Raw genomic sequence first — 71854 nt, forward strand, 5'->3', positions numbered from 1 at the left:
TTTGTTCGCATTACCACCAGCGCCCACCATTGGTGTCGAACCACTTAAGATTAGAGTGCTTTACTCTAACAAGTACCCTCCCCGAGTGAAAGATGTGAATTCCAGTTGTCATCACTGGCTGACCACCCGTCTTATACGATGCGCAGGCTGTGCTCTCTTCTCAATTGTCTGCGTTTTTCGTTGATTGATCTCGGCTTAGGCCATTGCAGATTACGTTAGACGATACGTCGCCCTCTCAGGCAGATGCTCCTTGCCCAGATTCACTTTCATCCAACAGATGTGATTTACCCGGAGTGATTTACTGAACATTTATTTACTTTTCGTCAGCAGCAGGCGTCTGGTCCACGTCGGGTCTTTTCATTGCTGTCTTACGTAACCAGCACGCTGCTGGCTCTCGCAATGGCAGTACTCGTGAGCTGCTTGTCCACTTAACCGGGACTCGCCATGGGCTGATGTAACGCTACTTTTCCCCACCTCTCGGCCACTTCGACTTTAGTGGTGGCTACCTGGATTTCGAACCCAACACCCGAAAATAAGCAATGAATGATGCGCTAAAGGTAGCGTGGCCAACTCATCACCCGCTTTGCGATCAGCTGATTCTTACTCTGTGATTAGCTGGTTCCCGCTGTGTGGTCAGCTGATTCCAGCTGACTTGTCAGATGAGAACTTACTCGAATTGTTTTGTGTACCGATTTTTTAGGACATTGTTGATTACTGTACTAAGTCTGCCTGGTCGGCTGATTTTCTCGGCAAAGTCAGCTGATGCGGCGGCGCCTTGCTGCCGGCGATGGCTGGGCTGCAGGGTGAGCGTCCTCTGCACGAGACAGAGGTTATAAATAAACAACCGCTGCGACGACGGACCTGCCAACGCTGACGACACAGCTGTGGCCCGCGGCGACGTAACCAAACTGTGGAGAGTGACTGAGGCTGGGAACAGAGGCTGGCCCTGGGAGGAAGAGAGGAAGTATGATCTCACGTAACTGGAAGTGGGTTAAATGTAGATGGAGCTGCAAAATTGGTAACGCTTAGCCGTCTGTTGCTATCGCACAAGATCTGCAATATAAGTTTCACTAATCCTGGCTGTTGTGTCAAGTACTGTGATGCTTGGCGGGCTTAGGGCTTAAGTACTCTAAGCTGAGCACTTGTCGGAAACAAAGAAAGACTTAACACATGCCTCGCAGTGTTTGCAGTGGAGTGGTCGGCTGCAGTGACCCTAACTCGAGTTCACGGCCGTCCACGGTGGCTTTGTGGCCGGCCGTGACTCTACCGGTTTCACGGCTGGTTGGCCTGGCGGTTCTTCTGTGACTCGAACTCAGCTAATCTAACATGCAGCTGCGATCGTGATGTTTGTCGGCGTATCGTCTCCCCACTGCGAGGGCTGATCCCTGGGGATGGTTGCCCATGAGAGGTTCCCGTTTCCGGCAGCTGCCTTCCCACTCCCTGCTGCTTTTCATCCGCTCCCGGCCTGCTTCCGCGTCCCTCTACCGCTTTCCGTCTGAGCAGTAGAGACTGCCCTACAATACAGCCCCTTCATCAGTGATAACCCCACAATACAGCCCCTCCACCCCCCCCCCCCCAAGGTGGTGACGGGAGTTATGATAGTTCTACCTCATAGCTATGTTGAGCCATAGAGCTCTGTGTACCAGCATGCAAAGGTCAATGGGTCTGGGTGAGCTGATGACTTATGTGGTTAAAAAGTGTCGAACAACCAGGAAAGTAGCGGTCGATTGGTCATTTGGTACGGAATACTCATCCAGTGCGGTACCTATAACCATGCAGCAGTGCAGCACGACAGCAGGCATGCTACAATCGATGTGCTGCTAATTGACAGGGGGTCGATTAGTCAAGCCGTATGTTCCAAGCAAATATGCCAATGAGGCAGGAGACGGGACCTCTCATTGTCTATGCCGTAACAAAATAATGATCTTTGCTACACAATGTAGAGCAGGGGCTGATTCGTTAATCGTCTCTTTAGAGCAGCCATAAGTAAGTGAACAAAGCAAAAAAGCATATTATATAACTCATTAATTACTGGTTCTCAAAACAATATAATACTGGTTCTCAAAACAATGGATAAGCACCTCTGATGCCAGCCCCCGTGACCGGTTCGCCTCGCCATTTGTTGGACGCCGTCATCCCAACCCCGCGTCCTATTTGGCTGATTGCCGTGTTTCGTTGACCCCAACCGTGGCGTCAACATGGCCTTGGTGCAGCCTCGCGCCGCTCCCGTCCGCAGTTGGCAGCTGTGCTCTATTGATTGGAGCGGACCGAGCTGGCGCCGACCTCGCCGATCAGCTGACTGAAACCACGTGACGCACTGCACTCCTCTCCACGGGGGGGGGGGGGGGGGAATTCAGCGTGCCGGTCTTGTGGGTTTTGTCAGGCGTCGTAACAGCGTCGGTTTGGCGTCCGTCCTCAATCTCTCACCCCACGTCATCCTTTTCTATCCCATCGCACGGGCTACGACCCACTTCGTCTCCTTTCATCCCAAGCGTCTCCCGTTCCGTCCCATCCCACTGCCCCATCCCACGCCATCCCGACCGGCGCCGGTCGCATCCTTCCCTATCGGCGCTGCCCGGCCCCGGTGCCAGCCGGTTCCCATCCCGTCTGTCTCCCCTCCGTCCGTCCGTTCACGGTGTCCTGTACAGGTGTGTCACCGGGCGCCGGTCCGCTGGCCGTGACCGCTGGCACGGCACCGGCCGGCGCCGACCGCCGTGAGAGTGGCCCGCTCGGCCGGTCGGCAGTCGGTGCCGGTCGGCCTCCGCGTGAGGTGGGAGGGTGTGGGACAGCCGACCGGCCGATCGGGCGGACCCGCGGCGGCTTGGGGCGTGATCGGGAGAGATCGAGACGGATGGATAGACAGACGAAAGATGAAAGTGTTTAGGTCTCGTGCGGATTGCAACAAGAACTGTTTATGCCAGGGTCTGGTATGAGCGTGGTGCGTCACAAGTCAATGTTTTGTGGCCGGCATTTGGATATGTTGCAACGCCGTGTTTTTCCCGAGTGATGACGGTATGCTCTGGTGTTTTGCAGGCAGCAAGGCTACCCTGAGGTCTACTCGGCCTTGAGCTGGACGGGAGTGGTCGCAAGTCCGTCATAAACTGGTCGTGAATGTGTCGTGAATTTACCGTGATTCGACCCTGAGTGGTCCGTGAGTGAGCCGTGAGTGGACCGTGAGTGGGCCGTGAGCCAGTCGTGATTCGTCCGGCCATGGCGGAGGCTGACTACCTAGCCACACCCGTGCACGAGTGGGCCCAGCTGTTCGAGCGGCAGGCGCTCACTACCGAGCTGATTCGGTGAGTACTCGTCTCGAATTGTGCCCTTTGTAGTCGCCCTTAACCCTATTCCTGGCGGGGGGGGGGGGGCCTCAGGAGCCCCCCCCTGAGGTTTTTTGGTTATATCTCCCAAACGCGTTGAGCTAGGAAGCTCAAATTTTCTGACTTTTTCTAAAAGGCTTCTACGCAACATGTCTGAAAATTTTGAGTTGATCTGACCTCAGGTCAGGTCACCAGAGGCGGTTTGGTGACGCTACCTCAGAAAAGTTTGCAATCACGCCAGAGCTAGAGTTTTTGACCGATCAATTTCTTCTCTTCAGGGTTTAGTTAGGGTACCAGTATGTGCAATTTGTTTATCTCGGAATTTTGATATCGGTGACCTAAGGTCAGGTCAATTTCGCGACCTCCCCATTATAAGTCAATGGGGGAAAAATCAACTCCCTGTTTTTACCACTAAAACGGGTCGGAATGGCCCCATATACCATACATGACTTCATATACGATCAACCTTCACTACCTTGAGGTCTGTTTTGCTGTTGGGCAGCTGTGAGGTCATGTGACGTCATCAAAGGTCACCAAAGGTTTTTGGCCAATAACTCCGTACAGGAACAAGATACAGACGCGTGGATGGTCTCATTGTGTTCAGCTCGTCAAGACGCATCGAATGATATACATGATGACCTCGAGGTCACGTGACCTGAGGTCAACCTTTGACCTTGACCTTTCGAGGTCAACATATATATCATTCGATGCGGATTGACGAGAGGATCACGATGATGCCCTTAGTTTGTTCCTATCTTGACTAATTCGAAAGTTATTCGAGAAAAACTCTCTCCATATCTAGTGCCGCCATTTTGACTTTTTCGACCCCTGTGACGTCATCTTTGACCTGACCTGAAAATGACCTTTGTAAAAATTGTAGATCTTGGCCGTGCGTATCCGATGCCGTTTACCGCTTGTCGCTATCTTGCTTCGTTCTCGAGATCTCAGGGGGGGGCCGAATCGGCCCCCCCCCGCCAGTTTCTTGTCCCGGCGGAGCCCGCCAGGAATAGGGTTAAGTACCGTAACTTTCTGTGATTCTGTGGGTGCTATTTGAGAAGTGAACATCGAGACCGGTTCCTGTTAGCTCCTTGTGGTGGGCCATTGATGATGTAGGGTTGTAAGGAAATACCCTCGTTGATAGCATGTTGATAGCATCTCTTACATCACCAGTTTAAGTGGGCAAAGTTCAGTGGTGGAGCAATGGAGCATGTTCCGATTAGGTGGCTGAGGGTCACGTTTAATTACTTTGGAAGCGATTCACCGAAGCGCCCAATCCGTGGCTCGACTTTGGTCGTAGATGACCGCCAGCTGTAGCGTCCGTCGTCTACCCTTACGTGTCCGTAATCTGACCCAATGTAACCGTCATCTACACTTCCATGTCCTTCATATGCCTTTCAGCGTCCGTTATCTAAAATGCCGCGCGTGGCTGCACTCAGCTGTAGTCTATGCAGTGTTCTGTAACTCCTGTAATCACCGCACATGGCTGCAGTGTCCACTGAAATATCTCGGTCTTCCCATTCTAATTGTGACATGAACAGCTTGCACCGCCTTTGGTGAGGTAGCAAGACTAGTGAAAGCAAGGGACAGGATTTGAAGGTAGCTTTGGTTTTGATCGATTGTCAGCCTGCATAGCATTGCCGACATATTTTATCATGCACTTTCGTTGTCGTCATCGCTCTTTCACTCAGTCTAACTAAGGCAGGTCAAGCGTTGAGCAGAGAAGAAAAGACACTGATCTGTTACCTAGTTGTTACCTGGCCAACCATATCTGATAATATTCGTCAGAATCGATAGCTAGTTAGGCCAAAAATAGCTTTGCCCTTCGAATAAAATCGGGGAATGAGAACATATGCGAGAGTGACTAACAAGCGTACCGTGCACCTGAATCCTATAAAACCACCCGGTTGTGACAGCCTTGGATTATAATTTATCCGTAAATGGGCAGGAGTTCCAGGAGGCGCCAGTTTCCTTTTACCCATTTGACGTCACGAGTACACTGGTGTGCGTGTTTTGGCTGGGAGCATCACATGGTGTTCTGTCGCTACTCACTAGTGGTGATTAGTGTAGTTCTACCCTGGTTCTACCTGTGACTGATAACGTGCGATAATCAGCAAACAAGCCGCATTTTGTTGATACATGAGATTCCATTTTTCTATCTCGATTTGTTCTCATTGTTTTCTTGTGTCATGATTTTACCTGGAATGCAAAACTTTGAATACTTTCGGCTTTGCCTTGCGATACCCCTCCCGATGCTGTTATAGACTTTTCTTAGCATGAGGGACAACTCTGAACTCACACGTTTTTTCCGGCAGTGGAAAGTAACGTAGCCCACGGTCCAAGAAACGGTTTTAAGTCAGTCATGATGTTCGTACACCCTGAAAGCGATCATGTATTATTCAAGTTATCTCTGTTACTATTCAATCTGCAAAGGTCATGCTCCGGTCGAGTTTGGAAGGCATTTCTCTCCGGTGTGGAAAGGCAACTCTTTCCAAACTTATGGAAATCAACGTCTAGTCATTGCAAGTGACGAAGTTGAATTACAAACTCAATTTGTATGGCTTTGCCTCCCATCCGTATCTAAAATAGGGCTATATTTCCTATACCCGCTCAATTCTGCCGGCGATTTAATTTATAAAGGGGTAGTGAACAGGCAGGCTGTTGCTAGTTTATATGTTGCTACATAGCACGAGATTGGCACAATGTTTTGTTACAACCTTAATCGGTGTTGCTAATTCATTCTTTGTTTACATGAACAATGTCATCTGAAGTTTCATCGCTGATTCCAGCCTTCCAATACCACGACCACCACGACCTTTGTAAATTCGCACTAAATGAGCGACAAAGTCGCGCTTCATCGTAGATAAACTCGCGCTGCATCGTCGAAGCACCGGCAGTGCTCGATCTGTTTCCGCTCTTCAGACAGCAGCGTCCCCAGATAACAACACCTGGCTCTGAGCGCCCACAAAACCGCCGACGATGGCAGCGAACTGCGCGTTTGGCACGGCCGGCTCCTGAGCTGCGGAACGGAGCCCTGTGCCAGCGGCAGCCCCAGTAGGCACGCTCGCCGCGTCGCTCGCTGGCGCTGCAGAGGGACCGTCGCCGGCGTTGCAGAGAGCGGTGGGGTGGAAGGGGCGACGGAAGATGGGTTACTGTTCTGGGAACGTCGCTGGCGCGTATGTTATGGACAGGCCCGCATGCTAGGGGCGGCTAGGAATGGATCGCATTACAATGGGGGTGGAGCTCGCTGATAGTTTATACCATGACCTGAATTTTTGTCTGAATAGCTGAATCAGCTTGCTTTACGGAAAGCGTCTGGTTTTTGTTACCCCGTGTTCGCCGTAGTTTGATGGGAAAGGACTGAGTAGCGGATATTTTCGTGTCCAGGGTCATAATGAATTTTTTTGTCATTTCTGTGATCAAGGCTTTACGTAACGCTGAATGATGATGCTGGCGTTGCACGTCCTTGAGCGTGGTTTACCTCGCTCCGCGGGCAATGCCGTAGGGGCAAACAGGGATGCAGCTGGACATTTGCCGCCTCTGATGTTCCGTTAAATCTGTTTGTTTTCTCGACTGGTTCGTGGAGTCGTAGTGCTTACGTCAGACGATATCAGGTTCCGTCCGATATACTTCCGTATGATATCGCTGACATTGATCCGGGTTCAATGGATCGATACACTTTAACCCCTACTTCCCTGATCAGCCGCTCCAACTAACACCAACCCCAACCTGACCTTGTCTGGCCCTTACTGACCCCAAATCTAATTCCCACTCACCGACAGACCCCCTAGTGGCCCCGTCGGACCGGGGACCCAATACCGAACCCGCCTGAGGTCTGAGCTCACCGACACTTTCTACCTCCCCCCCCCCCTAACGACCCTTATGACCTGCAACTGACCTCGTGTGACCCCAACCAAACCCGTCTAATAGGTCCCAACTCACAACCCAACGACCTATGTGACCCCGTCTGACCCCTCTGTTGACCTCTCTGTACCCTCAGGGAGTTTTGGAAGGAGTCGGTGCCTCGTCTCACTGTCCCCCCGCCGGCGGCTCCCGTTGAGGAGCAGACAGCGTTCGAGGACCAGCGCCACCGCCTGCTGCTGCGGCCTCTGTCCAGATTCCTCCTGGGAGATGACGCCGTCGACGGAGAGGTGAGGGAGAGAGAGAGAGAGAGAGAGAGAGAGAGAGAGAGAGAGAGAGAGAGAGAGAGGGAGAGAGAGAGAGAGAGAGAGAGAGAGAGAGAGAGAGAGAGAGAGAGGTGAGAGAGACAGACAGACAGACAGACAGACAGACAGACAGACAGACAGACAGACAGACAGACAGACAGACAGACAGACAGACAGACAGACAGACAGACAGACAGACAGACAGACAGACAGACAGACAGACAGACAGACAGACAGACAGACAGACAGACAGACAGACAGACAGACAGACAGACAGACAGACAGACAGACAGACAGACAGACAGACAGACAGACAGACAGACAGACAGACAGACAGACAGACAGACAGACAGACAGACAGACAGACAGACAGACAGACAGACAGACAGACAGACAGACAGACAGACAGACAGACAGACAGACAGACAGACAGACAGACAGACAGACAGACAGACAGACAGACAGACAGACAGACAGACAGACAGACAGACAGACAGACAGACAGACAGACAGACAGACAGACAGACAGACAGACAGACAGACAGACAGACAGACAGACAGACAGACAGACAGACAGACAGACAGACAGACAGACAGACAGACAGACAGACAGACAGACAGACAGACAGACAGACAGACAGACAGACAGACAGACAGACAGACAGACAGACAGACAGACAGACAGACAGACAGACAGACAGACAGACAGACAGACAGACAGACAGACAGACAGACAGACAGACAGACAGACAGACAGACAGACAGACAGACAGACAGACAGACAGACAGACAGACAGACAGACAGACAGACAGACAGACAGACAGACAGACAGACAGACAGACAGACAGACAGACAGACAGACAGACAGACAGACAGACAGACAGACAGACAGACAGACAGACAGACAGACAGACAGACAGACAGACAGACAGACAGACAGACAGACAGACAGACAGACAGACAGACAGACAGACAGACAGACAGACAGACAGACAGACAGACAGACAGACAGACAGACAGACAGACAGACAGACAGACAGACAGACAGACAGACAGACAGACAGACAGACAGACAGACAGACAGACAGACAGACAGACAGACAGACAGACAGACAGACAGACAGACAGACAGACAGACAGACAGACAGACAGACAGACAGACAGACAGACAGACAGACAGACAGACAGACAGACAGACAGACAGACAGACAGACAGACAGACAGACAGACAGACAGACAGACAGACAGACAGACAGACAGACAGACAGACAGACAGACAGACAGACAGACAGACAGACAGACAGACAGACAGACAGACAGACAGACAGACAGACAGACAGACAGACAGACAGACAGACAGACAGACAGACAGACAGACAGACAGACAGACAGACAGACAGACAGACAGACAGACAGACAGACAGACAGACAGACAGACAGACAGACAGACAGACAGACAGACAGACAGACAGACAGACAGACAGACAGACAGACAGACAGACAGACAGACAGACAGACAGACAGACAGACAGACAGACAGACAGACAGACAGACAGACAGACAGACAGACAGACAGACAGACAGACAGACAGACAGACAGACAGACAGACAGACAGACAGACAGACAGACAGACAGACAGACAGACAGACAGACAGACAGACAGACAGACAGACAGACAGACAGACAGACAGACAGACAGACAGACAGACAGACAGACAGACAGACAGACAGACAGACAGACAGACAGACAGACAGACAGACAGACAGACAGACAGACAGACAGACAGACAGACAGACAGACAGACAGACAGACAGACAGACAGACAGACAGACAGACAGACAGACAGACAGACAGACAGACAGACAGACAGACAGACAGACAGACAGACAGACAGACAGACAGACAGACAGACAGACAGACAGACAGACAGACAGACAGACAGACAGACAGACAGACAGACAGACAGACAGACAGACAGACAGACAGACAGACAGACAGACAGACAGACAGACAGACAGACAGACAGACAGACAGACAGACAGACAGACAGACAGACAGACAGACAGACAGACAGACAGACAGACAGACAGACAGACAGACAGACAGACAGACAGACAGACAGACAGACAGACAGACAGACAGACAGACAGACAGACAGACAGACAGACAGACAGACAGACAGACAGACAGACAGACAGACAGACAGACAGACAGACAGACAGACAGACAGACAGACAGACAGACAGACAGACAGACAGACAGACAGACAGACAGACAGACAGACAGACAGACAGACAGACAGACAGACAGACAGACAGACAGACAGACAGACAGACAGACAGACAGACAGACAGACAGACAGACAGACAGACAGACAGACAGACAGACAGACAGACAGACAGACAGACAGACAGACAGACAGAGTGATAGAGATAGAGGAGGGAGTGGGAGAGGATAGAATTTTATAGGGAAGCATAAATAAGGATAAGGCCACGATGCGGTGTTTGAAATGTATGGTTGGCAGCATCAACCTGAGGATTGAGGAACTCAGGGTGATGCAGGAAAAAAAAAACAAGAATATGACGGAAGAAAATTGGAATGTCAAATTATTTGGAGTTCTCGAATGATATATGTGATTCAAATCTTCCATAAAATTATTGGTTTCTTTGCTGATCTCAGTATATCTGGGATTGTCCTGTCCCGCAGCTCAGTTGGTAGAACTTTGGGCTCCCGGTAGTGAGAGCCCTGGTTCGAGTCCCTACGGCGTTCAGTATTTGAGACTCCTGACGGGGGTAGTCAGGAGTCTCAAATAGACGTTGTAGGCATTCGTAACGGTGGCGCGTTTGTACGTTCGTCTGTGCTTACATAGCCCTGCTCGTATCAGTATGGTTGTTGTCGTCATAGGTTACCTAGATTTCACAGATAACACATTCGTACAATGACCCAGTGCTGATTCGATCAAAGTGCAAAGTCAGAATACCGCCATGGGTGCTTTGTCAGTGTCTCGCTCAGAAACAGAGCAGTCCTGGGCAGAAACGTCGCGCGGATGTGGAGACGTAGGTGTTTGTTTCGCTTGTATTTGTTGGATCGAGTCTGTCATTAGGTCAAGGGGAGGCTCGACTGATGAACTTATAATTTTCTGCTAGCCTTCAGTGTTTCAAACAACCCCGTTTCATGACGTTTACGGTGGCGCAGTGCGGTCCCAAAGGTCAGGTATCGACCGACAGGTGCGACACTATCACCTCTGTACACAGTCACGATAGTACCCGTTGAAACCTGATCGGTTCCCAGTACACGGCCTTTGTTGGGCTTAGAGACAGTGTTCGGACTCGGTGGAGAGTCGATCCTTACAATGACGATTTCCGACAGGTTCTTATGTTGATAGCTCCATCATGTCTTGAGTGGGGTATTTCTGCATCAACACCTTTAATTAAACCCGTTGTACACAATGCATAGGTCATGTCAGTGTATTATATCTTTAAGCATCAATAAATCAAAAATTATCCAGTGTTTGAGATATAACTGCACTACTGGACATTTGGAAATAAGTTTAGCTAGGTTAGGAGTCGTTTGAATATGCACAAACGCATAGCAAGTCGCGGCTTAAGCCTATATATATTCTGACTCCAATTATTCAACCCCACCTGTGCTCTAAACTCTTGCTGTTAGCTCACTATGAACCTAGCTATAAGTTCGTGACCTGACCTGTGCCCTGCCCTGCGTCTCGTGCAGGAGTCGGCCCCGCCGCCGTCGCAGGTCTGTGGCAAGGTGTTCAACAACGGCGACCCCACGTACAGCTGCCGCGACTGCGCGCAGGACCCCACCTGTGTGCTGTGCACCGAGTGCTTCCGACAGTCGGTCCACAGATACCATAGGTAGGTCTGTCACAGATGCCATGCGTACACATATACCATAGCTAGGTCCGTCTCCCTCACCCCCCCCCCCCACCCCCGTCACTCTTACCTGTGCTATCTTTGGGTCAGGGATACTACGGATACGCCCAGGACCCCGCCTGACATCAATCTATTAGATTGAATGAACTATGTGTTCAACGACGCTTCGTTTTAACCCAGGCTCGTATACGATTTGGCATTGATCCTCGGCGTTCGGACGTTACTTGCTTATTCGCTCCGCGGTACATGCTATTTATTATTTTATTGCACAGTTGCAGATCGATCGAAAGCCGTCCTGCAGCGAGTAAAGTACTGTGTTTTTGCCATGCCTTATCGTGAGCTCACATATCCAACAATTACTCGCAGAAAAGGCTATAATTCGCCAGTGCAGGCATATCGAATGACCATTATCAAGCTCAGACGCCGATGATCGTTGCATTCGACACGCCTTGAAATCCAAATCGAGCCCATTTTGCAGCCCAGCGCGTCTCAGTAGCCTCATACCGACTCTGACCCCACTGCGCCTCCCTCAGGTATCAGATGTGCGTCTCTCAGGGTAACGGCGGTTTCTGCGACTGCGGCGACTTCGAGGCGTGGAAGGGTGACCCAACGTGTTCCTCGCATAAACCGCCGCCTCCTGAGCAGCGGCCCACAGAGGCTTCCCCGGAGCAGGCCGGCAAGGCGTCCGTGCTCTTCAGTGCTGGTGGGTGACACACCGGAGGGAGGTGCTGGTCCGAGAGGAGAGTCGTCAAACGACTTTGGTAGGGCTGAAACCGCACAGTGGCGGGGAACCCCGTTGTGATACTTGTTATCCTCAGTCGTAAGTCTTGCCAGTTTATGGGAATATGAATACGGTAGCACCGATGATTCTTAGTTGGAATCATTTTATTGAGATATACGAAGGTATTTTTCGAGGGCATTTTACAGCGGACGACTGAAGATCATGATCGAATATATCACAGCAAGTTGATTTATTTTATTACGCTATATACCGCTTTAGCCAGGTGTCTTGACGTCAAAGTAACTGAGCTATTCCGTCATAATGATCTTTCTAGCCCCCCGTCATTTAGCACCCCTCCCACCCCACCATTCCCCCTCCGTCCTCCAGCTATGCAGTACATGCTGAGCGTGTTCGACCGGGACGCCAGCACGCTCAAGATCGTTCCGCTCGAGCTGGACCTGGGTCGAGAACACTACCCTGCACGCAACCAGCGCTACGCCACCATGGCTTACAACTTCGGCGTCACAGCCACGGACAAGGTGGCCGACACGGTGGCTCAGGTGACGCCCTGCTCGCAGGAGGAGGCCAGGGCAGCGGCCACCGCGCTGAAAAAGGAGGGCGCCGCCATACTGCTCTATAATGATATCACGGTTAGTTGGTATGAGGAATGTGGGGGAGGTGCGGGTCACATGAAGGACTGAAGCTTTTTTTGTTATGGGAACAGATCGGTTATATAATCTGTTGTTCCGCCTGATAGCTTGCGTGGTCGTATTTTGACGTGGCTTCTACCAACCCTGCCTCTGTGTTAGATTATATCTGACGACATCTGCCTTTATTCACTCGGTGTTTGACGTCGCTCAGGGACCAAGGCATTGTGTTTGCTGCCACGTGTCACGGAAGAAACATCAAAAGTGTTTTCTACCAACAATAGGTATCGTGTTCGTGCTTCTCGCTAGCATACCATCGTTTATCCTCACATCAATCTATCAATTACCTTTACACCTCAGAATCATGACGCAGTCGCTCCCGCCACCCGTTCCTCCGCCCAGGGTTGTGACGAGCTGCTGAAGCGTCTGAAGCCGGAACAGTCGCGTAAGCTGCGCCGTGCCGAGCTGCACGTGGTTCACGCGCACGTGGCGGCGCACCAGCTGTTCACGCTGCGACTGGTCCGCCACCTGCGGGAGATGCTGGAGCGCCGGCCCACACTGCGGCCTCTGTTCAACACGGTCATGCAGCAGGTCGGTGGGAGGGGTGATGCGGTAGAATGATACTGGGAGGCTAGATGACTTTTGGAGAAGACAGATACTTGACTGAGTTACATTTGCATAGAACTACTGTTACTGAGGAATGAAGGCGGTGAGGACAGTTTGGTTATCTCTGCCCCAACGTCTTATGTTCGCTTTTGAGTTCGAGATGTGCTGAGATTTGTGAATAATTTAGCTACATGTGCATTTTCGTTGCACGATAATTTCATATATAAACGCATTTGGATTTTATTCATGTGATTACGTAACTTCACAATGCGCTGAGCAGAACGACCAACGCATGAGTCACATTTCGGAAGGTGTTTGTCTATTCTGTTGTCGGACCACTCCCCGTTGCAAACTTCCATCTGTGTTTTGTCAGACTGTATCAGCTGATGTCCGGCCTGTCCCTCACCAACATGCGTCTGTTTTTCCCGTAACTCCATGGCCTGTTGGCTGTCTTTGTGTTCCTTCAGACTGTCGGCGGCTCGGAGCTGATGCCTTCCTGTCCTTCTCTCCCCATTGTCTGCCCATCTTGTAACTCCCCGGTCTCTGTTTTCCCTCAGACTGTCGGCGGCTCGGAGCTGATGCCTTCCATGCTGGAGCGTGTGATGGCCTGTGATGGCAGACAGTGGAAACAGGCCAGGCACGAGACGCATCTGCTCCTCATACAGGGCATGCTCATGGACATGGAGTCGAAAAAGTACTTTGCACAGGTGAGCAAAGTATTTTTTATTAAGTGTCGGGAGGTCTGTCTGCTGTCCGACGTAATTCTTACGCGTGATTTATTGGGATATCAAATTGAACGCTGGTTCCGCTAGTGCCTAGCCTGAGCTTAACCCATTCATTTCTGTGAAATTGCACGCGAATTTTCGTGTGCATATGAATAACCTCCCCTCTAGGCTTTCGTTATGAGGGAAGTCATAAAGACGCACTAATGAAAATGGTTTGAGTCAAAGACATCATCGTCGATCAACTATTCTTTTGTGGCACGATCACTAACGCAGACGTGACTTAATTTCGCATCGTTCATCAAAACAGTTCAAAGCTTCACATATCAAAGGCACGGATAATTCACCTGCCACAATTCCATCCCTTTAATTTTTCATCAAGAAGCGAGTGTTTCCATTTTACCGGAAGTGAATTACATCTGCTTTACTTCCTATAACTCCAGCTGTTTGGTTGACATTTACAATTGCACCTGCCCTGCAACTGTTGAAAAACGCCCGATGTCACTGACCAAATGTTCGTAGGGGATTTTCCATTCAGCTGTAATCTGTGAGAAGTTTAGAATTACTGATTTGACGTCGGTGTCGTATTACGGCCTGCTTCGCCAAATCAATAGAGCTGGCTGCAACTGCTATGACGTTTGCGTACCCCTGGTAATTTAATGTTCAGTAACTCGAGAGAAATCCCTGCCTTTATGTTGTTAAACAACACAGCTCGAGGCTGGCTATATGTGATGAAACGAATCTCCGTTCGGTGTTATGAAGCGTAGGTGACTGACGCGAGTCAGTGAAATTCCCTCTTGTTCAAATTGTAGGTGTTCATTTTTCATTTAGACTATCAGCTAGACCAATTTTTATTAACTGCACGCCACTTATATGAACTACGTATATAAGTACGTTAAATCGTAAGTTTGCTCATACTTGTCACGAGCACGCGTAGTGCCTACCCTTAGTGCGTTAGGTCAAAATTCGTAAAAGGGGAGACTCGGAGCCACACGTGTTATGCCCTATGCCGTCGTTTTATTCTCTACTAACCCCCATTATGTTCTACTGCCCATGTCGACAGATGTTCACGGCCCGGTACCGGGAGCAGACGTTGGCGTCCCTGCCGAGCAGCATGCAGGACTGTACGGGATCACTAACCATTCTGTTCTGCTGTCCATGTCGACAGATGTTCACGGCTCGGTACCGGGAGCAGACACTAGCGTCCCTACCGAGCAGTATGCAGGACCAGATCACCGTGCAGGACCTGTCTGTGCAGATCTACACGGTGCCCTCGATCGCACACCACCTCATGGCAGAGCAAGACGCCCTGGCTGTCGTCATCGGGACACTGGTCGATGAGCTACGCACGCATACACACGGTACGGGCTTGCGATACGTGGACATACCGTAAGAGATCCACACACGAACGTAACGAGAATAGAACGTACACGCATGACCTTACGGCCGGTGGGACTGTTTGAGGAATGGGGAGGGGAGGCGCGGCTGGTAGTTTGGTCAGACTGATGTAAGGAAGTCCGCTGAGCCTTTGTTATTCGTGCTCTTGGCCTAGGTGATGGCTTTTAATTCTAGTGGGTCATGATTGATTATTATAAAGTCAATAAAATGCGCACAAAGTATACTAGGTGCCTCATTCGAATGCTTACGACTTGAGCCAACGCGAAACTCTGCCACTCCCTGTGGCACTAGTCTCCCACTTCCCCACCTGACCCGCAACTCGTCCCACCACTGCGACAGGCGGTCAGCTGGTGCTCCGACCGGTGACCTCCGACTCGGCCGCTCGGCGCCGGTTCGAGTGTGTCATCAGCTGTCTCACCGACGCCAAGTACCTGCTGAGCGTGGTCCCGCCGACTCAGTCGGATAAACTGCGTGCCGGAGTGCGCCGCGGGCTGGACATGCTGCTCGAGCTGCTCTACTTCTGTGAGGTTAGTCTCGGGGACGTCATTTGCGCATGTGACTGGATGATGTATTGGTGTGCTAGAAAATGACAGCGTATAATTTTCAAATAATTGGAAGAAAACTCCGGATCCATCATTTACAGGCAATTGGCATCGAATGTTCCAAATGTCTTTGGCCACAACCTCAGATATTAAGTGACCAATAAGCCTTTTGGAGCTCCTCACGCTGAGTATGTAGTGTGTGATATTTGAACTGCGACTTTACCACCCACTACAACTGACCGCTGACTCCTTCCCTCGCCCTGTCCGCAGGGCATGGAGCCGGTGGTGCGCGCCCAGACGGCCCACGTGCTGTACGACCCGCAGTACGAGCTGCAGATGACGCTGTCGTTCAGTCTGGCGCCGCTGGTCAATCAGGTGCTCGAGTGGTGCGCCTCCGATCGACAACTGCTCGTCTATGCGTACAGGTGAGCAGTTGTGACGAGAGGAGGGCGTTGTAGGGGAAGGGGTGTGCTCATGTTACGCGGGACTTGGGAGTGTGCTGTGTAGTTTCTTGAATTCTTCCCTCGGAAGGATGATGATGTCTGAACTTTGTGCGGCTAGGTTGTTGATCAGATTAATGCTCATTGTGCAGATGTAGACAGATGTTGGATGTGTTTAGATTTGTTGTTTGGAACTTGGACGGTAATGAACAGTTTTAAAGCTGAAACATAACTTGAATATGGCCATATTGACGTATACGTGCTTCATTACCATAAATTGCAAAAGTCACTGCTCACTCACCCATCTTCGAGCCGTCCGCTGCACTTGCTCTCTAAATGACGTGTTGGTTTGTTTATCGATCATATGTAGTGGTGACATGTCATCTCTCGCCTCTCACTCACTCGGGACCCTGTTTATTTGTGTTCCGTCATCTTGGCGTCAGTGTTTGGATAAATCGTCACCCTATCATTCGGCCTCATCACTTCCGCATGACGTGTACTTCCGTTCCACTGCCTAACACACTACACCCTAAGAGTCTAGCCTTAGTCGACCAGTCGATCCTAACAAATACTCTCTCTGTTCGACAGTGCCGTGCTCTCCAAGCTGCACTCGCGCCTGCCGCCGGACAAGTACTTCCAGCGGTGTGAGGTGCTGCGGTTCGGGCGCCGTCTCAGTGTCAGCCCTCTGTCTGTGATGACAATGCCCGTCAGTCTGGAGTTGCCGCTGTCCAGACTGCTCGCGGGGCTCCATCTACATTTGGGTGAGTGGAACACGCAGGCAGGGGATTGCAGAAAGGGTTTATTAGTTGATGAGTTGAGTTTGAGTGCGCTTTAATTACAAATTGAAGTCAGCCCCCGTGGGCTGCAGTTGGAAGAATGGAAGTTGAACGGGCTACCTACGAAATATGATGGCTATCAGGAACGGATGATCTGGTGGATATGAATATATTCGTATTTTACGGTTTTGGCGCAGCCCGACAAAGCTGGATTATGCCGCAATAACCAGGAGTACATCACGTAAATCTTGTTAATAGGCATTTGGCTCCTATTAGCTACCTATGACATGTAGAATGTAGATCGCTCCTGGTGTTATGCTGATGTTTATTATACCACCGCTGCCTGGCAGCTGTTTCCATTATCCCATGAGTGCGTACTCACTACCCACTCGTCTGTCTCCTCTCGTCGCCAGCGGCGCACGGCCTGAGTTACAACAGCAGCGAGTTTGCCTCACTGGAGGACCGCGTCACTCCAGCCCAGATGCTGGAGCGGCCACTCCGGGCGCTGGTGGTCGATGCCCAGGTACGGAACCGTGTACTCTGATCCTTCCCTTCGGTTTCTCCCTTGGCCCCCTTGGCGCCGGACGTCCAGTTGGGTCGTAACTATGCACCCTTCCACGGGCACTCTATGGTGGCCTGACGAGCAAGGGGATTTGGCACTGGTCGTCAATGCCCAAGTCCGTAACTGTGTACTCTGTCCCTCCACTGCGACCTAGAGCGAATGGGTTTCTCATCTGTTGTGTCAGCTGCAGTACCGTTTTCAGCCGGTGCGGAAGCGCCTGACATCAGTACCTATCTTGTTTGTCTGACATCAGCTCAATATGCGACTGTGTCTGTCTTATAGCAGTGATGTGGGTGTCTCTCACGTCAGCACAATGATGTGTCTGACTCTGACATCTCGCGTAACCCCCAGGTGCAGTCTGGCCTGTGGCGGCGCAATGGCCGCTGGTTGGAGATCATGTGCAGCTGGTACTCGCTGCCCGTCCAGGTGGCCGATATGCGCGACAGAGACCTCCAGGTGAGACCACACACCGTCCCACGGCGGAGGGATGGAAGGTGCTGGTGGTGGATAGGACGGGCTAGGGTGCGGTGTTTTAGGTGAATCTGTTTGCCCAGGGCTTCACTGGGGCTCTTCACAGCTTGGAAACTCTTGAGAAGTACTGTCTGTATTTACATCATCGGACAAATATGCATACCGTTACAATTACAGGTATATGCATACAGTAATTCTAAGTTACAGTTTACAATTATAAGTTAACAGCTCACGGTTATAACTTAAAGTTAACAGTTACACATTTAAACAGTTACAGCTTATTACACAGAGGGATAGTTCCAACACCATGAACGGCCTGCAGTGCGCTGCAAGAGTGCTACACATAATTAGCATTCTGCGCACTCACGCGTGTCGACCAGGCCGTCTGATCTGCTGCACGATCAGCATAGAGAATAGGATGGTGCAATGAAGAAAGTGTTATCTGCAAAGCTCTTTATAATTACGGATAGGAGGACGAAATCAGGATAAGAAACATAATCCCTTATTCCCCCTGAGCCGACAATAAGATGTGTCACTGAACACTTGCAACAAGATATGAGAGTATGATGCACAGGTATGCGTTATTGGAGGTCGACACCAGCAGCAGCAGCGGCAGGTGTAGATCCCATCGGTTCGCCAAGAACATAATGAGCAGCAGCCGTCGTCTCGGACGCCGTAGATGTAGGTACCACAGGTGCGCCTCTGGAGTAGCCAGCGAGTGGTGCTGGACCACAGTAGCGGCCGGCTGGTACCTGATGTCGCCGGAGATCGTGCTGATGAGGTCACCAGAGAGGTGACGGCGGCGTCAGGTGCTGTTGTAGCCGGATCCCAGCAGGAGTGCGCCGCCACGGGTGTTGTGGTGTGGCGCAGAGAGTTCTGTCCACCGGTACACCGTGCCATGATGATGGGGCGGGTGTGTAGACGGCGTCGGTGTCAGAAGGCTGCTGCTCGGTCTGGCTGGAGAACCAACAGGGGCATCTCCTTGACTGCAGGACTTGCTGATGTCGACCAGTGCAGATCTCGCGGCTGGACTGGGCCCTTGTCCAGAGATGGAGACCCGAAGATGGAACCTTGTGACCATGACTGACACATTGCTGTGCGAAGTGGGTGACAAGTGAACCTTAAATTGTGGCTCAAGGGGAGGCTACGATAATTGTTAACTGAGAGGAGTTTTGGGTGAAGCGGTAAGGCCTGCGTCCTACTTATACTAATATGATTAGCAATGGTGACAGATAGTTCAATTATACACATCCGACTTAAACATTATCAATGGCGACGAGCAATACATTATCCGACTATATCATTATCAATGGTGACGAGCAATTCAATTACATACAACAACACATACAACAATTGCATAGTAGATTAACTATTTAGGGTACACATTTCACTCATCTTCGTAATTCTGTCTGTCCATCGCCATATATAATAGGCATCATGTGATAAAACAATGAACATCATGTGACAAAATAGAGATGTGCAATGTCACTGCAACTGCGAGGCTTGGGACCAAAGAAAATGTTTGGCCTCACCATGTGGCGCTTCCGCTTACATTGTTGTTTGTAGGTTGTGTTCGGGTTGCTGCAGATGGTGAGCGCTGGCCAGGCGTGGCACAGGAGCACTGAAGCGTACATACAATGTGTAATCACTATCAGGCTTGATGAGCCTGGCGGAAGCGAAACATGAAACCGGGGAATATCGAAAAGTTCAATGTTTAAAAAGTCATTAAAAGTGTCTTAATCAATGAAAGGGTGAAATTTCCAGCCAATAAATGGCTTTAAGCCAAATTAGGTATTATTTTATTGGATTGCCAAGGGGTTATGTGGTCATAGACAAAGAGTCGAAAAGACCACGGGAATGCATAAGAGCTGTGTGTTGAGGATGCCGTCAGTGATAACGAAAAGATGATGATTGTGGACGGCACGGCAAAGGATATTGGGGCGGTGATTTTCCAGAACTTGTCGAAATGAAGAAGCCATATACTAGATATTGGAAACTAGAAGGAAGACACGACAAGTTTGACAACATTTCGGCACAGGAGGTGCAAGAAATACGAGAGCAATGTGTTGAGCTAGGAATGTCAACTGAACCAGATGAAATATGATCATCGGTTGCCATTAAAGTAAAAGATAGTGATCCTTCATTATAACGGAAAATAGTAGGTAAAACAAACTGTAAGTGTGATGAAGCGAGTAGTGCAATAGCACGAGGAGTTATCATCACACGACGCGACTCTTTTGCAAAAGAATTCATCTCCTTCCCATGGTTACGTCTCTGGACAATGGCATGTGTCCTGACTCCGTCCTCTAGTGCCATTTTGTTGGCGGATACAATCATAGGCAGCGTCCTCTCCTGGCTGATTTTCTATAGGTTTGGCGAAGAACTGAGAAGGGTGGTACAGAATGCCTTGGTGTTGTGCAAGGGTTATCCAATTTACTACCGAGCGATCCGAGCAAAGATCACAGGAGTCACTGTCACAAGAATCGATGGCACAGATTTGTGGTGGAAGAAAACGGTGAAGAGAAAAGGGTCGCTACCTCAGCCACCGCTTTTTGTCTTCTCTTCTTCGGTCTTCAACTCGTTGACGAGGTGGTGTTCATCACTCGATGATGTTGAGGACAGCGCAGGCTGACGAGCCGTGCGCTGTCGGCGGGCTCCTAGAAGTCCAGTGCAGCTGATAGCGTTGGTTGTCGCAGGGCAGATGATATTGCCGGGCAGAGCTGCTCATCGGAGACGGTGCTGCTGGACGATGAATCTAGGATGGTCAGCTTCCGAGTCGATGACGTGACGTAGGATCGACGCACCGGGCGCACCGTCACAGAGTACGGACCGAGCAGCCTGCGATGTTACTGCAGATGCAGATGCCGGGGTCCGCAGCGAGGGCACAGGTCCCCTCGACCGCCGCTGCCACCAGTGTCGCAGAGGCGCAGAAGGAGAGAACCGGGCGGGCCGAGACCTACGCTGGGACTGTCTGGTTCGCTAGCGTCGGTGCTTGTGAAAGGCTCGGCTGGTTGCGCAACACAGGAATTGTTTGTGCGTATGCAGGCTCGGGGGAGGGTTGCGCAACACACGACCGGCCTTCCGAACGACTGGGTTATCAAATCGGTGGGAGGTGCCGACACGCATGTGAAAGCTGCGGCTTTTTCACGGCAACAAAGCTGGGACGTGTACTATTATTATCATGATATGATACAGATAATTTATAGGTTCCACAATTATGTTCTTATTAGATTTGTACAAGGAAGGTAATCACGATGGACATTGCGAATTTTCATCCACTCTAGAGCGCACACCTTACTACACCTTTTTGCATTTTAATTCAACAACTCGCCATAACTGTTTGAGTAGCCATCTCGACAGTCGGCATTGAGCACAACTATTTCGGCGTTGTGTGTTTCATTAGCGGTCTACGAAACAGTTTGACACTTCGCCAGATTGAGCGAGCCAGCTTGGCATATGACGAACAGTTTCGACCATTGACGACTTGTTTTGCACAATGTTGAACCATTCGCTCAATGTCGAGTTGTAGAGGAGAGGAAGACCGCCGAATAGTTTTGCACAATGGTGATTCTTTGTGACCAACCGCCCATTTGTAGCGCCACCTATATGACGAATGTGTACAAATGTTTTGTCCAAAACGGTTAAAGGTAGTGTGCCACCTTTGAATGATTTCCCATTTTATTTTTCCTAGGATAAGAAGCTTCTGTTTTTACCTAATATCGAAAAAAAATCAAAAATGGGCCTAAAATAGTGCTTTTTTCACCAAAAAGTTTATCGGTTTTTCGATATGTATAACAACTGTAGTGGCCTCACCTGCAAACAGGCGTCGGCAACAATCACGAATGCGGCGCACATGTGACAATAAGCAAAGGTCATTATAGAGTTACGACGCACGGGAATGAGTTATCAGCTGTCTAATCGTAGACAACACAATGTCGAATTTAAACTGTAAGCCTGTATTGGTATTGTTTCTTTAATTTGGGTGTCGAACATTAATTTATGGTTGGAAATATTATTTTATGTAAAATAATTGATATGAAACAGCCGTCTCTAAAGTTATGACCCCATCTCACCACATGAAAGTGGCAAAAATGACAATGATCAGCTGACGCATTTTTCTTGGCCGAAGTCAGAGCGCGCGGCCCGACGCACCACCACCGCGCCCAAAGCCAGGGCCCCGGTAACGTGAGGTAGCCGAGTCGGGGCAGCGTGCGCTGACCCAAGCCGGGGCCGCGGCTTTGGGCGCGGTCTACCGCATCCCCGCGGGCAGCCCCGGGCTATCACATGACACCGGGAGGACGCGCGGCCCCGGCTTTGGTCAGCGCACGCTGCCCCGACTCGGCTACCTCACGTTACCGGGGCCCTGGCTTTGGGCGCGGTCTACCGCACCACCTAACAGGCGTGTTCGAAACCGCAGGAGATGCTGATGAACGGGTTTATCGAAACTTGATTGGATGAGCCTATCGGTAATAGCGATTTCAGTGTGTGCATTTATTGTTCATAGTGGTGTGAAATGTGGTTGGGGTACGACCGACAACCCGTCGGGGCGAATTTCGCACTGGGGTACTCAAAATTTGAAGAATTTAAGACGTTTCCATTAGTTTTGAAGGTATGGATAAGTTCTAAAAATCCGGTTCTCCTTATCTGGGCCATTAACTCCATACGGTCCAGGAAAGCTGGCACACTACCTTTAAAAGCTAGCGCAAAAAGGTGTATTAGTGATTCATCCCTGTCGAATATTTACACAACCGAGCGATGTTACATTAACACGTCGCTTCTCGCCAAGAGCTGAATAAGAGTTTGTGTAAGTACTAAATAGTGAAATAGCTGTAAGCAATACACCAAAATAACGGCGTTTTGTATGACCTGTCTCTTACGATGATTACCACCCACCCCTCGCTGACATCTCCCCGTTTCTTCGGTCCCCAGGTGGCGCAGATCTGTGCGTCTCTGATGGACCCGGACGAGTTCGTAGCCACGCTGCTGTTCCGACATGGAGCGGCTGACGCAGACGGAACGCTGGCTGGCGAGCACGGCGAGGCACTGGTGAGTGGTGAGGCACTGAGACATGGTGAGACACTGAGACATGGCAGAGGACGGAACACTGGCGGGCGAGCACGGCGAGGAACTGGTGAGACACTGAGACATGGCGGGGGAGCATGGCGAGACACTGAGACACGACAAGGGAGCATGGCGAGACACTAGTGAGACACCGAGACATGGCGTGGGCTGGGACGGCACACTGGTGAGACAATGAGACACAGCAGGGGAGCATGGCGAGACACTGGCTGGTGAAGGCGTGAGGAGACATGACGGAAGAGAGATCGAGTTTGTGATGGCTTAAGGTGGGCCTGATGGTTGGAAAAAGTGTGGGTTATCATAGTTAAAGGGAAATAATATGGAGTGGAGAATGCACTGCAGGAAGGGATAATAAGGACTCATAGAGAAGGTAAGGGATTGAGGGAATACGGTGATAATTAAAATCGCCTCTGGCGGGAGAATCTCTGTTATTTAACTTTTTTGTATAGATTCGTAGAAGATATTGTGTGATTAGCAATGGGGTTGGGAACTCGATTTTTTAAGAATGCATGAAAATGATCAAACTATTTTCACAGAATTTATGGTGCATACCATTGCCTCATAAAATCAATAAGCTGAGAGAAATGGGGGAAGAAAGATAGGAAACTTGTTTTGAAAAGTTCTTGAAAAAAGATGCTCTTGATGCTGTTACGTCACATGTCACCTTCTGCGGTTGACAAATAATGGCGCATCTGGCGCACCACAGATTACATGTTATATCAATGGGTGAAAGATGTTGTTTGCTTCACCCTGCCATTCACGCTGTTTTTAACTTTAAATTATGCTAAAACATTCACGGATGAAATGTTCAGTGTCAAAAATTGATGTGTCTGCCGTGTACTATATTCCCACTTAACATGAGCGCGTGATAAACATTTTATGTACCTCGAATTTTCAAATGATAAAGATGATGAATCGGAGGATGCTGAAAAGCAAAAGCTCATTCCAATATTTGGACTACTTTACGATTAAAATGTTTACATTCCTGTCATCTTATTGATCATTTATTTGTTCTTTTTTACGAAAATAACTTAAGGCGTTGAGAACCGAGGTAATTTCTATCTACCGTGCCTTAACTTACCAGCAACAGCAATCTATCTACGCCCTACGGTGGCAAGGGAGACTGTGAAAGAAGCGTAAGATGGATTCTAAACAATTCTTTTGTGATATACTGAAGGGCAAAGTGCAGAGAAGAGCGTACAAGTCCTGTTTTGTGCCAGGCTGTTGCAGTAGCACTTATGAAACTCCGAAAACGATCTTCGTTCATGTCCCGAACAACATTACCCTGAGGAGATGATCGTCTGCAATAGCAGGAAGAGCTGATGCAAGTACTTTGAAATCCACTATCAAGTCGGTGCTATTGTTGTAATGATCACTGTGAGGTGAGATATTTTGTGCAAGGGCTGAGTGTAATGCCCAGGAAATGACCTCCATTCGCCCCCTGACCGGTCAGGGTTATAAAATTTGAGTGGATGGCGGTCCGTTTGGGGTTCAGATGTCAATTGTATTTTGTTACTGTCAAACAATACATGTTATGCTGGCAGCGAATGTGTGTAACGTCGTTTTTCGAAGCAGAAGTTAGAACTGTAACGGCAGAGTGCTTGCTGGTCTCATCGTAAGTATTGTAAGTGTTGTAAGCAAAAGCATTGTCAATATTGTAAGTATTGTGAGCATTGATGTATGGTAGATATCACCTCACATGATCTCGGCTCAGATAACCCTCTCCGGTGTCCCTGTCAGTAAATGGCACCTGGATCATTACAGATAAGATAATTTGTCATAATTCTTAAAGAATTGGGTGGTTTTGACTCGTTTACTCGAGGTGCAGGTCGCATTTCAATACTTTTCCATAGGCTTGCAATGTAAAGGTCACGACTCTGACCTAACCTCAGGTCACAGATCAAAAATTCTGAGATATACAAACGACACATACTGCAGGTACTGTTTTGAAGACTTGATGAGAGGAAATAACTTCGTGAAAAACTCAAGCTCTGACGTGTTTGCAAACTTTTCTGAGGTGGGGTCAACAAACCCGCTCTGGTTACCTGACCTGACCTGACCCGGCATTTTTTTTTTTTTTTGCTGAGATGTGCGCAATGAGCATTTAGGAAAAGTCACCAAATATGAGCTGAATGTCTCGCGGCGTTTGGCAATTGTACAAGAAAATCCTGAAAGGTCTCCCCGTCCGAAATAGGGTTAATGTGTATATGAAGAGTTGCAGATGCCAAACATACCCAGATCTAAGACTGCAGTTCCCAGCGCCGCTGCAACGTTTTTAAAACAAACATACATAGGACATACAAACATGTACATAGAATACATAGGATGCATAGGATGACAGGCGAATAACCGCTCACGCAAGGAGCGGAGCTCCGCCCCGTCCAAAGTGGCCAACAAAGCAGAGACAGAGGCAGCATCACATCTTCCATCAAAGAACTGGTTTCTGGCTTGGAAGGTGAGCTCCATCTTTGCATCCGAGTCGGTGCTGTCAGGAATCAGCTGGTCTAATGGAGTGAGAGTAGTGAGACGACTAGCTATTGTATCAGAGCTGCCTGGTCTTCGTAGCATTTGCACCGATTCTTCTCGATCGGACTCTGAATTCTGTTCCTCCTGCGTATTACTTGAGGCATTGCTATATAGCTAAGTCTTTGGCAGAGTTTCATTATCCATGCTTTGCAAACAGTGCCATAACAACACAGTTAATTAATCACCAAGCTTCTTTGCAAGTTCCAATACAGTTGAATCGCACGCGATTTGAGTGCAAAAATCAAGAAAAGTGCCAACTTGTTCTCGTAAAATATTTTGAATATTGACCTTAAAAAATGAGTAATTTCCAGATAAAATAACAGCTAAATCAGTTTTCGCTTGCCAATAAAACTCACAGATATTGAAGCTCCATTATTAAAGGAACATTTTAGTATATGCCATTCTTGATAAAACGTCTTAGCCACGCAATACCAGCGCAAAATAAAGAGACACTGAAAACACGACCAATCACTCCGATTTACCATAGGAAAATACATAGAAAATGTATGTCTCAACTGCGCCAAATATACAGACAGTTATATACCTACATGTGACGTCATGATTAGCCCGACCAATCAGAAGCAAGTTGTTTTCAGCCACAAATAATTGATTTCTGAACTAACTAGGCATTTTTTTTAACAAAGTGATTTTAAATTAAATCATTAAAAATTCTGAGCTTTTTTATTTTACCAAAACATACAGAGCATGCAGATAGGTCCCAACCCTATTAGTATCATTGTCACAAATATGGGTGACTTGAATATATTTGCGGCCAAGTAACCAGCTTCCTCCTCTCACCCTCTCTGATCTGCAGCCGGAGGACGACCCGGAGGGCGAGCGGCGTGAGCACATGGACAGCAACATGGCCGACCTGCTGCTGCTACTGCTGCACGTGTTCGCCGAGCGCTACCATCCGGGCGTCGGCCAGGTCACCAAGGAACAGTGCCTGGAGAATGAGGTGAGAGCGGCGAGACCGACTGATGGTGGTGGATAGGGGGAGGCGACGAGCGGCTGTGGTACTGCAGAGCATGGAAAGTGAAAGAGCGGTACGCCGTGTGGTTTTCATGGAATAGGTGGCTGACATCTAAGCTCTGTTATCAAAATTTTGCTGTAATATTTTCATGTATAGTCATTTTTGTGTTGCTGCTGTTATCTGCTATTTGCGCTACTCACAGTCTATCTTTCGTGGTAACGAGCGATTGCCAGTGATCGCTCTGACCGAGTCTGACACTGACCACCCCGCCCGCCCCGCCTCTCCCCGGCAGGTGATCCAGTTTCTGTGCGTGAAGCCGATGACCCACTCGCAGGTGGCCAAACAGCTGAGCGAGGCCGACAGCGGCATGCTGGAGGCGGCTGTGAAACGCGTGGCCGACTTTGCCACCCAGCAGGACTTCCGGGGGCAGCTCACCTATCATATCAAACCAGGTAGGAGCAGCTTACGTAGCGCATATAACCAGCTAAGAATATATTTTTCATCACATCAGAACAGTTTTTCGTTCCCTATTGGCTGTTCATCTTCCACTGCAACCAATCAATGTTGTTGGTGTATGAGTGTTTTCCATAATCAAGCATAGATGCGTCACTGACAGTATACCGCTCTAATGCGCTGTTTTTGTGGACGCAGGGCAGCTTTGAAATCATGCGTCTTAAAACGCATCGAAGCAGTATTCCATTCATAATTCGACTGCGACCCATCGACTTCAGCTGCTGATATGCTACCCTAGCTTCTGTGCCCCTTGCTAACCTCTCCCCTCCGTTGCTAGAGTACACACACCGGTACACCCCGATGTGGCACCACTTCTCGCGTCACTACCGGTCCCAGTCGGAGCAGAGACTGCGGCGGCTGCGACGACAGCGCGGCGAGTCGGCCTGTCTGCCGCCGCCGCCGGCGCCGCCCTTCCAGCCGGCGCTTCGGCCCGCCAGAGCCATCCTGACCTGTGACGTGACGCTGCAGGTGCTGCTGCAACAGCTCAACAGGTGATTGTGGGACTGGGGTTAGTTGTGAGCCTTTGTTGTGGACAGGTCTGACCGAAGGTATTTAGAGGATGGTCTGGGAGATACGAGTGTCGAAAAGGAATGCTGTAGGAAGTAAATCATTGCATGATATTGCCAGGCAGTCCTGATGATCTCCATTGTTCGTAAATACTAAATATACCTACTGCCTAACACCGATATGCTTTGGATGCCTCGTATGGACATAATTGAATCTCTTTCGTTCGACCATTTACATTTCCGACCAATGATCAATACGTCTGCATTCTGCACACACTTGTTACCTATGTCCACCTCTCTAACCCGTTTTCTGCCCGCCCCCGCTCCTGTCTGCAGGATGTTTGACGCGCCGTTCGCCGCCTCTCTGGAGCTGATCCTGCTCCGCTCCTTGTTCCTGATCGGCACGGCGCTGAACGAGGAGGAACGTGAGGCCAACACCGACGAGCCGGAGCCGTTCTGTTTCTCCGGGCCGGCGCAGCGGGTCGGGCTGGTGGACGTGCTCCAAAAACTAGTGAGAGGGGTGGGAGAAGGGAGAGAGAGAGAGAGAGAGAGAGAGAGAGAGAGAGAGAGAGAGAGAGAGAGAGAGAGAGAGAGAGAGAGCGTGCTGTGGTGCCCGCAGCGTTGCATGATTCGGTGTTTTGCTCACTGGCAGCTCACCTCTAATTAGCATTCTTTGGTCTAGAAGTTTTCGATCCTGAAAGATAGGCTGATTTAGCATGTTCGTATATTATTATTTGTGTGTTTTTTATGGTCACTGGTTGATTTCGTCAGCTGTTATTCAGTCGTTTTTTTTTCGTTCCCAGGTCGGTAACCCGCGCGTCAGTCCTCACGCCGACCTCTTAGCATGGGTGAACGCCAAGCTGAACCGTCTGCTGGGCCGAACTGCAGCCGCCTCAGACAGCCAGGCGGCGGCCTCAGAGGACGCCGGCAGCGAGCAGAAGCGCCGCCGGGCGAAGGCGGCCGCCCTGCGCTCGCGGATCCTCGGCCAGATGCAGGCGCAGCAGAAGAAGTTCATCTCTGAGAACATGACGGCGCTGACCGAGCCGGAGGAGGCGGAGCCGAGCGGCGCGCTGTCGGCCGAGCGGGCGGCGGCCGTCACCGGGTCGGCCATGGACCTGAGCGAGGGCGCCGAGCCGGACCGGTGGCCCGTGTGTCTGGGCCCGCGGCAGTCGGCGCGGCCGGCCGCACCCGCCGAGTACACGTGCATCCTGTGCCAGGCCACCGAACAGGTGTCCAGCACGCGGCCGGCCATGGTGATGGCGGCGTTCGTGCAGCTGTCGACGGTGCTGTCTCGGGACCGGGCGTCCACGGCGGCCAACCCGGTGCTGTACGTGCCGAGCTCGCTGCACCGGCTGCCGCACACCTCCAGCTGCGGACACGCCATGCACGCCGCCTGCTGGCAGCGGCACTTTGACAGCGTGGCGCGAGACAGACGCGCTCACCCCAGGTAGGTGGAAGTGATGTGGCGCCGCTGTGTCCTCCTTGTTGCATTGTACTTGCCAGTATTGTAACGGAAAACTGAACCATTTGACTCCGAATTTCGTCAACGTCAGGCATTATAATCTGCTCCTGCGGTTGCAAAAGTGTTACCCACTGTACTAATGTTACACTGAGTATCTCCGCCCCAGTAGGTATCCCTATCCCCACTGACTGACTCGATATATGACCCTCCGTCTGCCCCGCAGAGTCCAGTACCTGTCGTCGTTCGACGTGCAGCGCCACGAGTTCCTGTGTCCGCTGTGTCTCCGTCTGAGTAACACAGTGATACCCGTGGTGGCCGAGTGGGGCGGGGCGGCGCCGGTCCCCGCCACCGCCGCCACCGTCGACCACATCGACGTGTGGCTGTCGGGACTGATGGTGGCCTGTGGACCGGTGAGTAGTACTTTTCTGCCCTTTCCATTCCCCGTTTATTACGGGAATAGGTGTAGGATGTGTGGTGGGGAATGGGTTACTGAACATGATGATATGATGATGCGTTATTCGTGGTTAACTGCTGAGGAAATTAACGTTTTGAAATTTAAGTGATGACCGCCGATGGCGCACAATCAACGGAAGCTCATCCTCTAGATTTGAAGATGATAGCCGTCTGGCTTTTACATACGACATAGTTCTACGTAGGTATCACGTCCTAACTATTGTGACAAGCGGCCTCTGTGAACTCTTGTTGCCTGCGACCTCTAGCTTACTTGTATTTTGATAACCATGTGTGATAACCATGCCCTGAGATGTGACATGCGGTGACCTGTCATCCCTCCCCCTGTGTATAGGTGCGCGGCGGCGGTGGTACCGAGGAGGACCCGTGCTCGTGCTGTGACCCGGACTGGGCCGACACCCTGACAGCGGCTGTCGGCTGCCAGCTCACAGAGAGGGAAAGTGAGTTACAGAGCGACGGCCCGCTGATATGGAGCGATAGACTGAGGGATGGAAAATAGTCATAGGGAGAAAGCAAGATGCGTTAAGTGCAAACTGAAGTATTAAACACGTCTTGGCCTATTATTATTATTATTATTATTATTATTGTTTATTCAGCATCGTCATGCGACAAAAAGATACATACCCCCCCCCCCCTCCCCCACCCACCCACACACACAGTTAATCAGCACTCAGGAGGTTAGTAGTCTTAACAGGCGCCGCGAGGCCTGACAGTTGCTTGCCAAAACCATCTTCAAACTGTCTATAAGACCACTTTCTTGGAGTGGTGCCCGGACTATGTCGTGATCGACGTACCCAGCAGCGATGTGCATGATAGCGCCGAAGTTCCCACCACACAGATTATATACGTGGCCAATAAACGACCCATCCAACTGCTCGGGGTACGTAGCAAGTCTGGCCAGTCCAGTGACGTAGGCTTGGCGAAGACGGTGGTCAGCGCGGAAAGCATTACGGAATGCGCGGAGGGCATCACCTCGCAGCACCTCACCGATGCGAGGCACCCCAGCAGCAATCAAAAGAGCCGTATGGTGCGCAGAACGCGGCAGACCCAGCGCTGCCTTGATCAGCGAAGCCTGTCGCGAGTCTAGACGCTCAATGTCGGCGGAACTGAGGGGAGCCGTCTCACAGCCGAAGATCAGTGCCGGCAGCACTACTGTCTTCCAGAGGAAGATTTTGTCAGCAGCAGTCAGGCGGTTGGTGAAATTGCCCAGGGGTGTGAGGCCATAGAATGATGCACAAGCACGCCTGATGCGCTGAGCCACGTGGCTGTCTGTGCTGAGGTTGTCATCAAGCACCGTACCGAGGTGCTCGGTCGTCTGCCGGATCTGCAGCTGCTGTCCTGACAGTGTCCACCTCGGTGTGCTCGTGAATAGTTCCTGTCCAAATATAATACAATGGCTCTTGGTTTTTCCCGGTTCAGGGTGAACGAAGTCGAGGCGCCAAGTAGCCGCGAATTCTCCCACCATCTGCAGCATTGCACCGAGGTCACGCGCGTTCGCAGATATAAGGAGAATATCGTCAGCGTAGCAGATAGCGGGTACGTGCTGGCTGTGTAGATATGCTCCACGACCGCTGCGATCTAGGACCTCAATAAGAGGTAAGAGGAAGATGTTTGCAAGGGTTGGCGATAAGATGGCCCCTTGTCTGGTGCCCCTGCAGACCAGGAACGCTTCAGATGTGGCGCCACCAAAAGTCACCCTTGCAGAGAGGTGGCGGTACCAGGTGACCATGAGGCACCAGCAGTAGTCGCTAAGATAATCTTCCAGACGGAAGAACAGACCGTCATGCCATATTCGGTCAAAGCATTTCCTCGCGTCAAGGTTTGCGACAAAAACAGGAAGACCCCTGGCACGATTCTGCTGTATGGTCTCTCCAGCCAACAGAGACGCTTGCATGGTGCCCCGATTGGAGATAAAACCAAACTGCAGATGATGAGGTTCAAATGAGGCGTTCAGTTCGTCTAGCACTAACAGCTCGAGCAGCTTAGATGCGCAGGTTGTGATTGAAATCGGTCGATAGTTGTCCAAGCAGTTAGGGTCCGATTGAGATTTCTTCAACACGGGTACAATAACGCTGTCAGCGAAGGTAGCTGGCACGCTACACGTGGACAGGCAGACAGAGAGAAGGTGCGCCAGAGCTGACAGGAGACAAGGCGACTGACCATAGAGAAGGTGCTCCGCCGTGATGCCGTCTATACCAGGTGCCTTCCCACGCTGTAACCGGTGAATGAGGCCTGCTACTTGTCCAGCTGAAACCGTTCTTTCGGATGCATCGTTACGGATTCTCCTTAGTCGAGAATCTACATGTTCAGCAATTTGGAGCTGGTCCAGAGTCAGTTGCCTGTGACTATCTTGGTGCACAGTCTGGAAGTGGGTGCGGAAGTCGGCGGCGGATAGATCAGAGGCCGACTTGAGTCCATTACGCCGTATCTGTTGCACACGTCGCCAGAAGGCTGTCAGATTTTTGTCACGGCGGAGCAGTCGGAGAGTGTGGGCCTCGCTCTCGATCCGCGTCACTGCTGCACGTCTGCGGGCGTGACGGTAAGCAGATCTTGCAGCCTGATAGCACTGTGCCACTGCTGAGAGGGTAGGACGGCCACAGCTTACCCATATCTGATGCCAGAAACGAGTGCGATCCCGCGCCACTGCCACATCAGGCGACCACCAGGGCTTCGGGGGACGTCGCGACTTGGAGCATCCGGCGATTCGCGCAGCGGTATGTATGCATCGTGTAATTGCTTCGTCAATCTCATCCGGGGTGGCACCGTTGGTGAGCTGACAAGCACCAATAAGCTCGTCCAGAGAAGACAAATATATCTGCAGTTTTTCTGGACAGCTCCAATCTAGTACTTCTGAATGGATGGAACCCATATTCAGTGGAGGGCTGGAGACATCGAGACTGGTGCCAGCTGAGGCAGACGGCAGCACCACGCTGCAAAGGACCGGAAGATGTGGGCTCAGGTTGTCCACACAGGGGGCTACGATGCGACAATCATGAACTTGAGGTACCAGACATTGCGGTACAGCGATGTGATCGATGTGCGATTGGCCGTCAGCTCGAGCATAGGTGTACGCCACTGGTTGCGAGAACCGGAACTCGGCGACTGTCAGTCCGTGGTCGTCCAATAAGTCTTGCATTAGAAGACTCAGCGGAGAGAAACCCCGAAGACGGTGCCAGCCCGGTGGGCGCAGTTCTGGTGACAGTGGTGGCAGAGCACAGTTAAAATCGCCTACAAACACCACTGGAGCTGAGGGTCTTAGCGAAGAGAGTAATGCATCAAGCTTCCCCGTCAGGATTGTGTACTCTTCAAAATTTACGGCAGATGAATTCCAGTACGGCATGTAGCAGCCAATTATCGTTATAAGAGGACGGCTCAGCTCCACAATCGTAACTCCACAGATACGAGAATCATTACACTCTACAGCGCGAAATGTGCGCCCCGCTTGACGGCGGCAAACAAAAGCCACGCCACCGTGGGGTCTGCCATCTCCAGTCCCTGGTGGTAGTTCCATGGCGAATTCTTGAAATACCTGAAATTCTTCGGAGCTTAGAGAGGAGAGTGCATGCTCCAGATAAGCACCCTGGGCACGGGCTAGCCAGGTTTCGCATAAAAATAAGATATCACATTCAGGTATTAGACAGTCGGCGATATACTGCGCTCCTGCGAGAAATCCTTCGCAGTTATAAGTGCCCAGAGTGAGGCTCATGTTCAGAGTTACTTTTGCATCCACAGCATTACGGCACTCCGCTCTGTCATGCTTCACAGCGGTGGCAGCAGGACAGGGATGGCCCCCAGGAGTAGCCATCTGGGCGCTATTCCCAGGAGGTGGCCTCTCGTGCGCGCTGATAGGGCCACCCACGGTATCCGGATCCGTCACATTGCGAAGCAGTCGCCCTCCAGCCGTTGCCACCGTGTGTGGCGCCTCCTCTGACGTGACGGGAGGCTATCGTTCATAAATTTTTGTTATATCGTTCCATTGTTTTGTTGTGTTGGGTTGGAGCACTTTCGGTCTGATGAGGCCACTGCTGCTACGCTATTCTGTTTTGCGATTTGCTGGAATATGCCATGGGGCGTTTCACGGGCTGACAATATTTCTCGTCCCCAGGTGCCCAGTTCCTGGCCGTCTCTCGGCTGGGAGTTCCGCCTCCAGAGACGCACAAGTCCGCGCGCGACATGGCCGGGAGGTTCTTCCAGTCGGCCTATTCGGTAAGACTGGGTGTGGGACAGGGGCATTAGGTAAAAGTGGGTGTGCCGGGTGTGGGACAGGGGTACTTTGGTAAGGGTGGGTGTGGGACAAGGGCCGAGGGAAGAAGAACAGCGGCTGTGCAAGAAATGAGACGAGAGCTTGCTCTTGGCTTTGTGGGATAGGGGTTTCTGAGCTCATCCAAGGACTCAGGTTGATCTATATTTCTTTAGCACCGTGAGTTATTTGAACTTACTTTTCTCGCATATCTCATGCATTTATATTGTTAAGCCGCTAACAATGTAAGATCTATTCGCCGTATGACTGTCCTGCTAACCCACCTCTGTCCGTCTCCCCAGGCGGCGCACCTGTCGCGGCCGGCCGAGCGCGGCGATCGCCGCCAGGTGGCTCTCCAAACCTGCGTGTACTCTGTTCACTGCGCCGAGCAGCTGCTGCGCGCCGCCGAGCGGCCGCTGCTGGCCGAGGACAGCTGGCGCGCCCACCTCTGTCTGCGCCAGGTGGTGCGCGTGTGCGCCACACTGGCGCCGGGCGCCACCGGCCTGGAGCCGGCGCGACACCAGTGCCTGGCGCTACTGCGCCACCTGCTGCTGCCCGACGCCGACACACCCACTGCGGTCGACTTTGACGCGTTCGGTGCGGTGGTGATGCTCAGTATGGGCCTGCCTACGGTGGCGGCGAGACGGGAGCAGGAGGGACTGCTGGCGCCGGCCGGCTCGCTACAGGTTCGTACAGAGGGACGAGGAGGGAGTAAAGAGGGGGAATTGGGGGAGATTCGCGGCGATGACAGTGGGCTCCTCAGGGCTGAAATATATGCGGCGTTCAACTTCGAGACGGGCGATGATAAGTGGAAAAGATGATTGTTGACTGGCTTTGAGATTATGTATTATGTAACTACAACCTCAAAGGGTAATTGTGTATCGAGTCCGTTACAGCGTTGTTGCCTCTGATATAAAGCCTGCTGCTGAATGTGGCGTCTCTCCCCAGGACCTGCAGTGTGTGCGGCTGTCTGACCATATGATCTCCCGTCCCCAAGACCAGCCTGCAGTGTGCTCGTCTGTCGCTGCTGCTGCACCTGGTGCAGATCCTGCTGACGCTGTGGTCTCCCGTCCCCAGGACCTGCAGTGTGTTCGTCTGTCGCTGCTGCTGCACCTGGTGCAGATCCTGCTGACGCTGTGGTCTCGTCTCCCGTCCCCAGGACCTGCAGTGTGTTCGTCTGTCGCTGCTGCTGCACCTGGTGCAGATCCTGCTGACGCTGTGGTCTCCCTCCCCTCCCCAGGACCTGCAGTGTGTTCGTCTCTCGCTGCTGCTGCACCTGGTGCAGATCCTGCTGACGCTGGACGTGGCCGAGCTGACGCGCCAGCAGCCGATGGAGACGGACGACGAGCCGGCCGCCGGTGACCAGGACGAGCAGCAGTGGCTGGCAGAGCTCTACACGCTCGTCCGCTCCGCCGCCGGCGTCGAGGTGGCCGACGTCAGCCCGCCGCTGCTGCGCCAGTACGTGTCCGGCGCGGTGACGCCGTTCCTGCGCTGCTGCGCGCTCTACTTTCACTTCCTGACGGGAGTGCGCGCGCCCGACGAGCTGCTGCAGCCGCTGCCGCTGGCGGCCCAGTACCCGCACCTGCTGCGCTACCTGGGACTCGACTCGCTCTGCGTGTCGCAGGCCATCGATTACAGCAGCGCCGTACAGGCACTGGTGCTCAGGTGAGAAGAAGGGGTGCCGCGGTGGTGGAGTGGGAACAGACGAAATGGGACGGGCGCGGGCGGGATGTTGAACCAACACTGGGTCGTCAAAGTGAAGTTGTTTCTCAAGGCTTTAGTCATTTGCACTTGTCACTCTTCTTAAGTTTTGCAAGAAAATATTCGTACTGAATTTAATAACTATGCCATTTCCGTAATAAATTGGATTCTTACAACAGATGCCCTAAATATGCGGAACAGGATATTAATCGTGACGTGGGAAATTCATCTTTGTGTTGGTTTGATTCATGAGTCATGACTATGCCATTTGACCTAAAATGTGTGGCACGCTTGCACTTGGCAGCCGTTTATTTCTCCATGGTGACATAGATTACCATCATGTGACACATTGAGAAACGAAGCAGTGTAGTTATAAGTTATTTGCGAGTAGTGACAAGACATTATTGATGACCCAGGGAGGCTAGGGGATATGTCAAATGATATCCCGATCGGTCTCTCTCTCTCTCTCTCTCTCTCTCTCTCATCTCTCTCTCTCCTCTCTCTCTCTCTCATCTCTCTCTCTCCTCTCTCTCTCTCATCTCTCTCTCTCTCTCTCTCTCTCTCTCCTCTCCTCTCCTCTCCTCTCCTCTCCTCTCCTCTCCTCTCCTCTCCTCTCCTCTCCTCTCCTCTCCTCTCCTCTCCTCTCCTCTCCTCTCCTCTCCTCTCCTCTCCTCTCCTCTCCTCTCCTCTCCTCTCCTCTCCTCTCCTCTCCTCTCCTCTCCTCTCCTCTCCTCTCCTCTCCTCTCCTCTCCTCTCCTCTCCTCTCCTCTCCTCTCCTCTCCTCTCCTCTCCTCTCCTCTCCTCTCCTCCTCTCCTCTCCTCTCCTCTCCTCTCCTCTCCTCTCCTCTCCTCTCCTCTCCTCTCCTCTCCTCTCCTCTCCTCTCCTCTCCTCTCCTCTCCTCTCCTCTCCTCTCCTCTCCTCTCCTCTCCTCTCCTCTCTCCTCTCTCCTCTCTCCTCTCTCCTCTCTCCTCTCTCCTCTCTCCTCTCTCCTCTCACACTGACTTGCTGTATATTCTCTACGCCTTATTCTATATAGCCGATCCTCGCTGTCTGTTCTGTTGTGTGGTCTGGGCTACCTGGTGGCTAGCGCCTTCTGCCTCCCTGTCCCTGCTGGATTTACTGGTCTGCTAATGAGTGTCCAGAGGAGTATTTATACGCCTCCCCTGTCCCTCAGTTGGTGCCGCCAGCCGAGCCTGTCGTCTCGTCTGGCCGAGCTGCCGGCGCGTGTGATTGTGCCCAACGGCGTCAGTCGACTGATCGACCTCCCGCACGAGTACTCCGACCTTATACTGCAGGTGAGGCTATACTCCGACCCCACCTTCAGGGGGTAGCTAGATTGAGGGGGTCAGGCGTCAGTCAGCTGATTGACCTCCCGCACGAGTACTCCCACCTTGTTGGAAGATGGTCGCAAAAGTGAGAGTGTCCATAAGTCTAAATATCAGTCTCATATTCTGGTTCTAACACCATTTGCTGTTCTGCCAGCTAGCCCTCTGATGTCCCCAGTGCTGACCCCCCCCCCCCCCCCCGTCAGGCGTCGTCGTTCCAGTGCGAGTGTGACGAGCAGGAGCCGACGCTCAGTCCGGCGCTGTGTCTGGTGTGCGGCGCGCTGCTCTGCTCCGACCTGGCCTGCACGCGGCACCGGCAGACGGGACGGCGCGGTATGGACGGACACGCCGTCTGCTGCGGCGCCGGAGTCGGTGTACTGCTCGTGGTGCGCCGGTGTAAACTGTACCTGCTGCACACCAATGAGGTCACCACGGCGCGCACCGAGTCACCCAGAAGTGAGTAGAGGAAGATCGAAGGAGGGGGAATCACTCAGAAATTAAGTTGGGAATGTGATAGGTTGTATATGAGGATAATTAATGTACCCGGTCGCCCAAAAGTGAGTTCGGTGGAAAGGGGAAGGGTGTAGGAGTGTTTGTTGTACGCAGTTGCCCAGATGCGAGCTGTTGGGAGGGGTGCAATTTGAGTTTGTGTAGGGTCACGATGCTCAAAATTCTCGACGGCTTTGTGATAGAAGTAATGCGTTTTGGCTTCAAACTGTGTGGTTCCTCGGCAGCTCAGCAGTTCAGTTCCTTCCCATCCCATTGCCGTGCGTTGGGCCGGCACTGACCGCGTTTTCCTTCCCTCCCGTCAGAGGCGCTGTACCCGCCGCCGTACGTGGACCGTTTCTGCGAGCCGGACCAGGGACTGCGGCGGCGTAACCCGCTAACTCTCCACCGCGAGCAGTACGACAAACTAAACCAGATGTGGCTGGCGCACGGCGTCTGCGACAGCGTAACTCGCTACCTGGAGGAGTACTCGGCGGGCATGATTCTCGACTGAGAACCCTGTGGGAGCTCCGGTGAGTAGCCTGAGAGTTCTTGGTTCCTGAATAGCCCCATTGGAGACCCGCCGAGGAGTTTGAAGATTCTCAGTGGAAGAGTTGGTCGAAGTTAAGGGTACTTTGTCTTTAATGGAGCTGTGTTGAATGGAGAGTGAGATGTATGTTGAGCTGGTAACTCGTTACGTGGAACCCTGAGATGGAAGACCCCCGATGCCCAGCCGGATTGAAAAGAAGAGACAGGATACTGGCAGCAGGCTTTTACTTTTGTGTTGGAGAACAGGAGCTTTGTATTTTGGCCGTCGTTGTTTGAGACCGGAGAGTATTATGCTGGCTGCTGTTTGAGACAATAGTGGCATATCCTGCAGACCCTGTTTTTAAGACAGCAAGTATCTGGCTACAGGGCTGCTATCTGGATCGGTTTTGAGACGGCAGATCTGGCAGATATCTGGCCGGGTGAGTCGCTGATCCAGCAGGAGCTGAAGTGCCGTAGAGCTGGCGACTCGTGAGGTTTCAGACAGGGTGTGGCGAATGAGAGACGATGGTGCTATGTGAATTTCAGAGACCCCTATGGAGGAGGTGCGCGCGATGACTTGTGAAGCTGTGCTAAAGCTGTGTGTGTTCAGGTGACCGATTGTCCATATAGGTACGTAATATTTGTGAAGATTGTACATAGGATTCACTGTAACTTGGTGTTCTTCGAGATATTGCCCGAATATTTGTGAGGAAATATGTATATAGTTATTGTACATTGTGTCCAGCGAGATATTATAAACGTCGAGTTGCAGGAGCGAAACGATTTGAAGCGTAGATCTAAATCATGACCCTTTACGTTGGCGGTTAAAAGTTCATGGATCGGTCACCAGGATGATCTGTCTTAGTTTGTGCTGCCAATCCTGCGGCGAATTCAAAGTGTGTTCATACATACGGAGTCGAAATTTCCCGGAGTTGTCTGGCCGGATTACATTTACCAGTTGGTAGCTATGGCCCACGATTTGATTCAATGTTGGCATCAAGTACATTAGTGGTGAACTACCCATCCTCGCTGTTTGAAGCCCTGTGGCTGTCTGTGTCTGTGGAAAAATACATTGTTCGCTTGTGAAAACCTCAGAATGTTGGCTGGTAATGTCCTATATGCTCCCTAGAGATTACCACGGTCGCTTTCCTTCATGAATACTAATTGACCTACTGCTTTTCGGACAAGATGAGAGCTCCTTTGTTGTCGAAGGGCTGCTTGAGAAAGATATGCCGCACTTAGTCTGATGTTGATCGGTCTCTCCTGTGCCATATGCATTCCATTCATGCTCATGATTATTGCCTCCATACGGCCAGTGTTTCGTGGGTGATGCCTTTATTGGCTGACAGTTACGCCAGCATGGCTGAACATTTATAGCACAGACCATAGCATAGAGCATGGCAAGACAGCATAGAGCATAGCGAACATAGCGACTCCGGGATAACCACTCCGGGCAACACGCATCTTACAAAAATACATATAAATAACCGACCACAACACACCTCTGCGCCTGTCCATCCAAATCATTACACACAGGTTCCGAAGGATATATCGCAGATGACATGGACTGCGTTATTGGATCTCTCACCCATCCCGCGGTTAGGTCTGGTGCAATTCACAATTGGGAACGATTACTCCAATTAGACCTTTTAGGTCGCAATTCTCAACACGAACGCCGTTACGCGCACAAATCTGTCTTCTCTGCTGGTTAGCCGGAGACGTAATGAGAGTGATTGTCTTTTGTTGCAGGTTCATTCGAAACGATTGAGTCGACTTTGGAATATCAGTGATATAGGTTACAGAAACTTTGCCGAGTATCTCGATGTCCATGAATTGTGCGATTTGAAGTAAACAGTTAAGTAAGCGAACAGAAATGACAAATAAAGCAGACATAGGTTGACTGAGCAGCGACAGTGGCAGAGTAGCTGCATCTTCTAGCTTATAGAAGAACTTATTCTAACAGCAGCAAGTTACTATATGTCAGGGAGGCACTATCAGCAAGCAGCAATAACATCACTTGAAACACAGCTCTGAGAGCGGCAACTTATCTTAGAAATAAATAGTAAATACGAGCACAATATAGGCGAGCAGGCACCATCACAGTTGTCTATCCAGAGATCGTCTCCCTGGCAATAGGGACAGACACGTCAGCGGGTCTTCACTCGACTGCACCCGCCCGTCTTCACATCCCATATTCACGACTGTCGGTCCATCGGTCCTCTCCACCAATGGCACGACACACTCACAAATAAATAAAACTCGGTCGGTCCGATCACACAAAACACCCGGCCGGGTAGACGGCGTCGAGCACCGACCCGGAGGATCGTCTCCTCTCCAGCTCCTCGGCCGTCTGAGGCGCCGGCTCGCTCCTCTGGCTCTCAGTCCTCCTACCGTCCTCCCTCGCTGTGTCCTCGTCACTCAGCTCGGCGGCGGCGTTCACTTGACCCCTTTCCACGTCCTCGGAGCTGTTGACGATGGGCTGCTCGCCCTTCTGTCCGCCGGCTGACGAGCGCCGCCGCGCCGCGAAGAACTTGTGCTGGATCTCCTCCAGCGACAGACCACGAGTCTCAGGCAGAGCGAACGTGGCCAGCAACACCTGCAGCGCGTTCACTGCGGCAAACAGCCAGAAGGTGCCGTGGTTTCCCAGCCCCCGCTCCATCGCCGGGAAGAAGTGGACGGCACAGAACTGCACCAGGCTGAAGTAGAGGAGCACCATATTGATGGTGATGGCTCGCGTACTGTTGGGCAGCAGCTCGACCAGGTAGGTGAAGGAGACGGGCGCGATGCCGGCGCCGTAGGAGAGCACGGTGGCTAGTGCACCGGCGAGGACCAGCCAGGCGTGTTGGCCGCCACTGCTGCCGTCAGCGGCAGCTTGCCAGAAGTAGGCGCCGATTGCCGAACATCCGGCCAACCCGAGCAGGCCAGCGACCTGGCGACGGGAGGGGACTGTCAGATGGGGGGTCAACTGGTCAGAGAGTGAAGAGGGACGGTCAGAGGTAGAAGGGAGAGAGAGAGAGAGGGGGAGAGAGAGATACACACACAGAGAAAGAGGCGGAGAGAGGGAGAGAGAGAGAGAGAGAGAGAGAGAGAGAGAGAGAGCGAGAGAGAGAGACAGAGACAGAGACAGAGACAGAGACAGAGACAGAGACAGAGACAGAGACAGAGACAGAGACAGAGACAGAGACAGAGACAGAGACAGAGACAGAGACAGAGAGAGAGAGAGAGAGAGGGAGAGAGAGAGAGAGAGAGAGAGAGAGAGAGAGAGAGAGAGAGAGAGAGAGAGAGAGAGAGAGAGAGAGAGAGAGAGAGAGAGAGAGAGAGAGAGAGAGAGAGAGAGAGAGAGAGAGAGAGAGAGAGAGAGAGAGAGAGAGAGAGAGAGAGAGAGAGAGAGAGAGAGAGAGAGAGAGAGAGAGAGAGAGAGAGAGAGAGAGAGCTACCGGCAAAGGTCAAAGTTATGGGACGGGCTGGGAACTGCCAGAGGGCGGATCGGGGACTGTCACTAGTGTAGTGACTGGGTGAAGGTAATTAAATGGTGGGCAGAGACGGTCACGGTGACCCAGTGAACGGGACCAGGGAGGGAGAGGGTGCGGTCAGGGGGAGAGAAGGTTTGTCGGTGGTCCAGGAGAGCCAATGCAAAACGCAAGGTCAGATGGGGGATCGAGTCTAAAAGACAGCATGAGTCATGAGGACCAGGAATGATTTAGGAATGCTCTGTGCACGACCGTTGACCACGTGTCGTGCACGTGCTCCATTTTAGCATTATTCCGCATTATTGCTCTTGTAACTGTAAACAAAGCTATTGCTAGGTTTCATCGATGAAAAATTAACGTCCCAGTTATTTCTCCGGTTTGCATTAGTCATAAAGTAAGAACATTAACACGGTCAGATGGACGGTATAACAACGTGCACAAATGAAGATGAGCTATAAATGAGCTATAATTGAGCTGAAAGCTCAATATAATCTGGGTGAATCTTGATAACCGTGAGTCGGTTTCCGGTCTCACCTGGAGCAGCAGAACGCGACTGCAGCGCTCCAGCAGTGGCCCGGAGAGCAGGAACGCCAGCGACATGGCGGCCGTGACGTACACGGAGCTGTAGAACGGGTTCACGTCCTGGCCGGTCAGCTGGAACACGGTCGGCGCGAACTGAGCCACGCCCAGACCGCCAGAGAACACCATACAGAAGAACTGCACCAGCAGCAGCAGCGTCGGGTGCAGGTTCTCCCAGCGGCCAAACACCAGCCCCAGGCCGCGCAGAACCCCGGAGGACGGCTGATGCGCGTGCGCCAGAGAGCCCTCGATGTCCCGCACGCCCTGCTTGATGTCGAACTCGGGTCCGTGGAAGAAGCGGAGTGACTCCTCAGCTTCCTCTCGTGAGTGACCGTGCGCCAGCAGCCACTTGGGCGAGCGGGGCAGGAACAGCAGACCGCACGCCTGTACCACGGCTGCAGTGGTCTCCAGCGCAAACTCGATCGTGCGCCAGGGCAGTCGCGATCCCAGCCCCAGCACCACCACGATACAGACAGGTGTCACTGTGTTGAGGATGTTACCGATCAGTCCGCGCACCTCCCGGCCAGTCACCTCTCCGACATAGGCACGCGCCGGGCCCTCCACCACGCCAAAATAGAGTCCGACGAGCAGGCGGCCGGCCAGCGTCCAGGCGAACGTCGGTCCCAGTCCGACCATGGCAGCGCCTGTGAGGGCCAGCGGCAGCGCGGCCAGAAGAAGTCGAGGAGCGCCCACGCGCGGGGAGAGCCAGATGGATGCCAGCGTGCCCGGGATGTTGCCAAAGGTGAAGGAGGAGACGATCCAGGTGATCTGTGTGACGGAGAGCCTGCTGGCGTTGCTGCCGGCGGCGGGGGGCTCATCGTGCGCCAGGGCTGACGTCTCCTGGGCGAACAGGACGCTGCCGGAGCCGACGGCGCCGCCCAGGATGACGAACGTCTGCGCACAGATGAGGGCCGCAGCCAGCTGTCGGACAGAGATGGGATCGTGTCAGATGAGGGCCGCAGCCAGCTGTCGAACAGAGATGGGATAGTGTCAGATGAGGGCCGCAGCCAGCTGTCGGACAGAAAGAAAAGTATGTCACCTGAGTGCAGCAGCCAGTTGTCCGATAGAAACTACCTAACTTAATCCGACTACAAACTGTCAGATGGGACGTACCTCACGTACCGGCTATACCTACATGCCCCTGCAGATGAACATGTGGATTGTGGGCACATCAAAGACGTTGTCCATAACTGAGTTAACCGATTGGATTGAAAATTCATAGGATCACTCACAGACTTCTCTATGAAAAGTCTGTGTACAATTATGACAGGACAGACAGCAGCAGCGGTTATTGCCCACTCTCAGCGGTTATTTGCGGTGATTTATCAGCTAGTTAATCTTGCTAATACTTGCTAGTTAATCGGTCACGATTGCATGATTGATGGATTTCGGCAACGGGATGAGCTCAGGAGAAGGTTCGCTGCCTAAGCTGACGCGCTGGATTATTGTGTGATTATAACGTTACGAGACGGTAAAACGATCGTACCGAAACGGTGACTCTAAATTTTTGTCTATTATATTCTTAACGCTTTTGATCTAGGTATTTGGCCCTCCGGTAACGAGATAACGTCATATCGCTCACAAAAACCTTGAGATTAATGTCCTAGCATACCATAAAGGCATCTCTCCTCCGGCTAAGGACATTGTAAATCACATGTGATTAACCGCGCTCCAGTGCGGTAGTGCCACTGGGCGTGGCCTTCTGTCCGAGATGCCTTCTTCCTCCGGAGTTCCCCGCTGTGGTATCTGTGTCAGTGTAAACTGAGCTTGCCACCCTCCCCTCCCCCCAGGCACATACACAGAGAGGCCTCCATCCGACGCGGCCTTGCCGCCGCCGTATAAGACCGGACGTTATCCCATCAGAGCTCCAGTGCGACGGCCACTTTTCCTATTCCGTTGTGACGCCCGTTTTTATTGCAATTTGTCATCGATGACCGTCAAGGGGCCCGCCGACCACACCCCGCCGGAGGTCAGGAGTCACGGCGAGCCGGCGAGGTCGCGGCTCCGCGCCGCGGAAGTGTCGCAGAGGTCGCAGCTGGAGACGGACGCGCCGGTCCGGTCCCTAGACGCGGCCATCCATAACGGGAGAGGTGTGTCGGGTGGTCGTGCTCCGGTTCTGTCGCCCGTACAGACGCCAGACGGGACGGGAGTGGCCACAGACAAGGACACAGAGGATAAGAATAAAGAAGTAGGTACTGAGAAAGACGCCGGGCGGTGTCGCTACATGGAGGAGTGGAGCAAGACATCGGGCTCGTGTCCGTAACAGCTTGTGTGCCGATTATAAGACCACTCTTATGCTTGATCTTCTTGACATTTCAGATGTCTTGTGATTATACTTCAAGAGATGAAGGTGAACAGGCTTCATACGAGACCATAACGAGGAAATTAGGTACAGGAACAAGGTTCATAGGTAAAGGAGCGTTTTTCTTTTTTAGACGCCTCTACGATGAACTCACAACTCAATTATGTTTCACCGAAGTCCGAAGCTCTGACTGGTTCCCTTTCACACACCGCCAGTGATCACCCTTTCCAGAGGCTCTGTCAAGTTTTTATCGAGTGATCACCTGTCCCGCTCATTAGTGGCCGTGTGATGGACCAGGTGACCCATTTATGTCACATTTCACTCGCACGAGCGCACGCGACGATGTGTTGGAGCGCCCGCCGTTCGGCGAACGGGTCATGCCGTCTTCCGTCGGCCCAGTGAATGATGGAGCAACTGCGCAATATGATAGGCCGAACCTGAAGCCACGTCGGGCGGCCTATGTGGCAGGTGGAATACCTAGACGGACGGTATGGCCCAGCCATCGTTACAATGACCGTGACGTGCCGATGCGCCCGATACGAAACGGGAGCACATCAGATGTGTGTGACAGCATGTCGACAGGGAAAGGTCAGCGTGGTATGGTCACAAAAAGTGGGACATGGATGCCGTGTTTTATGAGCACACGGGATGGGAGTGATGAGTCGTGAAGTCGCTTCCCGAGGAGAATGTCTGGGCTAAGGTAAGAAGTTGTCTCGTCTTATATTTAATAGCGAAAAGTACTTGATCCAACATAATGTAGATTCTAGGTACTCACTAGTTCAACAACCATAAAGACGAACATGTAGGAAGAACAATAACATTAATTTCGCCCATCGAAAATACCACTAAAAAATCAAAATAATGTAATTTCCAAGTTCCAGCCAGACGACGGGCTTCGTTCAGTCTGAAAAAAAAAAAATCGTGGACAATGGTTATCGATTCATTGTTGCATTATGTATTACGTCAGCCCGTTATCTTACTCAATCCAGGCACCCCTCAGCGGGCGCGGCGCCGCCCCTCCCCTCCCCTCTCCTCCCCTCCCAGACAGCTGACGGGACCACCGCAGTCTGCCCGGGGGCACCATGCGTCAGCCGGGATCATGACCTTGACATCGGAGCCGCCCGGCCCGCACGCGCGTGGCTCGGCTAACCGCTAATGGAAATCGTGGTCGGATCCAAACGTGTTTCGAGCGTCAATGAAATGAGCTGGGTCACGAGGTAGATAATGAAGTGCGCATGGAAAGGTCAAGTCATCAAAAGATCGATCTTACGGGTTGATGTAGCTTGATCGTTTCAAGTGGACGAAATGTTATTATCTTGCATTGCGATGCGTTAGCGAATTGCATCATTTATCTGATCTCGTACCGTATATCGTACGAACAAAAATAACAGCAATAAAGAGATAATGATAACAATACCTAATGACAATAACAATAATAATCATAATAATAATCCTAATAACTTATTATTATTATTATTATAATTATTATGACCATTACTATAATAATAATAATAGTAAGAAGAAGAAGAAGAAGAAGGGGAAGAAGAAGCAGAGGCCCTGCCTGGCCTTAAATGCGGACTCCCGTCTCTCCCTCTCACTTCTTTGTAGAATGTAGATCCGCCAATGATCCAGCACCGTGATTGACCTTTACGATAAGAACTGAGGCTGAATTTCCGCGCCGGCCCCACCTCTGACTGGGTCATTCACATTGGACCGGCGCATTACATCAGCCTACTGACCGCACCGGTGCCGTGTTCTAGCGCCCCCGTGTGTGGACTGCTGCCTATGGAGCCCGGAGCCACTGGCCATTACGACCGATTACGACACGCGTGTCAGCGTATAGGGGCGCCGGTCCCAGTTTCACAATCGGCTCGGTCCGGCCCGCCAGGCAGTCTGGCCGGCCGGAGTCAGGGGGACCGGGGGACGGGGGCGGGGCGGGGCGGCGCGGTACCTAATGCGACTGGAGTGCTGACCGGGCTGGAACCGATCAAAACGGGGTGGTGCGTAAAGCCCTGCGAAAAGTGGGCGCCGGGAGGCTCATAGAACACTATAAAATTATGAATGCCTATAGCTTCACAGTACCGTAGGACCTATGTTTGGTGTAACTAGAAATAAGTCTGCTTATTCTAAGGTTGAAGCGATTAAGTCCCGAGTCCGTTTAAAAATTCTGCTTTATATCAATGATGTAACGACTTGACTGCAGCGACTGATGTTTAGAAAGGAAGTTAAATTCATGCATTAGGGGAAGTTGGGGGAACGCCGAAGACTTTTTTTCTGACGCCCGTAGCACGCAAGGTAGACAACATACGCTATTCTTGTTGGCGTCATTCGAGAGGCCAGTCTTTTGCCTTTCAAACATACCAGGCGCATTTGATGAATTCGCATACCGTTAAGCGCACAAACTAAAAATATTAAAGAAGTGACTTTTTCGGCGTTGCCCCGGACTGCGGGGAAAGCCGAAAATGGGAGAAATGATCTACGGGGAATGCCGACATTGATGTTTTGCCATTTTATCTCAAACTTTATCCAGAATTCATCAAAGCTGACACACGTTTCAAGAGCTTGAGGACGCGGTGCACACTGGAAGTTATAATTGTGTGATATAATAAGAAAATGCCAGGTAAATCATTCCTTATAGGTAACAGGCCGTTGTGTCGGTTGAAAGTGTAATTTGTGTGACTAAAAATACGCGTTGCTATTCTACAGCAGTAAAGTCCACGTAGCGTGCTTTTAACACGTGCGTAATCGCACGTTTTCGGCATTACCCCAGCCAGCCATACTTTCATTTGCAGGCCCATAACTTTTCAACGTGCTGTATAAATTTCAAATAGGCAGCACACTTATGCAAAGACATGCTAAAGATTACTTGACCGAATTGGCCAGACAAACGGTAGCATAATGAGTAAAAAATGCAGCTTCAAAGGCGCATGTAGTACAAGGGAAACGTACCTTGAAAACGCTCTTGGCGCCCTCACAGTCGAAGTATTCCGAATGACGACTCGTAACAAACATGCGATAATTGTAGTTACTTAAGCTTCAGAGCATCACTGACAGGTGGCATCCATGTTTTACGGTTTTCGAAATATCTCGAATTTCGGCTTTGCCCCAACTCCGGCATTGCCCCAACTTCCCCTACTCCAATTCGTTTACAACATGAAACATGCCTCATCCGTCTTCCGGCACCCATTAACACTGAACCTTACACTGAGCTGTACAATGACTCGCAAACAATGCACATTATAGCCTTGAAGTAACTTACGAAACATTCAAAGCTTTGCATGTCGCACAAAGGGACTGGTGTAAATGAAGTTTAATTGTTACATCTTGTTCACGAAGGGCAGCGTTAATATTCTCATAGCAGTGGGTTATGAATTATTATAGGAGTTAAGTCGGTTAAGCACGTTACTTGCTGACCCGTCCATCGAACATACCTGTTCATTCATCTTCAATCGTATCAGCGACTGGTCCATTGCACGTGTGCTTTATACGCCCGCCCGCATATTCGAGGTTAAATGCGGCAGTGAAGCTCACGCTACAGGCGTTACAAGACGTTTAGCAGAGTTGAGTTGGCCTTGTAATCAATTAATGCATGTTTTACCCTTGAAATGCCGTCGGACGGTGTGAACTGTATCGGCAATCTCCGATATCTTCCGGGCTAATCAATTTATCACCTTCTTGACCTGGCATGGCATATCGTTCTAAAATGCCCATGCTTGCACAGGTTTCGCCAGACATGAGACAATATGTGGATAAATTACTAATAGGACTCTTAAAGAATCGTTTTATCGAACGTTTAAATCAGTTCAAGATCACCGACTCGACACGACAATCTCACATGCATCGAACCCACCAACCGTAGCAGTTCATGTCGATGCAATGAGGAAGCTCGGGCGAAACGAACGGGCTTCTTCCCACCTCGACCTGTCTTCCGTGTGTCTCCGATGGTGTGGTGCCGGACCGCAGGGTCGCGGGTCACGAGCCGCCAGGTCAGAGGTCACGGTATCGCGCGGGGGAACTGTGTAACTCGGGACATGTGACGGAGGCAGCTCACCACCTCAAGGCCGAGCGGGGCACCCTCCCAACCAGTCAGAGAAGTGGGAGAGCTGCAGGGCACTAACGGAGCCGACTGGCATGTCGGCCGGGCAAACACTCCTCTATGGGTAGTGGAGTGTCATTGCATTACCAAACTGGTTTGGGATTATTAAGCCATTATACGGACAGCCAAAATTAATCGCCGTTTGCAAGTGAACTGTGCATTCACTATACCTAAGTGATGATGAGTTAACTTATCAAGAAAATATAATAATTAACTTACGAGTAGTGCTCCCACTCTTACCAAATACCGTCGGTTTCAGATGCTTTTACCAGGTAGCCTTTACCCATTTAAATGACAACAACATTCGGACTGACCGTCAATCAGTTCCCATAACATGAAGCGGCGTCACCAGAGCTGACGAAATATAATCCACCGTTTACTTTAAAGAGCCCGGGTTATGGGGACAATAAATCAACCACAGCGCGCTAACCTCTCACGGCAATGAAGCCCTACCCTGGGGCATCCCCGTGGGTATCCGCGGTGTGGACGCAGGGCCCAGTCAGCGTGGCGGCGGTGACCAGTGGGAGAAAGTCGGTGGGAGGGGCTGCCACCCTCGTGGGGGGCCGGCCGGCTACTCTGGGTCGGGGCCAAGGCTGCTCACCGGACGACCGCGCCGGGTGTGGAGGGGAACTACGAGCCCCTGCCGCCGCCCGATCCGGCGACACATGACGGCTTAGTGCGAGGATGGGCAGCGAATTCATTGCCGTTTTGCCTTTTTTCAATGAGTGCACTATGTATTAGAATGTGTCGCAAAGTAAATACCCACACAAAGGCGGATGCAAAATTAGGCTCATATCGCGACATGCATAGGCAAGTCACCAAGTGTAAAAGTTGGAAAAGCGGCAGTATATTTGTACGTAAAATGCATATGTTATCCGAGTTAGTTTCACCGTTCACGCGACGGGGACTGGTGACATCTCAGAATAGCTTGACATAATAAAACGAAGCCAAGAACAACAAACACTATCCCACTTGGGCGTTGATGTGCACTGCAGCATCAGGGCGATCTGCGGACTGTTGACAACGACTCAGTGTCCGGAAAGCACATTGTGTGGCGCGCACAATGCAAACATGCATAGTACAATAGGTACCATCGTCTGTCGATCAGTCCATTTCAAGGACGTCTTTCAGTCACTTTCAGGTATAGGGAGGACAAACATCCGTTTGAAAAAGCTGTTTACTCGTGGGGTCCACCGAGCTCGCATTGATTACCCCAGCTCAGTATACGGAGCGGTGAGCTGGGCCCATCATTGCGATCCTATTGGTTAGATTGCGTAAGACGCTTCCTACTGACTCAATTTACTAAGCATATAAGTTTGACCATTGACGATAACTTGCGAGCGGTGGCGCTAACCATCAATGTGATAGACTAACCGGCCGGGACATAAAATGAACAATTTTTTGCTCGCGTTTTTTATTGTACCGCATCTTGTCGAGCTTATTTCGGGCTCAGTGAGCCCAAAAATCAATTCAAAATCAACACTCAGGTTTCATACCAACTGGCATAAAACCTGAGTCTGGCTGAAAGAGTGGTCGCTCATTTGTGCAATATTTATGTGTTCCTACCCAGTCTCAAAGAGTTCCAATCAACAATCAAGATGTAGTGTTTCTTGATTTATTTTTAGTTTTCAATCGGTGACAAGAATATCATCTTGGGTTTATTCAAGGGAATTTAGGTTACGTTCTCCTCCAGGCAGTGTTGACCGTTGTCTGTTTTTCTTATTTGATATTTTGGTACCTAATGCTTAGGTACTCGGTCTCGCACATACCCAAATTATGGAAAAAGGTAGCTTCATTAAATGAGCCTGTATTTTTTTAAGGTAGGTAGATACCCAACGTTAACTCGCAATCTTTAGGCTTCGTTTTCCTCATTTCCACTAGTATGGTATTATCTATTCATAAGAGCTTAAACACGCCTAGGGGACTGGAATAATCCGGCGGTCTCTCCTCCTTAGCCCAGTTCTAGTAGTTACGTAATTCTGACACCACAAAGTCCGGTACCTACCTATATGAGGTAGATAGGTAAGAAAGTGAACCCAGTTGGTACCTATACGTATATCTATGCTATACAAACAGTACCTGGTATGTACCATAGGCACTTACGCTATATCGGGATGACCTCTCTCATCTCCAATTGCTCCGTGATAAGCTTCCTCAATACCTACGTCCTATATGCTTTCTCTCCTCCCAAAGCGTCTTTCACTCCACGTCTTTCAGCCCTTACTGAAGCCCTTACTAAAGTTTTATCTGGCGATTTTGAAAATGGCCTGTGGTCTAAACTTTCAATAATTGTTCCATTCACCCGCATTTGGTATTTTATTTAACGAGGCCATTTAAAAGCAGCTTTTCTCAAACTACTTATTTATACTATGTCTAACATACAAGTGCGTGCTCCAGCAAGTGAATATAATCGAACAATATATTGCTCGACTATTGACTAAGCACAGAAAACATTTGCAAAAAAAATAGGGCGAAGTGCGAACTACGTGACAGGCGTGCGACCTCATCCAGCCGACGTTTCACCTTTGACCTCTCCCCTGCAATCCCCGTGACGACATCTGATGACCTCTGACCTGTGACCGACACTGGGGCACCGTAATGTCGCGACTCGTGCACGCCGGATCATCAACGAAAACACTTGCGACAAAAATAGTGACAAAAATAGCATCGATAAATGATCGCCATTTATTCACTTTTGTTGCGATTCTAGTCTAGATAGGTATGTAGGTAGGTATTGCATGTTGCATTTGCATTTGTAAACCGGTACTTATTTATCAATCCGCTGGCCCGCCCATGCACCACAAAAAGTCTAAACGGTTTCCCTGCTAAAGCCCATGTTAACACTGGCATTCGTGTTCGGTATTCTTCTCCTTTCATCTCTGCAACACCTCTCTTGTTGTTGACGTCACGCAGCAATCTCAACGCTCAACATATTTGCGGAAGAGGGCTTGATGTGGCTCCCCACTCCCCTCCCAGACCGCCACAAGTGAAAGTAAAGCACTGCACAATATTTGCTCCGCGATTCGTTTTGCGCAGCACATGGTGATTGCAGAGATTTCGAACCGTGGTGGGTTATGTCACTCAAGTGGGAACACACGCCATGAGGGCTCGCTCCCCGGGAAAAGACACGTTGACGTAACCCCAACCGTGCCCGAGATTCGTGCAAGCAGTGAGAATCTACATACGTCACATCCTGACCGTGACTTAAGTGCTGCTAGATGACGGATCTAAACGCCTGTCTACCTTACATCAAAGACGCCCTTGGTACTTGGTAGATAATTTAACCCGGCCGGGCCCGGGGGTAATCCCAACCACCGCAGCCCGGGGGGGGGGGCGTTTTTTCCCCCCCCCCCCCCTGTCTAATTCCGTAAATAAGGGAGCTACGGAAACAAAAGCGATACCAAACGAAAGGTCCTTACGAGACGATTCTAATGCACCTAAAATTTTTGACCTCAGGTCAATTTTCAAGGTCAGAGGTCAAGGTCAAAGGCCAAAACCGGCACATGTGTAGTGATCTCAAAGTAAGCCTTCTAGAGGACGGCAGGCTGCATCAAACCGGCAAAATTGGGTGTCAAACGAAAGAAGAGAATCTGATGATTCTGAAAATGTGCTCCAAATCAAAGGTCAAGGTCAAGGTCACGCTCAAAATTGACCTCAAACTTGGCACTTTTTTGCACATCTTGCGTGCTAACTTCCAAGATGTTTTGAAATGTTTTGAGGCTTATCAGTTCCCTATTTGTGGTTCAGCTTACGATACAAGGCTGCTCAAAGGTCAAGGTCACAAAAGAGTATCCCTGTTAGAGGCTATTTCACTGATTCAAGTTAGTAATAATAAATAAGACAATTTTGCCATCAGGAAGCTCTAAATGAAGGCTTAGAGGAAAATAGATGCCAGATTCGTGATCAGCGGGTACAAATCCATCATAAACGACCTTTCATGTGTCAAGGTCAACTAGAGGTCATTCGAGGTCACATGAGGTCAACATGAAACTTGACCTTTTCCGAACAAAATATATATCATTCGACGCGTCTTGACAAGGCGAATGCGATGGTACCACTGCCGTAGCTCTAGGGCCATTTTTGTCGAAGTTATTTGCGAAAAACTAAAACCACATTTCGGGGTCGTTGACCTGACCTCTGACCTCAGGTCACCAAAACTATTTTTCTATTTTTCTCTAGGTCAAACGCTACACAGCCGTGCTCGTAATTTGTCTGTATCTCTAAAACTCTATTTTTAGCAGCTATTTGAAGTTTGCGTCTGTGACGCCGAAGTTTGCCGTGCAGGGGTCTAGAAAAATGGACCTTGTGACGTCATCAAGGGGGCTAGGTCCAAATTTTTTACTACAGAAGATGTCAAATTGATGGGAGAAAAGGTACTGAAAGTTCCGCCTTCCTATCCCTAAGCGTTCGGGAGTTATCGCAAATATTCGCCAGGGGGGCGAAAAACGCCCCCCCGGGCCCGCGAGGGTTAACATTAAGTAATGAACACTCATGAATTATGACTCTAAACTCAATGTGATATAAGTTTAGAATGACGTCTCTTTCTCTCTGTGTTTTCTCATGCATGCATAATTTACATGTGCATAAGAAGATCCCATATGTGGCTTTTGATGTGCTATTAAACGTAATAAGACCGGTCCGCTTTGAAGGATTCCCGTTTATCTTCCCGGCATCACCTGTTCACAATGAGAATTACCAGCGTTACAGTTTGACGGCCCGTCTCGGGGCGCGGTTTGCATCACGGTACCGGGCTCTGTCACACAACAGCGCCCGGCGTCACTCGCGTTACACCTCTCGTTACTCAACGCGTCACACCGCAAGTGACGGCAGTCACGCGAGACCGTGACGGCCAGCCGTGACCGAGTGACGGGGCGTGACGGCTGGTGACGTCACACCAGTCGTGATCAGCTGACGAGCGTGAGGCAATCGGCCGTGCCGTGGCCACACGCGGTGGTCAACAGGGTGCCGCTGCGTGGGGATGCCTCCCTCCCAACACTTGGTCCACATGAATGAATGTAGGTGACCTGATAGGCACTCATGTGGCCTGGAGCTGATACCTTGAGGATACCCATGTGATCCGGGGTTAAAAGTTACCCCATGCTGGAATGTTTTAAAGAGGATGGTGATTTGGTGTGATTATCCGGCAACAGAGACACGGTATCAACTCTGAACTCATAGCTAATCATCTCTGAATATGCAATGTCGAGCCTATGGGTCTACATATGTAAGCTTAAATATGTTTCCAAAACAAGATCATTTTTAGTGGCCCAGTACGGTTGTAAGTCGTCACACGCGATTTGAATTTCCCATGATAAGCCGCTTTTACTTTGATTTAAATATTCCCTTGTAATTCGGAGATTCAGACTGGTTTTTAACGTGTCGGACCGGTCTAACTAAGTGCCTATGTCCTTGTAGGTGCAATGCATTGTGTAGCCTCATTGCGACACTTTATTGCACATGGCTTTATTGCAAAAGGTAGTATCATGCGAACGACAGGACAAGCGCTCCGTCATTCGTGTATAAGGTATATGATCTCGCGTACATAATGCATATACTACATTTGCTACTGTTTTCATCCGAATTCTCTTCATTCGATAATGGTCTCACGTGAACCATTAACACTAAAGTTACAGCAGTACCTTTAGCATCATTATAAGCTGAGAAGCACTCCCATAATTCAAGTTAGGATCGTTTGGCCACCGGCATGACCTTTTACTTCTGAGTTTGAACGAGGAAAACGTGTTCATTTATACAATACGCCCACCACGCTGACAGTGGCACTAGACCATTCCACGGTCATGATCTAATGAATCGCACTTGTGCATCGTGTATCTCATATGATCACGCATCTCGTGCAGGTCGAAAAAATACGGAAAAATTTGAATGAGATATCTCTTTCTCGTTTTTAATAAAAACGTTCGATAAAAACATAGATATAGGCTAGGATAGGTATACGATACATCTCAGTCACCTTTAGATGTGTTCACTTTCGCTTTCAATTGAGCGTCGATTAATTTTGCTGTAGCCTGTATGAACTCTGGCTCTTTGAATAAATGCTACATAAAATATGTAGGTAAGGCCGTACCGCGTACGGCTCGGAACTCAGAGCTGACACGGCAATTAGACACAACAACCAAAACTTGCAGTTCGTTATCATTTGATTTGAGGAACACGAAGATGTTATGCAGATAGGCAGCAATGCACTAAGATAGCGCACTGGAGTCTGGATTACGTAGGTACAGCTAGTAACTCGTGTAAATGCAGGTACAGTCCACAGCAGAAGTAATGTGGGGTTTCAGTCATGGGTATGTTCTGCTTCTGAAGCTTAGGAACGATTAGCCAGACTACAATGAAACTTTGAATGTATCTTATATGTATCGTCACCCTTGCAGCTGCAACTTTAGCTATTGACATCTTCTTTTCGATCACTCCGCATTAAACAATCGCCAGTCAAAGCCAACCGCTGAGATTGGTAAAACCCTACATTACTTTAGCGGTGGGCTGTACCTTTTATGTCACTGCTTCAACAATTCATATCTGAGCTCCAATCAATGCCTACCTATGCTTTTCCGAAAGTGAAACTTCTTTTTGTCATCGGAAGCTCTCACTGTACGATTACGATATGTTGCCCCATTAGGTATGTAGAACAACTTTTATTTGGATATCTCATGTTCTCCCTCATATGGTCAAAAACTTCCAACCGCTTTAACCAGAAATGCCCGAATTAAAAACATGTTTGAATTATTGCATAAACTCATTAATAATCGTACCATTATATGACAAAACGTGATTATTTACGACATAATAACCGTAACAGTAATTTTCGACAATAGTGATAAGTAGTAACCGTATAAGACGGTTTCAGTAGCTGTAGCCATAGAGATCTTATATACATGTATATAAGATCTCTATGGCTGTAGCAGGTATGCGTTCGCAATTCGCATAAGTCGCAAGAGGCAGGTAAACGGATGGTGTTCATAATCGAGACATCAAAATCCGCGAGATTTTCCTGACCGAAGAGTTCTAAAGCGACTCTCGAAGCCGAGAGCACTCGAAGCCACGCGGTAAACAGACAACGACACGGATAACTGATATAGTTAGACATGTTTAAAGAAAGCACATATCCCTCTCTATATGTATAGCGAGAGTAGTTTGTGGACAAAGGCGTAGAAACAGACAGACGATGAGAGCGTCCGAGCGCCGCCGTCGTTCGGCTGCAGGGTGCTCACCTGTTTGACGACGGCAGCCGACATGGTGCTAATGACGCCACGCGCGCTCTGCCAGTCGCTGCGCCCCGTCCGGCTCCGGTTCCACCTCTCCACTGACGCCTCCGACCGGCCCCGATCACCTGGTGCCCTCGCGCCGCAGCGCCGCTGGCGACGGCCCCCCGAGCGACCCCACACCGGTCGGCCGACGGGTCGGTACTTCCACGGGCAGACGGCCTCGACGGAGAGTCGAGGGTTCACGGACACCGCACGGCGAGATGCAGGTGGGAGAGGAAACTGGAGGAGGTGTTCCCTGAGAAAACTCGAAGTCTCGCCGTTCGCGCGCGGGCTCCGCTATCGGATGGGCCGTTCAAACTCAGCACACTAAATCCATCGGTTAGAACTGGAATTTGATGCATAAAAACTGGGAAAATTTAAAATATGAGGATATAAAAACCAAGACGGGCGTAAAAACTAGATAGTAGCAGGCCCTGCGGGCGAGGACTCCGAGTGCAGACACTGGGCGGCGGGCGCGACTTCAGGCACTGCTAGGTGGGGGAGATTGTCGGCTCTCCATGGCTAAATGGAGGTCTGGCAGTTTGGAGGTGTGCCAGAGCAGCTCATCCCGGCCCAACATCAACTGAGTCGTAGTCAGATGCTTACACTGAGCTACTCGACACATTTTCGTTCCAAGGGCTTTATACATGAAAAGGTCAGACGCTTCATTCAGAGCTTGAGCGTCTGGGGACCTTTGGTCGTATTCACGCTTTTGCCATTTACATTATACGTGGATTGGAAAATTGAAACAAATTGTAGCCAATACTTTTAATGCGAAATCCCGCCATAATTGTCTTATTTTGATATTTCATACCTATAACAGATTGATAGCAGTCAGCAGATTGATGTTACCCGATTAGGAAACGATTTTTATGAAATAATGTGAACGAACGGGATTGCATGAAACGTCAAAATCATCTTATGCTCTTCCAGCCGCTTTACCCATTATTATTTCATTATTTCTTTCGGAGCTCTACATCAATACTTAGGATGGCTTTTCCGTCTGAGTGTCGATATATATATGTTACAGGCAAAGTGAAAACTCGGGCATTTTGCAAAATGCCCAGGCAGTTTGCAAACTGCCTGACCCACCAGGCATTTTGCAAACTGCCTGAAATATTTTTCCAGGCATTTTGCAAAATGCCTGACATCAAACTCGCACTAGCGACGATGTATAGGTAAGCATCATTTGTAACTGCCGCTTACAAAAGTTGATCGCTGTCAATGCGCACCAAGTGAGGGGATACTGCGTTCTCCGGGTAGCGCCGCCGAGTTCAGGTCACTGAGCCTCAGCGGCCGTCGGGTGCCGAACACCGGGCGTGGTTTCGTGGGTAAACATGCGCTCGGTACAATGATTGTACTGTTTCTAGGAGCTCTTGGTGGCTTTTTGAAAATACTATGGGTGGATATTGATCAGAAAAGAATACTCTTCCAATTTACGAAAATTTGATTGTTACACGTTTAGGTACATTATCAATCGTCTCTGCCGGAACAGTTGCCCAACGGGGCAGAATACTGGACATGGCAGCTTTTACACACGGCTACAACTCCGTATATACGAAAGGTACGGAGACGGTGGCTCAAGTCCATTCAGCGTTGGCTCCATCTCGACAGAATTGACGCAAGACGTAGGTATAGGTACAGAGTGTCACGAACTTGATACGCGGTTGGCGCGGTCTTGTCCCTCCATGCCCCTCCTGAGTGTTGAATGGATGTAATTTGAACGGGTCCGGCACCAGGGCATCTGGACCAGGGCACTCGGCATCTAAATCGGTCATCCCCCGGTATCTAAAGATTTTACCCTGAAGCTGAAGCCGCTCAACCTCAGGCTGCAACCCTGACTTACCGTCATCCATAAGTGATGCAGCTGGATTTCGACAAAACCCACCAAATCTGGACCATTCAGGACTAGAGATTCAGACTTTTCAATGATGAGGCCGTGAGGCGATATTAGCCGTTTTCACGACGGCCATCTGGTACACATTTGGTTCACATCTGGTGCAGATTAGGTGCGTATTTGGTCAAACTGGTTCAGTGTGTCTCTTAGTACCCATCAACTAGGGTTCTACTAATTGCTTATATGCCTCCTTTGTCATATTATCAGAGAGCATCATCGGTTAAAACACTGAAATAAATTCATAAAATAAAGATATTTGCTGTAAAAGAGATTATGTGCAGAGTTGGTCAAATTAGGTGCAATCGCAGGATAGCCCGTCGTGAAAACGGCTATTAGAGCTCTTCTTAGTCACTAACCGTCCCGACAAGCCGGCCAACAGCAGCTCAGAGGCGCTGCACCGTCGAGACGGCGAAGCACCCACTGGGCACTGGGGATTCTCATTTGGGGCATGATGGGCTACAGAGGCCTATTTGAGCTTCACCAGGTGCCGCGGGGACAGACCATGTGGCCGCTGATAACTTGTCAGCGAGGTGCTGGAGAACACTGACGCAACTACGATGCAATACATTTCGGGACACAAGTACAACATCCCGCAACAATTTCGTGACACCCTGTATTCGTGAGCGTGGAATGTGTCACATGTGCCCACAACACATGTGAAATGTGTTGTAGGGTCAGGCACAGTGGAACGTTTATGATCAACGCCTGTAGTCAACAAGAACCGTGGAATATATGGAAACCCAGGCATTTTGCAAAATGCCTGGCGGGTCAGGCATTTTGTAAAATGCCTAGGCAGTTTGCAAAATGCCTGGTGGGTCAGGCAGTTTGCAAACTGCCTGGGCATTTTGCAAAATGCCTGGCGTGTCAGGCATTTTGCAAATTGCCTAGGCATTTTGCAAAATGCCCGAGTTTTCACTTTGCCTGTAGCATATATAAATAAAGGGTGCGGCGAGGAAAACAGTATAGGTAGGTACAGGGTGTCCCAAGAGTTTCTTAACACCTATTTTTTCACATTAATGGCCATCACTACCACTTTGAGAACATCGAGAAACATGATGTTGCTATTGGCATGATGTTTAGTATGTCTCGTATCAGAGGCAGCCCGGCTTTTCAACGCCCCAGGCTATTTGAGAGGCGGCCCAGGGTAGTCGATCCCACACCCATTTTTAATCGTAAACATGAAGGTGCCGAGGAAGGTCACATCGTGGAAATGGGTCAATTGATGGTGGTAAGAGATAGAGGTTAGTTGTTAAGATATTTGGTGTACCCCGAACGAAGGCTATCATTGGTGGAAACTATATTCTTGTACCTACAATTAATCTTGAAAAGAAAATGGTGGTCCGGCCGGCCATCTGTGGTGGTGAATATCGTAAAAATCGGATGTTCGGAGGCTAAGGGCAAGCGGGGACACAGTGTGCAAAAATTTACAATGCGATTATCAGGAAAAGGATCACAAGCATTAAAGCTATACACATACAGGTTTTTATGACATTTATTGATTTTGGAACTGCACATATGGTTCCATCAACCAAAAACAACAGAAAATCAGCGGTATTTGCAGATTGCAGGCTTTGCAAAATAGGTAAACGTAGACTTTTTGATGAATAAAGATTTTTGGAATGATGAATCCGTGTTCAAATACCAGCATTAACCACACTGGTTACCTAATCCAGTGGTATTTAGACCTAATAATGCTATTTAAATGTCTTCCGTCCATGCAGTGAAGAACTGAGCAATGGGGATGGTCTGGGGAGCAATATACGCCGATACGTTGACAGAACTTCATAGAATGCCAATAAAACAGGTTGAGAAGGTTCAAAAGAGCGCCTCTCAAATACTGTGAAGGTCACTCATTGCAGCGGTTAGCCGGTTCCCAGAAAACATGCGTATTACCGAGAAGAAAATGCTCGAAAGCAGGTTAGAGGCCCTGCTCGCAGCACTAGGCGTCATCATGCACTATTTAAAATGTACCCGAAACTGGCACAAATGCCACTTTCTTAGTTACTGGGACGAAGATACATGGTTTAAGGACTAACCCAATTAAAAACCCATGCAAATTTCCGATTTATATTGGAATACGGCCCGAATGATCTGAGATCCGGCGCCCAGCTTGACTGAGCTTTCGGTGTGGCTAAAATTGACATCTTCGCACATTTTCGCTAATTGGCTCCAGTGTTCTTTTGGAAAACATGTCCTTTTGTGTTTGATTGCATGCTAAATTAAACGGTGGTTCTTGTAAGGTGTAAATAAACGGCCTCAGTACACTTATATATATTTTATTGGATGTTAAAAAGTGTTAAAAAACTTTTGGGACACCCTGAATATAACATGATCCATCATCTTAAAGGGACCCTCCCACCTTCAAAAAAGTTAATGAATTGGCATGAAAGTGATGTCGCTCGGTTCAGAAAGAGCAAAAACGAATATCTACCAAATTTCATCGAAAAATATTCACCGGTTTTCAAGATATTAGACTTTTACTTTTGTTTACTTTTTGGGATCTCCGCTGTTCCTAGCGACTTTATTTGAAAGTGCGGCATTTGTTGCGCGCAAAGCAGCATATACCACCGCGTGCTACAAAACGTTTTAGTCGAACATTTAACGGACGTTCGAAAGCCTGATGACGTCATCAGATTCCCGTAATGGTTAAGAGTTAGGGACCACGCTGGTCCCACCCTGCAAGTAAAGGGAAGAAATTTCTTGAACACCATAAAGCTGCGGGGGTTGCGACCAGGATAAATGGTGGTTTCTGAGCCTGGCCGCAAACTTGGCTATCTCAACTCAAAACTAATGTTAAGGTGGGAGGGTCCCTTTAAAATACACAGACAAGTAAACTGACGACTAAAATGACAACAATACCTATAAGCAGAAGCACCTACGAAATCGCCTTTCTAACGCGTCTGCGTCACATGGCTGACGTTTTGGACTCCCGAATGCTGGCAGGGAGCGAGTTCCAGACGGCGCAGGTCCGATAATAGAAAAAACTTAGCTGAGCGTGCTCCGTGCGCACTCTGGGTAGTTCCAGCTCCATGTTTTCGGTTCCACGAGTTTGCTTATACTGGATAAACTACTATGCCTTTCAAAATGCTCGGAAGGACACTTGGGGTGCGTGAATGTTGTTGAGCAGATTGTACACATTATTGTTATTCGTGCACATTAGTTATTATTGTACCTAAAACATATTAGATTATTTGTCCTTTTATTTGTCCTTTTATTATCGCCATATACCATTAGAGCGCATGCTGAAAGATGATTCGTTTCGCATGGCTTATCACTGACTGAATATACCGACCCTAGTATAGCCCGTTCAATCACATGTAGGTAACAACACGGACCGGACCTTCGATTTCACACGGCACGTGTTATCCGCATCTCTCCAGACGAGTTTGACCCGACCTGGTTCAATTCGACAGCGTCGGTACTTTTTCTGCGGACTTCCGCGCCGATACGGCGTCAACATGTGATCGGGACGGCACTGTCTGTTGACGTGCAGAGGCCAGACAATGTAGGCTGAGGCCGGGCGTGACTCCGCCTCAATGCATGGCGCCGATTACCGCCAGCACTGCCTGCCGAGATCGGCGGCAAATGGGCCGTCCGACGCTCGTCGGCGGATGCTCGATAATTACTGGGAACGGCGCCGGCCGAGCAGAGGTGAGAGGCACAAGGCCAGCCGCGGCGCCCCTGAGCGGCGCCATGGGAGTATGCCACCGGAGACGACCGATAGATACTTCCCAGGTAGACATCGAGGGGCGCCGAGATACATAACGTGCCACACCGTGTGCTGGACGTGGGAAATAGACCTCTCTGATGGAACGAAATGTCTCTACAAGCTACAACTAGGATTTCACTTTCAGAGTCGGGATCGGACACCAGATGGAGTCGGTGCACGGCTGTTTCCGTTCCGACTCCGGAACGTTTATTAGCTAACTATAATATGTAGGATCTGTGGCATGCGTGGCGGAATGGAGTGGCGCTTCTAGAAATAATACCTATTTATGTATTCCTAAGCAATTAATTGGGAACAGGCAAGTGCTCAACCCTTCTCGGCAGGGAAGGTGGGGGGGGGGGGGGCGGTTGCCACCACGACGTTATATTCGCGATTGCTCGAAACTCGATGGCGATATAGGTACAGCACCTGACCTTTGATTCACTCATGCCAATTGCCAAGTCTTCTGACACCAACCGTATTTTCACGTCTGAACGTCTGGCACGGTCAATGCCGCAACTTCTCAACGCCCTCAGTAGCTACCAGAGGATCTTTTAGAGGGATATGAAACTTGCAGCACTTGTAAATTCCCGAGCTCTCACAACTGATCGACATATCTCGGATATTTTCTAAGGTACGTCTGAGGTCAGGTCGGTGTGACCTTACCATGACTGAGGCAAGTCAACGGGGAATTATCTGAACTGCTATTTGGGGGCCGAAATGGTCGAAGACCTCTCAAAGTCTCAAGCACGACATGATATCATATAGGTACTCCTTGCAAGGTCCGATACCTACTTAACCTTTAGGTACGTTGTTGACCTTAGTGACGCCATGGCGCCCTATTCATAAGTTTTTCGTCAATACCAAACTCTCGATGACATTGAGCTAACGAGTCGGGAAAACCACCAATGGACTAAGCTGGGAAAAGCCTGCAACTCGAATGATATGCATTATGCATTGACCTGACCTTCACCAGCATCATGATCTGAGATGCAGTGACCTGACCTTGACCTGAGGTCAACATCCTAAGTTGACCTCACCCAACAAGGAGTAGGTAGGTACCTACCTACTTACCTACCTATACCTATCATTCGATGCGCCTGAGCATGGCGAACACGATGTCGCTCAATTCGCAGCTCTGCGCGACCATTTTCGGCAGTTATCCACAGACGACACAGCCAAACCCTTAACCCGGAACATATGACCTGACCTCAGAGCCAGGTCACCAGTTAACCTGAGACCTTCAAATTGTGTAGGACCAGTCGCTGCGTCTCCTAAAGGCGCACACGCTCGTTTTCTGCAATCCGCGAGGCTAGTCAACTTTTCTCTCAGGGTTGTGTCAGATGATGTAAAAAAAACGTAAAAAAAAAACTTTTCTCTCAGGGTCAATTAGGGCAAAACGGGCCCTTCCATAGAAAAAAGACGGGCCCTTCCTTATTCGAGTCGCGGGTATGTACCACCGATTCCTGGCCGATGGCCGATGGGTTGCCGGTTTATAGGACAAAAGAGCAGCCAGCCGCAAGGTCGGAATTTCTAATATAACTACTAGAAAACCTACTATATGTGGTCGGGACTAGCAAAAAGTTAGTTCAAACTAGAATATGGTAGCGCTTACGGTTAGCAGTCGTGGCGCGCACTTTACATTCATTTCTTAAATTTCTTAAATAACAGGTTTTAGGGGCTGATTAGTGGGTAGATACATTCAATTAGCTATTGATAATTGATTATGCAAACATTTAAGAATCTACATCATTCAATTGTAGCCAAAATCACTCGGCGCTCCCAGGAATCGAACTCGCGACCCTCGGATCTGTAGCCCGACACGCTACCGACTGCGCTACCGAGGACCGCGCGCCGATGATCGGAGAGGCGGATCGGGGGTGCTGGCGTGCAGAGAAATCTTTACCCTGTACACCGTAGAAGATCGGCTGGGTTTCGTGAAAAATGGTAGAGGAATTGTCGAAAGAAAATTCATCGATCTATCATTTGAGACTAAGAACCATTGATTCCTTCAAAGGTTGACCGAGATATCGCTCGCCGAAAACAGGCCATTTAACATGTAAACCCTATGGGCTGGTAGGAAATGTACGCCGTGGAGTAGCAGTGCTACCAACTTCGGCGGGGGCCGGCCAGCCGCAGCCACTTGAAGTCAGTTGGGTAGGGGCGGCCAGCTGGTGCTGGTGCCAGCTGGTGCTATCCGGCCCGGCTTTGATGTCCAACCGTATCCATGTTCTAGCGGTTCAATCCGATAGTGCGCGATCGAACGGGCACCTCATCGCCCCGGGTGTGTATCAAATGTACCCAAGTACAGTCGGACCCAGAATCCAACGGGACCCAAGATTCATAAGTACCCAGGTGCCTCAGGCTATACGGAAGTACCATAGCGACGTTGGGTCCCAAGGTCCAAGGTTGCCAGAATATGATTGGCTGAGCAGGCAGACCAATCGAACGAGATGTTAGAAACTACTGTACCTCAGTACACTCTCTGACAGTGGGCAAGTGCGGTGAAGAGTTCGCATACCAAAGTGACCCTTCCGGAGGACCGGCGGCCGGCGCCCAGTCAGGTAACAATGGGAAGGGTCGGAGGGACGGCCCGCCGCGCCGCACGGTGACAGCTGATTCCCGGGACGCAGTGTCAGACGCGTCGCCTGCCACCCCCCTCCCGCCCCGCCGAGCCGCACAAAGCAGCCGGACCCTGTCGCGGAACGAACCACCCGACCATGCTGTCATCATCGGCGGCGAATTGAACTGAATGTCTTTCTGAGTCGTGGCGCTGAGCAAGCCTGAATAACCGGTCATGCTTACGTATTTCATGCTTCAGCCCTGCTGTGAGCCATATTTTATGATTGCGGATCTTTCGCCGGCACAGGGGGGGGGGGGTTGATGAGGTTTTTTGCGAATAACTCGCGTAAAAAGCGGCCGATCGCGACGAAACTTTCAGTACCCTCGCATTGATCAATTTTACACCTACCCTGAAAATGTCATGACCCTGACCCAAATGACGTTTGACCTGTGACCTCTTTTCCGAGACCATGTTTGGCCGGAATCGCGATTCGGCGTATGTCGGCTCGCATTAGCCGCGCGTTTGCAAGCTTTTCGTGGTTTCAAACGTTCAAACATGTGATTTGATGTTGCTCCCATACATTAGGGTGGGTGTCAAGGTCACCTGAAGGTCAGGTCAGGTCATTGACCTTTGGTGCCCTCGGGTGACCTCGGTTCACCTTTTCGAGTTTTACATGTTTCTAGCCTAGTTAGTTTTTGGAGCTGAATTCGAATTTAGCAATCATTTTAACATTTACGAAGTAGTTTTGGTGCCTTCGTAACATGTTACGAAGCTGTCAGAGGCGGTTGACACGTATTACGAATACCCGTCACGACCCCTACCGGTTGACCTGACCTGACCTGACCCGACCTGGTCTAAATGCTTAAAGACCTGCCTGTCCCGTAGCTCAGTTGGTAGAGCATTGGACTCCCGGTAGTGAGAGCCCGGGTTCGAGACGCTCCGGCGCTCGATATTTGAGACTCCTGACGGGGATGGTCTGCGGTTGGTGGGAGCAGCCGCAGCCAGTTGAAGTCAGTTGAGTGGGACAGGCCGTGTCCGGCTTTGAAGGGCACGTTAAACTTTGGCATCTAAATTCTCCCGTTACCCGGAATTGCGCGATCGGACGGTAGGGGTCGGGGTCTACGCAACAAGCTCTGCTTAGCGTGGGTTCCGGCTCTGTCAATCCGTCCATTCAAACATTCGAGCTAAATTTAAAAAAAGACATCATCTCTGATCAAAACTAACACGATATTCGTGATCGTGAAATTACAGGTATGGTAAAACGTCCCAACTTTGGTTGTCACCTGGTTATGAGTATGAGTTCCGTTTGTATAGATAATGCATTTAATGTTCCAGTTTCGGCGGTGCTACTCTATTATTTAGGTAAGCAGAAACGTATTAACGTCAGTAACGTGCTTTGGGAGTATATGATTGGATGGAGAACCGTTAAAAAAACAATACTTCAGCATTTGCAAGCAAAGCTACCTAGCTCAATAAATTCACCCATTGCAAAACAAAATACTGTTTTCAATGTCTTCGTCATCTATTTACCCCAATCAGCAACAATGCATCACAATATAGCCATTTCTGGATTGTGGCAAGCAAATAAAATGGTCAAGGCTGAAACAGATTTTCCGCAGTCAGGAAATCGCATGCGAGAGCCTATTCAAATAGGGGAGAACGGGGCGATTTGGCCGCCCTTTTGTAAAAACGATATTTTGAGAAAACCAGTGCTCGTTTGGTCGATTTCTCCATGGAGGGGTGTGGGGCGTTCAATTGTTGTTCCGGCATATTACTTGCATCATGCCGGGACATCTCGTTTCGGTAGTAATTAACCGTTCTTTCAAAGACTGCACGGCGGCCAAATGACCCCGGTACCGGGGTCATTTGGCCGGGGGAGTGGGGTCATTTGGCCGGGCATGTGATTCAGAGATATACCCATTACAGAGCTGAGACAACCTGAAATATTGACGCCCAAGATTGTGCTTAACTCATGAATTCTGGATTGACTCGACGCATGACTGATGTGACGATCCAGACGCCCCAATGCTGACACAAATGATGAGCATCGTGACTCATCTTTGATTCGCCTAAAATCCTTAATTTTTCAAAAGACTAGGCTTACACTCGATTAATTTGAATCAGTGCAAGTGAGGAGCCACATTTGATTTACGAACTTACGACTCATGAGTTGAGCACTGCCCAGTGATAACAACAGCCAACTGTAATGAATGGCTGCCAAATCGTAGATTGCTTTAGACGACAATCACACTGCAAAAAAGTCCTTTGCGTACGAGTTGTTTGTTTATTTCAAACTCTGTCGTAAACATGAAATAAAAACGATTCCAGCAGGCCCCGTCTTCGACCCAGCACTTAAACACATCCACTGTAAAATACGGTCCCGACGGCATGGATGTCCACTGTCCAGTCATCACTGCGCTTCACTGTTTTTCACCTTTGCGCCCCTGTTTCTTCGACGGTCCAGCTCCCGACGTTCGATGGTTCGACGGTCCAGCCTGTGGACCCCGCTTTTTGCTCCTCGCCATACGTGCCTGTTGCTCGCCCTCCCAAGCCGTCCGCTCCGGGCTGTTAGTCATGATTTTAGAACGCCCTTTCTTCCGACCGGCTTTTTGAACGTTGATGCGCAGCTGCGGAAGTGGTCGGATGGACTCTGGGCTTCTGACAAGCAACTAAGACACGGCGACAGCAGGTGGCTGGAGCACGGCCGTGGCAGGCAGCTGGAGCACGGCCGGCCCCGGGGCTGGCGGCTGGAGCACAGCCGCGGCAGGCGGCTGGAGCACGGCCGAGGCCGCGGCGTGCTGATCTGCCGTCTCCGCTGGGGCGACGACCGGTGCGAAGACCGCCGTCGGCGCAGCCTTCGTCGTCGAAGATATCCCGGTTGAGCGGCGATATCCCGGCTGCTTCGAATCCCTTTAGGATGTTCTTCCGCGTGAAGGTGGCGTCTTAGGCACGACGAAAAATCGGCGCCACCTAGTAGGGGAAGTTGGGGGAACGCCGAATACTTTTTTTCTGACGCCCGTAGCACGCAAGGTAGACAACATAAGCTATTCTTGTTGGCGTCATTCGAGAGGCCAGTCTTTTGCCTTTCAAACATACCGGGCGCATTTGATGAATTCGCATACCGTTAAGCGCACAAACTAAAAATATCAAAGAAGTGACTTTTTCGGCGTTGCCCCGGACTGTGGGGAAAGCCGAAAATGGGAGAAATGATCTACGGGGAATGCCGACATTGATGTTTTGCCACTTTATCTCAAACTTTATCCAGAATTTATCAAAGCTGACACGCGTTTTAAGAGCTTGAGGACGCTTGGTGCACACTGGAAGTTATAATTGTGTGATATAATAAGAAAATGCCAGGTAAATAATTCCTTATAGGTAACAGGCCGTTGTGTCGGTTGAAAGTGTAATTTGTGTGACTAAAAATTCGCGTTGCTATTCTACAGCAGTAAAGTCCACGTAGCGTGCTTTAACTTGCGTAATTGCACGTTTTCGGCATTACCCCAGCCAGCCATACTTTCATTTGCAGGCCCATAACTTTTCAACGTGCCGTATAAATTTCAAATAGGCAGCACACTTATGCAAAGACATGCTGCAGATTACTTGACCGAATTGGCCAGACAAACGGTAGCATAATGAGTAAAAAATGCAGCTTCAAAGGCGCATGCAGTACAAGGAACGCGTACCTTGAAAACGCTCTTGGCGCCCTCACAGCCGAAGTATTCCGAATGACGACTCGTAACAAACATGCGATAATTGGTAGTCACTTAACCCTCGCCCGTAAACGGCGATCTGCCACCTTCGCCCATGCAGGGGGGGGGTTGGTGCGACCCCCCCCTTGGCGTTTGAAAACGGAGCGTCGTAGAGCTTAGCGGAAAAGACCAACGGATTGCTCTCGCCGAGATCTCGCGATTGGTGGTATATTTTTTGGTCCTAGGTCAACATTTGACCTACTTTTGACCGGTCAAAGGTCAAATTTTCGGGAAAATAGACTTTTTTCAACTTTCGGCGGCGATTGCGGCAAAACGGTGGGAGATATCGACTTGAAACCTTCACTATCGTGTTCCTTGATCAATTCTCTATCGTTTGGTATGTATTTCGTTTCCCTAGCTCTAAAAATAGCGCGTTGGGAGCGTCGGAAGTCGGCAAGGTCACAGTCGGCGGCAGAAATTCGAAAAATCAAAATTTAAATTTTTGAAATCTGATTGTGTTTTTGGATTTGGGAGGTCCATTTGCTCCCTATAGAAGCTAATATTGCTGCATATTCCCATTGAGGTGACAAGAATTAGCAAAATAGTGGTTCGGGCGCTTTTCAAAAATAGTACCGGACGCTGTTCCTCTTGTGACGTCATAGCTCCGTGACCTGACCTGACCCGGTCAAGTTTCTTATACCATATGATAGCCAATACTTGCCCCAACATGCATGGGAAGTTTCATCACGATCCATCAACCGATCTCCGTACCACCGGCAGGAAACCTCGGGCGTTGGCACTCAGTTTGTGAAAATCCGGCCGGAGGCTGTTCCCTTTGTGACGTCATAACTCCGTGACCTGACATGACCCGGTCAAATTTTTTTTATCAAAAGATGCGCAAGGTTTGCCCCATAAGGTACCCAAAATTTGGCGGCGCTGCGCGCCGCCGTTTTTGCACTATTTCCGAAAAACCTCAGGGGGGGGTTGCACCAACCCCCCCCCTACATGGGCGAGGGGCTTCAGAGCATCACTGACAGGTGGCATCCATGTCTTACAGTTTTCGAAATATCTCGAATTTCGGCTTTGCCCCAACTCCGGCATTGCCCCAACTTCCCCTAGAGGTCGATGTGACGTCCCGGGTTCACCATCTGCCACCGGGTGCCGAAAGCCAATCAGCGGACACCTTGCTTAGGTCGTCCCTTGCATTTATACATAGACCCCGACGCATTACCATCCTCAGTGGCAGAGCTTAGCCAGCGCAGCGCGTCGCTCGCAGACTAGGCAAAAAATCAACTGAGTCGCTGGGCGGCCAATTCGCCCCGTATGGGGCGGCCAATTTACCCCAATATGACATTTTTAGGAAAAGGGGTCCGCAGACAAGCAAAAATTGTTACCTGAACTTGCAAAAGGGTCAGACAGCTCCCTGAATTACCAGATTGTTCTACCAATAGAGTTAAAATTTTGAAGTCACCCAAATAAGGGACACCATGCAACTTTTCGTAAAGAAGAAAAAGCTACGTTTTTTAGCCAAAATTCAAACATCGTTGGCCTTACAAAAAAACTGGGCGTCGCCGAGTTTCCTTAGTTTCTTTCCAAAGTAGTTCTTATGACGGTGGATGAATTCATATTAAAAAATAATCGCTCGGGACCGTCAAAACGCGTAGGCATGGGGCGGCCAAAGTGACCCGGGCGGCCAAATGACCCCGCTCTCCCCTACATTACAATCCTTCCCGCATCAAAGGCATGCGGGAGGTGCGTACGATTGATGCGAGCGTGATTTAATCAATTTGAATAGGCTCTCGCATGCGATTTCCTGACTGCGGAAAGAGTCTGTTTTAGCCTTATTAGAAACCATGCCGGTGCGTTTTGTGAATTTTACAATGCTTGTTTGTAGCGGTATATCTTATATCTGTCATTTATCCCGCGTCGTAGTCAGTATTTTCAATTGCTTCACGTGCTAAGAGAGAAAATTGTCAGATGTTGAGTAAATGATTTGTTTAACAGGTTCTAGACGTGTAACAGTTGTTAAACGTCTACTGTGACGATTAACAAACTGTTAAACGTCTAGTAGACATTACATGAAATATGTCGGCGGCACGGGATAAAATTATTAAACCGCTCGTTGGTAGAAAAATCTTTTAAACGTCTCGCATATCGGCTCGACGTTTAAAAGATTTGTTGTAGGGGAGAGTGGGGCAAAGCGGCCACCCTAACGCTTCTCATGATGCCAACGCTTGATTTTTAAACTTGGAAAGATCGGTGGTCACGCTTTTGCGAGGCTTATATCTCAGCAACCACTTGACCGATTTACATGCGGTAATTAGCATGGTGTGTCGTTTCGGGAACTAGCGACCCGTGGCCGGGCGCCGCTGAGAGGTGCCCGCCATAGGGTTTTGGGGATATTTTTTCACGTTTCGGTCTGAATCGTGAAAAGTACTGGTCGTAGCAAATATGTTCCCTGGTTTCTGAATTTTCAGCCCACGTGGAATGCGATAGGACAAGAGTCATTTTCGTACTGACAAAACTGTGCCCGCGTTTTTTGGTCAAAGTAAAAATGTTCAGCAGCTTTTAACACGTGGGCCGCCGCAAAACAGGGTACACCGGAGGACTTACGATTCGATATCTCCTAAGCCATTATAGATAGCAAATATGTTCCCTGGATCTATGTAGATAATACTTAAGAGAACACTTCAGGCCAAAAATTGTTTCTCGACAACTTACACCCAGCCCGCGTTTTTGGCTTAAATGCAATGCAACACGGCAGCCGACCTTTAGGGCTCAGTTAGCGAGTTCATTTTTTAGCGAGCACTTCGAGCATTTCAGCGTTCGATGAAATGACATATTTTTTCAACGCAGTCGTTACTTCATTTGCATCTAAACGCGACCTATATGATAATGTGCCGGTATCGTCACACTAGAAGGTGTAATTCATCGTAATTTATAGGGCTAATTCTCGGCGCACAGCAGCAGACGGACACCGACTGACCCACCATCTAAAGGCAGTTTGGCGAAGCAGTATCGTGAATCACAGCCGCGAGATGTCCCTAGCGTAGAACACCGTCTGTTTGCCCAGTTTAAATACGTGATGTTTGCCCTCTGTCAACCCCTCAGTCATGGGGCTGGGGTCGCGGATGAATGGGCGACCGCCCGCCGCGCGGGGAGGGGGCTGCTCCCCTGACCCGGACCACCACGGCATGGGGACGGTCCCGCACTCGCGTGCCTCACGTCGCCGCCTCACACCGATCAATTACGCTGGTTTTGAGGAACCGCCCATTGTGGTGGTGGGTGATCCAACGCAGACCTAGCCAGAACCCCACTGAGGGGGTGTCACCCGTGTCAGCTGGCTCAGACCCATATGATATCCCCATACCGAAAGCGACGTTCCAAAGAGCAATATGCCTTTAAGTTTAGTGGGTATTATTGATGTTTAATTCGAGAATGTATGCATGCATGTAAGCACATACCTACATGATGTGTTTAAGTACCTACTCCAACTGTACAACTTTGGCCTCTCAGCTCGAGGAATAACCTTTTTTACTTTAAAGACAGCTTTTTAGTGACTTAACACTCGCACTTACATATAGCGGGGTCGAACAGACCCCCTCCCGTTTTTTTCGCGAATAATTCGCGCAAAAAGTGGCCGATCGCGACGAAACTTTCAGTACCCTCGAGTTAATCAATTTTACACATACTCTTAAAATTTAATGGCCCTGACCTCAATAACCTTTGACCTGTGGTCTGATTCTCGAGACCATGTTCGACCGGAATCGTAATTTGCGTATGTCTGCTGAGGCTCACATTATCCGCGCAATTTCCAATCTTTTTTGGTGTGGGTTTCAAGGTCTCGTGAAGGTCAGGTCAAGGTCATTGACCTTTGATGACCTTGCTTCACTATTTCGAGTTTTGCATGTTTCTAGGGTAGTTTCTGGAGTTGATTTCGAATTCCCATTTGGAGATTTATGAAGTACCTAGTTTTGGTGCCCTTGTATGCTACGAAGCTGTCAATGGTGGTCAACACCTGCTATGGTAGGCCGGCAGGTAACCTACTGGTTGACCTGACCTGACCTGACCCGACCTGGCCTAAATACATTAAGACATCAAAGGTATGTGATCAAAGCTAACATGAACTACGTGTTCAGCACCCCGCAAAATCCCTTTTTCAACCTCACTTTACGAACTTCCAGCAAGTCCCGATTTTTCCGATTTTTGGGTCATTGA

General features: G+C 50.1%; 2 protein-coding genes across 4 annotated transcripts; one reads left to right on the forward strand and one right to left on the reverse strand.

Moving 5' to 3' along the window:
• The first annotated feature begins 2735 nt into the window (after window positions 1–2735).
• LOC122387783 (E3 ubiquitin-protein ligase UBR2-like) lies at window positions 2736–39161 on the forward strand. 3 transcript variants are annotated; one of them, XM_043378239.1, is made up of 29 exons: window positions 2754–2770; window positions 3034–3296; window positions 7315–7465; window positions 11216–11358; window positions 11910–12079; window positions 12485–12747; window positions 13147–13335; window positions 13908–14057; window positions 15136–15192; window positions 15298–15433; window positions 15810–15997; window positions 16283–16437; window positions 17041–17213; window positions 17642–17751; window positions 18142–18246; window positions 23191–23307; window positions 26681–26824; window positions 27132–27291; window positions 27630–27843; window positions 28195–28369; window positions 28662–29305; window positions 29544–29730; window positions 30126–30231; window positions 33897–33997; window positions 34334–34717; window positions 35272–35696; window positions 36908–37028; window positions 37265–37514; window positions 37871–39161. In XM_043378239.1, exons 2-29 carry the CDS (start codon window positions 3211–3213, stop codon window positions 38056–38058), a joined length of 5292 nt encoding a protein of 1763 aa, XP_043234174.1. In that variant the 5' UTR covers window positions 2754–2770; window positions 3034–3210; the 3' UTR covers window positions 38059–39161. The 3 variants fall into 3 exon arrangements, with proteins under 3 accessions (XP_043234172.1, XP_043234174.1, XP_043234171.1); XM_043378237.1 differs by having other exon boundaries at window positions 2736–3296; XM_043378236.1 differs by lacking the exons at window positions 2754–2770; window positions 15136–15192 and having other exon boundaries at window positions 2960–3296; window positions 15241–15433.
• A 229-nt stretch (window positions 39162–39390) lies between these two features.
• On the reverse strand, window positions 39391–56032 carry LOC122387769 (facilitated trehalose transporter Tret1-2 homolog). The gene is made up of 3 exons (XM_043378218.1): window positions 55749–56032; window positions 42077–43042; window positions 39391–41001 (listed from the first exon to the last, which is right to left on the reverse strand). Exons 1-3 carry the CDS (start codon window positions 55770–55772, stop codon window positions 40345–40347), a joined length of 1647 nt encoding a protein of 548 aa, XP_043234153.1. The 5' UTR covers window positions 55773–56032; the 3' UTR covers window positions 39391–40344.
• Window positions 56033–71854: the final 15822 nt, after the last annotated feature.

Source organism: Amphibalanus amphitrite, unplaced genomic scaffold (assembly GCF_019059575.1).
Source record: "Amphibalanus amphitrite isolate SeventyFive unplaced genomic scaffold, NRLGWU_Aamphi_draft 000298F_arrow, whole genome shotgun sequence".
NCBI lineage: Eukaryota > Metazoa > Arthropoda > Thecostraca > Balanomorpha > Balanidae > Amphibalanus > Amphibalanus amphitrite.

Excerpts from the sequence above, each read along its gene's own strand:
- LOC122387783 (XM_043378237.1), top strand. The coding sequence starts at position 3,211 with ATGGCGGAGGCTGACTACCTAGCCACACCCGTGCACGAGTGGGCCCAG. Across the intron at positions 12,748-13,146 it reads TGCTCTATAATGATATCACG|GGTTGTGACGAGCTGCTGAA; the intron begins GTTAGTTGGTAT and ends TCCTCCGCCCAG. Across the intron at positions 18,247-23,190 it reads TGCGCGACAGAGACCTCCAG|GTGGCGCAGATCTGTGCGTC; the intron begins GTGAGACCACAC and ends TTCGGTCCCCAG.
- LOC122387769 (XM_043378218.1), bottom strand. The coding sequence starts at position 55,772 with ATGTCGGCTGCCGTCGTCAAACAG. Across the intron at positions 43,043-55,748 it reads CGGCTGCCGTCGTCAAACAG|CTGGCTGCGGCCCTCATCTG; the intron begins GTGAGCACCCTG and ends TCTGTCCGACAG. Across the intron at positions 41,002-42,076 it reads GTCGCGTTCTGCTGCTCCAG|GTCGCTGGCCTGCTCGGGTT; the intron begins GTGAGACCGGAA and ends TCCCGTCGCCAG.